Source organism: Anoplolepis gracilipes, chromosome 9, assembly GCF_047496725.1.
Source record: "Anoplolepis gracilipes chromosome 9, ASM4749672v1, whole genome shotgun sequence".
Taxonomy (NCBI): domain Eukaryota; kingdom Metazoa; phylum Arthropoda; class Insecta; order Hymenoptera; family Formicidae; genus Anoplolepis; species Anoplolepis gracilipes.
The window spans coordinates 479724-545253 of NC_132978.1; the positions used below are offsets into that span (position 1 = coordinate 479724).

Here is a 65530-nt window from a genome sequence, read left to right on the forward strand (position 1 = left end):
ATTGCCGCATACAAAAGTTTAACTTGAAATGTTGATCGCTGTTATTATTATTACGCTTGAATGTAAAGCAGGAGAAAGGTAAGATGAGTACAATGAGCAGTTAAGCAGTTAAGAGGTTGCACCACGCGACCAAGACGACAACCCACGCGCGTTTTACGCCTCGTGCATTCGAAATCGACACGCGCGGGGACCCCTTAATAAATATTAGTCCTGCGTATGGGCTAAGGGCCTCGGCGAAATTGTCATTAGTATGCTACACGTACGGGCATAATGTACGAACACGGAACCTCGCGAGTTCCACGCGACTGCCGTTTATCGTTCTTTCTTTAAACCGCTCACGTCCCTCTCGCTTTTATCTCGTACCTCGCTCCCTCGAGCCGGCCACCATGGTGCGATCCAGCTTGTTCTTATCTACTCTTGCACTGCTGGTCGAAGAATACCTCGATAAACCACCAGCCAATCTCGTTCTGATAGAATCGAGTCGGCTATTTTAATTAGTTTATAACAATTTTATATATAGTTTTTAAATTTATAGATTTTTTTCAAAGTTAAAATAACTTTTATAATAAATATATTTCAAGACTCATTGTCAGATTAATAAATTCATAAAAGAAAAATTCATTTAAAATTAATCAGCAAAACATAGTTGCATCGTCATTTTGCGATAAACTTTTCAAATCGTTCTTTTATTAATTTTGGATTGTCTGCAAAAATGAAGCTTAAAAGAACAAAATTTCCGACTTGAGCCAAGACCTAACCCATCCATCTTTCTGATCACAAATCTATATGTGCATTATATATATGCGCTCTCCTGGCGGTTCTCTTCGAAGGTCTTCGAGTACCCGTAGCTCTCAGATCGCGTTTCTCTATGCGGTCAAGAGACGCGATCCCGATATGTAGTCCTCGCTGCGGGTACCCGGATCGCTCATCATCTCGCTTTGTTTCCACGCGGGACTTCGAAGGATTTTCTCGAGCGGCCAGTTCTTCTTCAGAATAGACACTGAACAACAACACACCGTGTATGACGGCTAAAAAAAAGAATTCAAGATCGTCTCAAAAGACCAGCAGATCAAATTGTACATATTATCCCATTACTATTTAATTCTTTTTTAACGCTTTAGCTAAGATATTTTCAATTCAAAACGTTCAGAGAATCTATAATAATTAATCTATAAAATTATTGTATAAAATTCTATTTACAAAATTATTATCTATAAAAATTAAGATTATGAACCAATGTGAGATATCCTACATAAAAATTTGTTAATATTGAAACAATTTATTTAGAATTAAAAAGAAAAACGGTAAAGTTTTTTTTAGATAAACAATTAATTCTTCTAGAAAAAACTTCTCTCGCTGTGTGGCTCATTTATTGTGATAATCTACGATAGTTATGATCTATGATAACATTATTTTATGTGTGTTGGAAAGAATATAATAGATTTGTAATTGTCTGATATAATCAGTCTCTTGTCACGTATCATAGAGGAAAGATTAGATAACAAATCCTTGTGCTTTATTTTTTGAAAGATTTATAGTATCATTATTTTATTTTTTTTATTTTCAGATTATAATATTATTATGGCTATGTATAACTAAGATTTGCAATATCTTGCATATCTATTTGGGCAAATATATATTTTCGTAGAAAAAGAAAGAAAAAAACTAAAGATTGAATTAAAAGATAAAAATATTATTAAAATAAAATATGGATAAAATGCAGTTTTATGTAATAATACAATGTATCTCGATTTTAATCTTACTTTTCTGTCTGCTTGAGTGAAAAATATTCTCATTCGGCGCGTTACCTTGAACTATTTCGCACTCATCGTATTTCTCACGTGATGGCCATGTGACGTAGCATTAGCAGGGCGATATCGTGAAATTAGTCAGCCTGTGTACTCTCGCGAGGATATCCTTATCCGCGCTTCTTGTCATGTTGACGGTGCATGCATAGCGCGAATGGATATAAACGTGTGTGCTCGCGCGAATCGTCGTTGGTTCGCGCGATATACTGTACCTCGGTGTGCATGAGTCACTCGAGTGAGTCAGTGAAGGCTCGCATGTGAAACAAATCAAAATGCATATCTGTGTAGTCGAGCCCTCGGATATCCTAGACATCCAATTCGCGGTATCATTAGTTTATTATTCGATATCCCTTGATCGATCGACTCCGCAAACGTCATATCATTACGTGGAACTCTGTTACTTCGAACTCGTCGTTGTTTATAATTTGATTAGACATTGTTCAATATATTGATGTTTATAATTACATAAGAAAAGAGTTCTAAATTCCTTAATTACAAATTAATATGTTCACCTAATCAAAAAGAGAAACGTTCTATTTTCTATCGACTCTTATTGTTAAAGAGCCTTCGAAACAATTCACGTGTGGGTAACTTGTCATTTTCGTGAAGTACGTATATTAAGCTGGCATTCGAATAAAACCTACAAGGAAATTTAGTGCCCTTTTGTTGCTCTATTGCAGATTTTGCTCCAGCCATTTCGGAAAAACTGATAGCTGTGCTAGCTGAAGTATAAAGTTAGCACAGCCATTAAACTTCTGTGTAAGTTTTATTCGAATGTGCCGAAGTGGCTGAGCCAGCTTAATATACGTATCTTTGATGCCTATCACGTAGAGTCTTGAAGAGTCGCGCGAGGGTACAATCGACGGTAAAAACAAGCCGCGCGTATCGCACGCATCTTCGGAGACGACACCCATGCTGACGTCATATCCTGGGCGCCACTAACCGTCGACCTAAAGGGACATCCTAGATATAGCTATTTAAAGCTCAAATCTGTCCGAATAATTGTGCTATGTTTTTTAAATAAGCTTTAACTGTCATGTTTATAATTTTAACGAGGATATTCATATGTATATGCTAAGGAAAGAGAATATGCTAGACTAATCTATATAAAAATATATATATATATATATATGTTCTTTTAGATAAAAAAGGACAAAAATAAAATATTATCTTATCAATTGACTGTATACATCGTAAAAAAACGTTAAGGAATTTTTTTACAATATTTCTCTATACATTGGTAATGTCTAACATAGACGTAAATCTTTGGCGGGGAGAAATCGAAAACGAAATCAAAATAAATTATATTCTCAGAGTGCAATTTTGTTAAAATATCAATGTGCTTTTCATTCGGAAAAGAGGGTCAATTAAAAAGTGATGCGAATAAAGATATGTAGTATATGTATTCTCGATGATGTCGCAAGCTAGTTGCCAGCTTCTTGTTGTTAGATAATGCCCGTCCACGCAACCGGCTCGAGCGAGTGGTAATCTAATCGCGAATATAATCGCTAGAGTAACCGGCAACGACGACGACGACGACGACGACGACGACGACGACGAGCCGAAGCGGCGAGACGGCGTTGCGCCGTCGCAGCCGCAGCGTGTACTCGCGTAATTCGCATTGACTGGCAACGGCATTACGCGTGTTGCGTTGCGTTGCGTTGCGTTGCGTTGCGTTGCATTGCGTGGCCGTGGCGTGACGGCGCGACTCGCCTTATCGCGCGCGTCTCGTACTCCGCGTTGGAATGTAGCTGGGAGCCAGATATCGGTCCAGCTGTCCAGCAGCTGTGAGCTTCACCTGCTGTTGTGTACCGCTCGCCTGGCGCGTGTGCTTTACACGACGTACCATACACTTCACTTTGCGTGAGAGAGAGAGAGAGAGAGAGAGAGAGAGAGAAAGAGATGCATGTATAGAATTTCCTTCCGTTCTTCTTTCGCAGGATCGTCTTTTCTCCTCTCACCCTGATCCTTTTTCAAAAGCGATCCTGGTAGACTCGAGCTTGAAAATGAAAAATCGAACGTCGAAATTCCGATAATATTTTGATGAAAATTTTTAAGATCGATCTTTCCGACTTCGAAAATCATTTTTCAAAATAGATTTGTATCTTCTTGATTATTTTTAAAGCAATTAAAAATCTTGTATAACAGTGATCCAATTTAATCTTTTATAGAACTTGACAAAATTAATTTTAAAATTGAGAAAATTAATATATATATATATATATATATATATATATATTAATCAATATTTTCGATTTTTTATTAATATACAAACTAGACGACAGTTTTTCGAAAATACAATCAAAATGACAGAATGCTTTTGTGTGAAGCATAAAGTTATGACCGAATAATTCATCGTCATTTGCTCATTGTCGATATATGCGCACAAAAAGTCGATGGCCATAGTGAATCGACGCGAGGTAGCGTGAGTACAGTTGTATAAATAGTTTATATACATATACAAATGCATCCACACATTTATTAATGCATATGCTAGTATCTATTTACCTCGTATCTATGTTTATAGGATGTGCAACCGCATATGATAAGCGCTCGTATCTCTGTTTATGTTATAAGATTGATAGTGCCAACTCTCCCTGCCGTTAGAAAGTCATATTTAGAACGCAATCATTATGGAAGGCTCAAAATTGAATGATTGAAAATTAAGAGTGTCAGGAATTTAGTGAACCAAAAAAAAATATACTTTTTAATATCATGTAAAATTTTTATTTAAATAAGAAGACAATATAGTTTCTTTTTATATATTGTATAAATATTAAAATATATAATATATAAATATAAAATTTAAATAAATTAATATATATTTAAATAAATAAATAATACAATGAAATTAATATTAAAAAAATTATAAAAAGAGAACAATAATAACGTTTCAAACTAGCTTTTTCTAAATTTCTATTTTTTCTTATTATGAAAAAACTTAATAATTTTTCAAAAGAACTTAAAATTTAAATTCTTAAGATGTATCTAGCTTTGTAAAAAATACATTTTTTTAAATTGTTTTTCCAAAGACAAACCGAAAATGGCAAGTATACAAATTTAAGAAAATGTTTATTTTAAATAATTTATTAAGAATAGCCACCATGTAGGAACATACAATTATTTAGAGCGTTTTGTTATTTTTATTTTCTATTTTAATATCTTTTAATATTTTAATCTTATCGTTACAAATATTATTAGAAATATGTTTTAACAATAAAGCATTATTTGCCTTGTTTAATTTATTTAGATAATAATAATTGATATATTTCATACATGTCACTATGAATCGTATCTCCCTTATCGATGAAGGATACAAGAGTCTAGTGAATAAAAATAGAAAGGATATAGCAGGATAAGCATGTGTGTGCCGCCCCCGCACAAATCTGGTCAAGATTTTTACCATAAGTTTGTAGTGCTGTAAGAATAAATTTTGCAAGAGATTATATCTAAAAAAATTTTTATAAAAATTATGGGAGTAAAATTGAGAGAAAACCGAAAAATCGATATAACTTATGGTGAAAAAAAATCTCGTCCAGATTCGTGCGGGGGCAGCACACACATGCTTATTCTACTATGCCCTTTACTCATGTAAAATTTTTTTCGGTATTATTATTTATATTAAGCACCAATATCTGAACGTTCCATGTAAATGACGAAAGCGGCTTATATTATCATTATATGAGATGGATTGGAACTATGAATTTAATTAGAATTTAGCTAGAGATTTTAGATATCTCGATTTTTGAAAGCTAAAATGTACTAAAATGATCTATTTTGATAATGTTTAATTATTTTTGTATTTTCTATACTTATGTGACAGCTATTTATTTATCTATCTATGAAACATCAAAATTTGCCGTTTGTAATTAGCAATACAAAATATGTATTTCGAGCTTTTCTCACGATCTCGATTTTTATTGTCAGTAGAAATTCGAACGTTAGCGATTTCGCTTAGGCGATCAATAGCTCAGATCGAATGCCAATTGTGTTATCGTGTACGAATGCGTCTTAAAAAAAAAAAAAATCGAAGAAAAGAAAATATTGAAAAAGGTAAATGGAGACTAGTATACGACAACGAGAGGCTATGGCGGAAGATCGGATAAAGAATGTTGAAGAGAACATGCGCAGAAGACGGGGAATTCGACCTGCTAGATCATCTCTCGGGTTTACTCGGGGTACTACGATTTACCATGGTATTATTACCGAGAGTATAGCGGACAGTCGCGGTCTTTTTTTTTTCTCTACCATAGAAAGCTCACGGTCTCGCTGGCTCTCTCGCGCTCTCTTTCTCTCTCTCTCTCTCTCTCTCTCTTTCTGTTGACCCGATGCGAGAGCTCGTATTAATTCCAACTCGTCGTACCTGCGGACCCTTTTCAATCCTTAACGGGAGACGGTCCCTTTTGTCGTTAGCATTCAAAACGTTCCTAGGAACGTCCGTGATTCGTAGACGTACCGCTATTCCTCCTGCACATGCCCTACGGCATACCTACCTACATTTATTGACGAAACCACGTGTTCGATTTTCCCTCGGCTCTATACCCATTTCTCCGTCTGAATTTCGCAATCTGCCGGAGTAAGGAACACGCCCAGGATCGATCCGTATCGTTGGAATTCTTCAGTCCAATTGGATGGCGATAGTAATCGACGGAATTTCATCGTGCAATGAACCCTCTTGTCTATAGATTTATACGAGTTTTCTACAAATTAAAAAGTAGGAAAGTAAGGAAAGTGTACTGTACACGTTATGTATATCATTTTATCCGAATCATAATTTTAAGTTTCCCGCGTTGCGTTACTTTCGTTTTTTATTTACTTAATATTCCCGTCTTTTGTTAGTTATATATACAGCATTGTCGTGGTACGTTCGTTTTTGCTCTCCAGTTTTTGTTCATTATTTTTTGTATCAGCATAACCGTAAAATAAAATATTTTTTTGGGAGAAAAACTCTAAAACGTCTAAAAGTAAAAAGAAAATAAGAAAAAGGGTATTCACATACATAAGGGAATCTAATATACCAATTCCTTAAACATGTACAATAGTGTCTTACAGTAGTGGACATTGTATTCGACATAATTATAAATTAATCATTCGCTGGAATTGGAATATTTGATCTTCATAGTAAGCAGAGAAAGAAATATATGCTGTCATATCTCTCAATTTATAATGAATTAATTGTTAATGTCACGCTATAATGAAAATGCATTGCGTGTTTCGTGTATATACACAGCTATCCGATTAATCCTCTTTGCATATAAATTATGGCCCGAATATTCCAATTCGCGGTATACGCGTAAAAAATCCCGAGCGCCTACTAATTATCGTAATTTATAATAAATTAGTTATTACCATTATATTGCAAAAAATTGTCACGAAATTGCATGTAAATTCCTCATGTATCTCAGGATTCGGTTTTTTTTTTTTTTTTTTTTTTCTTATTTTTTATTTCAAGAACTCTGAACACGACCGAGCGATCGGGCATGAGTTACTTCTCCCTCTCTCTCCCGAGAGAGAAGCACGAATACGATGTCCGGTAACGAATTAACAACTCTTCCCCTCATTCTACATTATAGCTGACTGCGAAGTAAAAAATCTCGAGATTTACCACGGTAGTCGAGACGACCGGGTCGACTCTCTCGGGTTCCGCGTAAGGGCCGCACTTTTCGATCGGCGGTTTATCGATTGATCCAAGTGGCCCTATGTGAAACTCTGGAGTCCAGTTTCCTCAACGATGATTCGAGAGAAACAAAACCGTACCAGCGACCCTGCCTACCTGAGGCAAAACCGACGGCATATAAACAGCGTACAAAAACGGACACCGATATCGCCTGTGCGAGACGCCAAGTTGTAAACGTGTATGCATGCTGTCGTCATAAGTATTTTCGATCGATCGATATATTCGTTACTACTGTTCGCAGGACACTTGTGTCAGTTTCCAATTGAACGAGATTAAGCATGGAATCGTAGACTCAGCAACTTCCGCATTTGCATATCTTCGAATTTGTAACTGTGCACAAGGGATATATTGGGCTGTAAATATTAGGAAAAGAATTGTTATTTTTGGGGTGACGATACGTTATCATCTATATATTCCAACTTTTAATAATTAATAACTTATTAATAAAAGCTAAATATGTATTAACAGTTTTTAATTTAGATTTTTGTGTATAACTTTAAATTCTTTGGACATTTATATTTATAATTTTGCATATAATTATAATCATATATTTAAAATCTTACTTAACTGTTCACACAATTCATACAGTTAAAACTTGAAGCCTCAAAAACTATAACTTTTAATAATGAAATATTTATATTTTATAAAAAGATTATAATATATTTAATTCTCTCTCAAATTAAACCAATCAATAGCCAGAGAAAATTTAATTATCACCTGAAATAATAATCACTTGTAAAATATAATAAAATCACTGTAGGTGCGTAAAAATAAAATATAATTGTTATAATTTTTAAGAAAAAATTATGACGTGGACTATAATTTGAAGTAGTATAGTGCTATAAGATAAAAACCGTGTATTATATGTCGGGCTATGTAATTCCAAAACTTCAAGTCAACTGTCTAACAGGACAAATTATAAATGAAATCATAATACCTTTCTTTTCATATACCTAGATATTCTAAAATTAATACTTCGCGAAAGTAGAACAACTAAAGAAGTAGAACTCTTTATATTAAAACCTGATATACATATTTATGTAATTCATAAGTATATTATGAATTACATAAATATATATATATATATATATATATATATATATATATCAGGTTTTATTATTTAAATTTAAAGATTTTATCATAAGATATACTTTTTAAATTATTTTAATTAAATTGCGGAGTTAAAAATTTGTGAAAATTTGTCCATAATTTATGACATTTATTCGCGATAGATTGAAATATATTTAAAATGATTCGCACAGCTCGTTGGTCCATTATTAATTGAAACTCTTCTGTAGCGATCTAGCTTACTCTCGTTCGTGCTCGCGCCTACTCACGACAGATACCGATCGCGAATACGAGTGTACGAAATGTGTGACTCTTTCTTAAATTGCGATCGCTCGTGCCGTTTCACACGAACTCAGGATTAGACTCTTCTTGTTACACTGACTCGCGCATCGCGCCTCGATTTTTGATGAGTGTACCGTCTAATCTATCCGCCTTATTCAGCTCGTAAAACACACTTTAACCAGTTTTACGTAACGCTCCATTTATTTCTCAAGTCGGTCTAGTGAGACGTGCCTCGGGAAGACTGAAGAAGCTTTTAAGGGTCTCGACACGGGGGTAAATACCCCGGATACCACAAATCATTTAACTTTAAACGTTAAATAATTCTAGCAACATACATTACAATTATTGTATTTTATATTTAGAAAGCAGATTAATTGCATTATTTTATCGTAATATCGTAATATTGTTACAGTTAGTTCATATTTTACAAACGTATCTTATGTTAGAATCATCAGATGTTAATACGAGCAAGGGCTAAGAAGCTATCTAGAGATTTGTAGAGTGGAAAAAGCAGGTAAAATTGCAAACCGGTTATCGGACAGGTGCATTGACGGCCGACTGAATGGATATCCTTTTATTAACACTCGTTTGAGAGTTTACCCCGTCATTCTAAAGTTCCGAGGAATCAGTTTATTTGCGGTTTATAAGAATAGACTCACAATTTTTTGGCCGATGGCAGCTGTTCGTCAATCAAGAATATTTACACTTAGAAAATTCATATTATGAATACATCACAGACTTTATTATGTACAAACTCACTGGCAGGTTTCTTAGAAATAATATTATATGCCTTTTTTAGTTACAAAAAAAAAGTAAGTAAAAAGTCCTAAGTAAGTAAAATATATAATATATTTTTTGCAATTTAATACTTTTAGCAATTTTTATATTTTAATTACTACAATTTTATGATATTTTATTTTTTAAATTTAAAACAGTTATAAATGAAAAAACAGTTTTTAATTATTAAATACTTATTGTTAAATTCAATTTAGATTCGAAAAAGTAGAGCAAAAATAATTTTAATCTTATCAACACTTCTTTCTTACTATCGACAATGTTAATATTTGTTTCCCATACTAATTAACAAGTAAAATATCGATAAGTAAAACATTAAAAGTAACGTTTTTTTCTCGATATTTATATCCCTGCATGTGATGAGACGATCCATATCGCGCTACTTGAGTTTAATTCGAGCGCTGCAAATTGGCGAACGGATGTTTGCTCGATTACTTAAGCCGTGCGCGAGTGTCATTAAACAAATTAACGTCTCATTATAAGTGTTATGCATGCGAATGACACGCGCGCGTGTCGCCGAAGCGCGCAAAGCCGGCTTTCTACGAGAAAAAAAGATGCGAAGTATGGCAGCGAGGCCATCTCTTTTCTTCTTTTTTTTTCGTTCTTTCCTTTCAGAAGAGGACAGGTGTTAGCCGATGGTGCACCTGCGTGCAGACGTACCATCCGTTTTACCGACACCTATACTCCTGACCAATTTTCCGCCAGACAGGCGCGAAGGACGAACATCATTATGTATTCCATCGTGGTGATTAGTGATTAGAATAGCGGAAAAGCGCACATATCGATTTCTCCGCTTATGATTACATTATTAAAGTCACATCATGTTATTTCTCTCTCTCTCTCTCTCTCTTTTTTTTTTTTTTTTTTAATTAAGATATTTTTTAATGTTAACATTGTAAAATTAAAGAATTCATAAGTTTAACCAACTGTGATTTTATAATAAAAATTTATTAAAGGATATTTTCAGACATTTAGAATACTTGAAACATGAATACTATAGAAGGATCTCAAAGATTCTATTTAATGAGTTCCCAAAACATTGACCTTTAAATCAGCATACTTAAACAATAATCTCTCTCTGTCGCAGATCTTTCAAGGACACTTTATATAGTTACTTTAGTTACTTGTATTTTCCTAGTCCACTACGATATATCTGAAACCGATTTCCGGAGACCACTTGCTTGACTTATTTTTTAACTACATTTCCCACGGATGACTTCCGAAGTCGTAACGACTGGCGCCAATCGAAAGTTGGTGGCGGAAACGGTTAATGCTAATTTCCCATCGTACCTTGTGTAATATCGGCGAACGGGCGAACGGCGTCACCTGCTCTCTCGCTCGTCGTCTTCTTGACCACATCCTTCCTTTTTCCAAGCGCTTTCGTGCGCCACGCACGTAGGCGGTGTATGTATGCTGCAAATGTGTATACGCATATGTATGTGTGTGTGTGTGTGTGTGTGTGTGTACACGTTGCGTAAACTTGTGGAGACGTGCATCTCTGTGTGCGTGCACATATAACGCTTGTTTCACCTCTTCCGAGGACCTCCCTCCGATATTGGATCATCTTTCATACCGTTCTCACAGGAGTTGCGAAGCTCAGGTGCGACGACCTTGCCGGCCCTTTAAAGGGCTGCCTCGTCGGCGACCCCGAGGTGGCAGCAGTTTTTGTAAAAAGTTCACCCCTGTCTGTGTGCGCAGACTGTGTGTGCCCCCGCGGGCGCTTTAAACTTTAAATCGAACGTACGGCGAACCGCTGGTCACGCTCGTCTCGTCACGAAATTAGTAATGTAGTAGCGTTTTTTCGTTAACCTTTATGATACGAGGCAGTCTCTTGCGCGAGCTCTATTAATTACTGAATTCAAATTTCGTATAATTCACTGTACTTTGCTCGTTCTTTATTAACAAAGATATTCTTCGAGCTTCCTTTGTTTTCCTTTCAAGTGAAAAAACAAAGGTTGTGCTTGAAACAATTTTGCATCGTTATAAGTATTATAAATCGCGATCGCAATCGTACCGCTCGTGACCGTAACGTTAAGGAATATAAAATATATCGCGATGAGATTTTGGTAGCGTATAATTATTTCATACTCTGTTAAACAGAGCGAGCGAGAAAGCAACGCTCCGACTGCTCCAGCGTGCGACATGCAATCGTGCCTGTGACTTCCGCTTTCGATTAACCGTCGCTTGAAAGCGTTGACTCATAAAATCGTACACACGCACGCTTATGAAATTAGTCGGACATCGTAACGGGATTCTTTGCCCCATGAACTCTTCGCAAGTCGCATTAAAAGTACAATATATTTCACATATCATATATCTCGGAATAATTTTATTATGGATATCGTGTATGTATTAAAATATTTTATAAGAGTAAATAAGGTGTGATAAAAAAAAAAATATATATATATATATATATATAGCGGAAAGAGTTTAAAAAATACATAAATGGAGATTTAAAATTATCACGTATATACCATCTAATCTCTATTACTGGCTTAACGTCTTTTTCCCATGCAATTTTAAAGGAATAATCGTCTGGATTGGACGGTGCAGTTTATCGAATCGTTAAAACCTAACTCGTGGAAACTCCACGAGGTATCAAACGGCGAGTTCAAGCTCGACGCGACGGCTCGAAGAAAGAAGGAAGACGTATGGAACCAATCCGTCTCGTGTGTCGCCGTTCGAAGGAAGTGGGTTCTTTTAAAGTACGATCCCACATCCTGCCGATGAGCGACTCGTAATACTGCCGGTCGCCTCGTGTCCCGTCGTGTCTATCGCGAGAGAAGCGTTGCCTAGAATCGTTATCTCGTCGAAAGAGCGACCTGGATGGCGACGATTAGAAGAGGCAGTCTCACGACGGTTGAGAGACGATGTGTTATGAAAGAGAAATCCAAACAACTAATATATATGTATATAAATAACTGATGGAAGGGCAAGCTAGTCTAGTATTCAATTTAAAAAATCAAAATATGATTACAAACAAACGTTTCGATTTTTCATTGTAGGATCACCCTCAACCTGCCGCACAAATACAACTAATAAAATCATTACATTACGACTATGAACCTTGTAACTTTTAAATATAAATATAAATATTAATAAATATATAAATATAATTTTAAATCTCCATTTATGTATTTTTTTAAACTCTTTCCGCTATATGTATATTTTTTATTACACCATATTTACTCGTATAAAATATTTACACATAAATCTCAACTAACACATAAATTTTATAATTAAACCGTTAAATAAAATATAAAATTTATATCGATTTTAAATTGATAAAAATAGAAATCAAAAATATAAAACAAAGATTTACGTTACATAAAGTATCATGTAAGTGAGTCAATGAAAATAAAATTTAAAGATGCAAATAATATTATAAACGAGTAAATGGAAAAACGGAAATAAGAGAATCTACGTACAAAAGAAATAGCATATTCAACGCCAGATAAAGATTCATAAATAAGCATTTAAGAAACTACAAATGAACATTATAAATATTACTTGAGCACAGCAGTCACGAGCTGCAAACAAACTTTTGCAATAAAAATTGACACAATAATAAACTGTAATAACATAATAATAATATAACCATTGCATGCAGCCAAAACAAACTTAATCAAAACATTATCCAATGTTATCATTTATAAATCAAATCAGATGATAGTTCTGTATGAAACGGTTAAAGATACATTTCGAGCAGTGATACACATATAATATCTAGATTAAAGTCCACAAGTGAGTCACACACCGCGATATTATTACTTAACATACCTAATCTAATCTAACCGCATAAAGAAGGTACAAAAATCTATAGGAATATAATGTCTGAATCCAAACGACAATAAATTAACACGTAGGAATATTATTTTCATCGACCCATAATCTACATGATATTTATATATTTTATGTAACGTACATCTATAAGTTTTATATGTACTTATTTTTAACTTTCATTCTTATCAATTCAAGATCCACGTGACTTTTATATTTAATTTAACAGTTTAATTATTTAGAAATTTATATGTTAGTTTACGGCTTAATATTTATATTTAAAACTCATAATATTGATGATTTATATAATGATTCATTAATTATACTTGTGTGCCACTGAGGATGATCCTGAAATGAAAGATCAAAACGATTCGTTATGTAATCATATTTTGACTTTTTAAATTGAATATAAATTCGCTCACTCTTATATCATTGTTTGGCGTGGTCGTAATCTTTACTATATATGAGCCTATGCGAATTTTGTATTTTATTTGTAATGAAAGAGAAACAAGAAATGAAAGAGAGACGAGTAATACGTGGAAGTCGTTCATCATCGAGCACGTATTTATTTATTACCGAGACGTCGTGAATAGCTGCGTTGCTGCCGTCATCGCTGCACCGGCGATAAACTGACGATTTTTCTTTTGCCTAATAACGAGGAGTGAGCGTGGCTCTCATTCTCGGTGCGCTCACTTGCTGTCAGATGCGATTGTCGTATCTAATCGCGCGTTGCTTTAAATGGTGTCACCGACACATATGCGTCCCGGAGAGACTGCGAGATTAAATGACCATGTACGCCCGCCGTACGATAGAGAATCAATTCGCTATCAGCGAAGCGGGGATTTCGCTTGTTGGAGGTAGCGAAGTTGTATCGATGACCCAGTTCAAGAGAACAACAATTTCCCGCTACCAAAATTCTTGGTTCTGATAACAGCGTGTCTGATTGTGAGTGTTTCGAAACTGTTGAGAGTGATTCAATCGGTGTTCATATATTTTATCTTATACATATATGTATGAAGAGTAATTACTTTCCGATTATTCTTGGATAATTATTTGATGAAGAGAACGTATTTGTAACATATGCAATTGAATCATGCTTTAATTTGCGATAACAAAAATCCACTTACAACTAGGAAATCTGGTATCGAAAGAATTTTTAATTTGAAATCGAATACTGTTGTGCACAGTCCTAATTATCACGACACGTGAGATAATTTATTTATTTTAAACTCAACGACTTTTAATATTTAACGATACTACTTTCTCTTCTATAAATTCGTTATTTATAATTTTATCATGATATATGGGTTACGACCTAAATCAATATCTGAAAGCATTTTCTCTATCGACACAAAACATGAATTTGTATTTTTCTGTGCGCAGTCATCGTCTAATATTACGAGTCTCATTCTACGAAACCGGGTTCACAGGAGTCGCGTTAAGTAAGTCGGGCGCCAACTAAAGTGCCTGTGTGTATGCGAAGCACAACCGGTCGGCCCTTTTCTGTCCGTGAGGGTCGATCTTGCCTTCCGCAGGGCGCCAATCTGCCCGGTCGGCTTGCCAGCCAGACACTCGCGTTCTACAACTCGAACAGCTGATGTTTTCGCATATTTTTCGGCAGATGCTCAGACTCTGAAACGCCTGCTCACTTCCATCAGTCTCTTGGGATACCTGCGCGTTTTTCTATACGAAGGGCTCTATAGTAATATTCAATTTAATATTCTGTAAATCCTTCAATTTAATATCCTTCCAAAATTATTATATCTTCTTTATATTATTATTATTTTTTACATATTTATGCGCGCGCAATCACTAGCGCATTTTATGTATCAAGAAAAATTTCATAATATAATTAATAAATCAGGATGAAAATTATGCAAGATAAAGATCAAAATGCCTTTCGTGTTAGAGTAACATTTTGATATACATATTTAGATTGATTAGCATATCTTTATCTGTGTTTGTATTTATTTTCTTTTTCTTAACTCGGATATTGAATCTCTAAATTAGATTCCTAGAGATAAATTGTTTGAATGATAAATCTGACTCTTTGATCAATAATATATGTTTAAGGAAATAAAAGAAATTTGAATGAATATATATTACAATATAAATTATTTGCACAGTTACAAAAAATTGTGCGTCAATATGTTAAAATTTTCTTACGTTACCACGTTTTGATTATTACTTTAATGTAAAATTAACATGCAACTGATATGTTATTATTTTTATAACATTTTCATGTGTTACATTTATGTCAACTGTATAACTTGACACTTTGTGTATGTCTCTTTTAACAATCGTTTCAAACAATCAACATATTTCAAAATCAATTGAACATTTTAAGAAAAGATAAAATAAATCAGTTAAGTTTCATGTAGTTTTTAATTAATTTGTATATTATTTTTACATCGCACTTAAAGTCACAATAACAAAAATAAATATAGAATTTTTGTGTGAATTACTTAACATTTCTAATTTATCAATAAGTAGCACAAAATAAATGAGTTATTTTAATTTAAAATTTAGAGTGAACTTTCTGGGACGTGCAAAAAAATGTTTAAATTAACATTTTATTTTTTACAGTGTATTTAATGCGCGATAAATATTTTGTCAATTCAGTTATATAGTACATAACTAACGTACAAGTGAATTGGAGAAATTTACATAAATATGTAATTTTTCAAATATATTTGATATTAATCGAAGCAACGGTTATTATGAGGTTTACTTACCAAGTAGTTTTTCTTTTTTAAAGAAAAAAAGTAGCTACTACAATATATAAATAGTTCATGATGCTTTTAGCGTGTCCTGTAATAAGATCTAATGAAGACGGTAACATCTAACATCATTGATACTATAAAAAAGTTTTTAATGCAAAGAAAAACCGGTGCTTTGGCGCTTTCCGACAAAAGCAACAAAATGCACGTCAAACGGCGCTTTGAAAAAGAAAAAGAGATTAGACACACTGGAGGAGTAGTCTATAAAAAACAAGCCGTAGAGTGTACGTCGTATGAGTGATACGAGGAAGACGAAGACAGGGAGAGGAGGGGGAGAACGGAAGAAAAGATCAGCGGACGTCATGGACGACCGGCGCGGTGCGGCCTGCATTTTCCACGTACTCGTCGTTGTCGGTAGGCCGCTACTTCGTTACCGTCGTCGTCGTCGTCGTCGTCGTCGTCGTCGTCGTCGTCATCATCGTCGTGGTCGCATGAGGGCCGATATGCTCAAGGCCAAGGACACACGTGCCCACCCACGACACACGCGAGGATACGCGGCGACGGCGGCTCTCGTGTATATACTTACGCGCGGCAACGAAGTATGTAAGAGACGGACCGACGGATACGCTTGCATTATGCAATTATCTGCCGATAGTCTGCGCGGCATCGCGCAAAGAAAACTGTCATTATCTCGAATGCGTCGTCTAATGATAATCGTTGTTCGTCCGACCGCGTTGTCCGCGTGTTCTCATCTATTAATTTGGTAGTTAAACGAGAGATTATTTTCGAGAGACGTCGCGAGAAATGCACGATGACATGAGAACACTATGTAGGTCCTAAATATCGATGGGCAAATATTATCGAATGTTTTTCTCTTAGATTTTGAAAATGAATGTTTTTTAAAAGTTATATATTCTTCGTAAAAAATAACGATTCCTCGAAATTATTACGTAATGGTATTTCTGGAAATCTCTTTAACACGCAATTAAAGAATATATGGATCAGCTACATAAAAAATTAATAAATTTAATATATAATTCGAGATTTATAAATTTCACATTGCGCAAAGCACTTTTAACTTTTTCAAATATAAAATTAATAATTAATAATTTATGAGTAAAGTAAACATTTGTCCTGTATAGAATTAAAATTTTTTTATTATTTTCACAGATTATGTGTACACAGTATATCACTATAAAATTTTCATGATACAGTCCTTATAAAAAAGTTAGTTTGGCATACGATAATGTTTACAATTTTGAGATTAAATTCTTCTATTCTACATAGCAAATCTTTAACTCACAAACTTATATTTTAAAAGACTACAAGTACTTTTTGCAATGTCAAATTTATGAATCTCGAAATGTATTAAATCTATTTATTAATTTTTGACGGAGCTGATTTATGCAGTTTCTCTTTAAAAAATAAGTGTTCTATATTTCAACGTTTATAAATCTTCAATAGTTTTGCGTTTCATTCAAGGAAATCTTTTTATTTTTTTAATTTCGAAATTACTATAGAACGGCAGAGAAAATATCTAGAAGACATCCCATGGGCACTTAAGTTAATTTGAAACACTCCATGAATATCCACGGATTTAGAGATACAATTTTGCTCTTGTATCATTGTCTATAAATATTCTGATGTCCGTAAATGCATTGAGAGTTGATGGCAGAAACTTTATGAGAGTCTTTCATATAAAACTGTCCCGTAATCGATCTGGAGGAAGACTCGAGATAAAGAAAGAAAGAGAGAGAGAGAGAGAAAGAGAGAGAAAGAGAGTGTCTAATCCCTCATCGTCACGCTACCGATAATATACACACCGGATAAGATCCAGATCGCGAGGCGCGAAAGCGGCTTATCGCGATTACTCGCGTACATTCGCAGACGTATAGTGACAGCGGTCACTCGTGCGCGACCGGCGTCGTCTAGTCTGCTCGACTCGCGATGTGATGCAATTCGCTTATAGACATCGGCAAACTTACGCTCGCGGAGTTGCGCGATCGCCTCCAGCGAAACACGTAGGTCTCGTCGACATACTGGGAGAAACGTCGCTTATATACCATTACAACGAGAGAAGCGCGCTCTTGTAACTTCCGCTACGACAGCTGCGGATAATTGCCTCTAGAACGATTTCACCCGTATGCCTTGCTATCATCTTAATTATAATCAATTTTAACCCATTAGACTCCCTTCAACTATTTGTTTCTCTCTAAACTCTTTATTTATTTTTATCTCTTGCTTATGGTATATTAAAATATCTCATTAATTAACTTTTTAATATACATATTTTATATATCCTTTTTTTTTTTAATATGCATATACACTGCGCAAAAAAAATTAAAGGGACACTTTCTTCCATATAAAAAAGACCAATTTTCAAATAATTGCAACTTCCTTAAAAATAATCGGAATACGAGCAATAAAAAAGCGTTTCAAAGCTTGAAGTTTCTAATAGTTTTAAAATCTTTAAATGAATTTCAATTCTTTCTATTCGTTACAAAATTACATTGTAAGAAGGCGATGTCCGTCGATTGAACAAATTTTTCAAAAGTTTATCCAAGAATACCGAATTAAAAAAATTCCTAGCACGATTTCATTAATTGGATGTTAAAAAGCAGAGTTTTAGCTTTAATTTCTTTTTTTAACAAATGTTCTATGATTTTTTTTCGTCGAAATATTCAGTGTTAAAGCAAAATCGAGCTATTGATTTTGAACGCTTATAACTAGTGAAAAAATGATTGTACAATAATAACTAAAAAAGCAATTTAAAGAGAAAAGATAGCACTTTAAAATGCTCCTATCGTTTTTTCAGTCATTATTCTTTTTTGAAGCGCAATTGTTACCTAAAAATCAAGTAAAAATTTTTATCTTTTTTTATTTGAATCAATGAGAGTAAATGAAAAAATTTTCATAAACTCTACAACATTTACAAGTAAAAAGCATTCCAGTTACTTGTACAAAAGGCCGAAGTGTTAATTTTTTTTCTGTACATTTCAAAAACTTAAATTAATGATTATTGTACGATCATTTTTGCACTAGTTATAAGCGTTCAAAGTCAATAGCTCGATTTTGCTTTAATAATAAATGTCTCGCCGAAAAAAAATCTTACAACATTCGTTAAAAAAAGAAATTAAATCTAAAACTCTGCTCTTTAACACCAATTAATGAAATCGTACTAGGATTTCCTTTTAATTGAGTATTCTTGGACAAACTTTTGAACCATTTGTTCAATCGACGAACGTCGCTTTCATATAATGTAATATTATAACGAATAGAAAGAGTTAAAATTCACTTAAAGATTCTAAAGCTAGAAACTTCAAGCTTTGAAACGCTTTTTTACTGATCTTATTCTGATTATTTTTAAGAAAGTTGCAACTTGAAAATTGGCGTTTTTTATATGGAAGAAAGTGGCCCTTTAATTTTTTTGCATAGTGTATAATATGTTTATATAATACAAATGTGTGTGTATATATATATATATATATATATATATATTAATATGCTTATTTAATATACGTGTTATATAATATGTTGTTTTTACAACTATTTCCTGTATTCCGTAAGCTCATCTAGTCTTATAAAGAGAAGAGCTACTCGAGGATCGCTGTCACTTCACTGACTCGTCTCGTTTGGCGTATCGTATCGCACGATCTGTTAACGACGCGACACAAGTAAAGTAGTATACAGTCGCTTGTTAAGTAGACAGTTATACGTGAGTTACGCAATATTCATGCGACCGACAATAGCTTGACTCAGAGCGCTGAAATGTGGCACGGGTATTTCGCCGGTTCAGTCGACTAAGAAATGACGGGACGATCATTTCGCAATACGAATGGACGATGGACTTCGCTATACTCGTATGTATATGTATACAAGTCTACCATTTCGGGAAGAGAGGGATATCGAGTCCGAGATAATCGAGACCTTTTTTTCCGCTCTAGCGTATAGTAGTTGGCTCGAGAAAAATACAATTGCAATTGCTTGTCTTTGACTTTTTTTTTACAGACCAATAGACACACTTGCGAATGACTAGTCGCCAGAGAATGCTTCAGGGAGAAATGATGCAATTGTATTACACCTTTATATTCTACACATATATACTTGCACCGCAACATGACAATTGGGCTTCCAATCTTTCGATTCAAGAGATGAGATATTCTCATGAATAGGTGTAATCAACATATAGGAATCTGGCATTGTTTTGTTTCGTTCTTTATCTTGAAAAGTTGTATATTTTAGAATCTTCACTGAAACAAAGAAAATATATCTGGCTAATTAATATATCTATTATTAATTATAGTTATCATAACACTGATATCTACAAATAAGAGAAAAAAGACTATATAATCCTAAAGAATCTATACTATTTGTTAAAATTATGGAACAATCTTAAAATTTAGAATTGATTAATAAATTAGATACTTACTTTAACGTTCTTTTATTTCATATTTGAAGAACGCAATTGAAAATACGTTTTAAATGCACCAACGTTGATATTGGGTGTGATTATTGATGCAAGAAAAAAATTTCTTTATATTCTTTATATTTATAATATATATTAATATATTATTGATATCTAAAAATACCACTCACAATCAGAGCATTACAGGTGGGTGTATAAATAAACAAATATGTTAATGTCAAGAATTTACTGCTTCTTTTAGAATAAAATTTGAGAATTTAGAAGTTAAATTTGTCATTGTATCTTTTTCCCCTCCTGCCCCTCCCTGCCTCATCCTTCTATCTGACGAATCTAATCTAATACATAAACATTTTTGATATAAATAAAGAAAATATGTATATCTCTTCTCTTCTTTATTTTTTTTCTTATCGCAGTTTCGTCGAATTAGCTTACCAGAACTCCGAACACAAAGTGTTTGAATACAAATGACCATTAGTGACTCTATGAAGATAATACATGAAAATAATCCGATACAAGTCACGTAAAAATAGCTTGTACCCGCGTTTAATTAGTAGCTAATTCGCTCTTTCGCGCATGTTAAGGGTCAGATATAAATATTCGTCCAAGTTGTCTTTTCTCTACTATTCGGTCATATCGTGGTACCGTTATCTTAATTAACGTTGTATCTCAAGCGTTTCTTTAGCTGAGTATTAATTCTAGGAATCATCATGCCTTCGTCGCACGTCTCTTTCCGCCGTATGTGTGGTAGCACCCGAGAGTCAGCGATAAGTGCGTCCAAGCGCAATAACGATTAGATACGATTTATTAATTTGTTAAGAGAGCATAATAAAAAAAAATTTTCTTGATAATAAATCGCACCTGCGCGGTATGAAAATGACATAATTAAAAACAGTGTTGATTTTAAGACGCTGAAAGAAACCATCAACTAATAAAAAGGAGATAATATTCCATGCATATGTATAATACCCGTTTTTGTTCTTATATAAAAGAAAATCAATATATATGCAAAATAAGATTTCGTGATTTAAAAAGACCTAGGAATAATATAATTTATCTCTTACGGTATAAAGCGGCTTTTATCTTGAATTGATTTACTTTAAAAAAAAAAAATGCCATTCTCTTCTCGCGAAAATTTCAATGAGGTAACAGGATTCATCATATTCCTTCTTCCTTTTTTCTTGAAAGACATACCTGCATTATTTCTGCCGACGGGTATCATTATACTTACCTACTTTGTAGGATATTCGTGAATAGGCATTAGCGTGGGCAAACCCGCAATTAGTTTTATCAAAAGCAACTGGATGCGAGTAGGTGGATTCGTGGAAAGCAATTACATGTTAATGGCTCGTTTCGCATGGCAACCCAGCTTCGTCTCGCAATCAGCCCGCGCCGAATTAGCATTCGGCCCCTTACGTTTTCGTTGGTGACCTATGTCGGTGCTGACTCTCGACCGCCTCTCTCTCTCTCTCTCTCTCTCTCTCTGTTTTTTTTTCTCTCTTCTAGCCGAGTCGTCGAGCGTGTCTTCTTAAGAATTAACTCGGAGCTGCCACGACCGCTACGGAAGCGATGGACCATTTAATCCGATTGACACAGTTCTTTGCTGATGCTATCGCACGCGTGGCAAAGATTTTTTTTTTTTTGTTTCAGAATCTTTAGACGATGTTGCATAGGAAATGAACGAACGCCGTTATTAAAAGGATCTTAAAGATTTAATTTCGTTTTTTTTTTCTTTCAAAATAATTGCGTAAGATTGAAGTAAGAATTCACGCGGCTAGATAATGCAGATGATACATTATTTAAGATTTTATCGAATGTCGACTTTTTGTTGTAAAATAAGACTCATTTCAAACATGGCGGAGAATATCTAACCGTTCTTTCTGGGTTGCTGTGCACCATTTTAAATGGAGAAGTTTGACACACAATTGCATCGACATATACCTTACATCTCCGTTGTCAATTTTGGGCCCGAAAGGTCTGCTACGTATTTGGACGTATTGTTATCCTTTCGCATACCTGGCGAATCCGCATTGTTGTGGATCCGTTAAGTCTGCTGGATCTCTCGCAGGAAGATTTCTCAAAGGTATTTTCCTATAGAACGTACATTTAAAAATCCGCAGAACACCCGGTCCGCAGGTACTTCGAGCCAGGTTAGGTGTATGCAGGCTGCACAATAATTTTTCGTCGTATTTTGCTTGGAGCTTAACGTATTTTCCGAAAAATCTTGCCTATTTTCAAATGTGTTATAGAGATTTCATCGTCTTTGATAAAAAGCGAGAGGAAAAGGCAGGTGGCGAAAAAGGTGACTTTGTTAAAACCTGAAGCCTAGTAGCTACTTTATAGACAACAAGATATTATATCCCATAGAGAAATCCAATAAAGATTAAAGAAGAAAAACAGTTACTTTGGACTTGTTTACTTTCAAATCTGAATTGCGCTGAATAAAATTGTAACTGCGCACTCAGCAAAGAGGCATACATGTAATAAGTTTATGATTGTATAGACAACAAAAGATTTTTTATCATTGTTACAATCATTGCTATCAATCATTATGCTTATCTGATATAAGTATTTCTAATATATTAGTCACAAATCTATTTCAATATAAAATATTTTTTATAACATGATGTAAGATTCACATTTATTCGTTTTTAAATTCTATTTTAGCTGTGTTTACTGTAGATATTTTATGTTGATATTTCTTGCTCGCTTAATCATTGATAAAGAGAAAAAAAAAAAGAGACCTGTTTATCTAATTTTATAAAAGGTACTTGTCATTTTTTTTATGTGTGTGCATACGTGTGTGTGTGTGTGTGTGTGTGTGTATATTAAATTTAAAATGTTACCAATTATTTTCAACTCCACACACACATACACACACATCAAATATATAAACTTTTTTCGCATTTATATGTCTCATGATAATATACATAAAGATATGATGCAAATGGTGCTTGATCGTACGCTATCATCAACCAACGTTATCGCGAAACCAGGTTCCATTGCGGATCCTAACGGATTAATCAAAGTCAGACATATTCATCGATGTCGAAATGACGATAACCCAGCTTACGCCAAATCACTTTCGTGGAAAATCGAGGTGCATGTACTTTCGCATGCGAGCGCGAAATCAGCTGCGTCATTTACATTGTCGAAATCACGGCGCATCGCCTTCTCTATCCGTCTCATGGACACCGCGCCGAGGTTTTTAACCTCCGTACTCGTCACGTTCTGCGGTTTCACTACATTTCGTTGATATTGCGTCATATGCAGAATGTCTCATTTACTGATGTTAATTACAAATTAAATATGAGAATAAGATTTCCATTAAAAAATAACGCAAAGTTAAGAGTCTTAATCCTCTAATTTTATTTATTACAACTTTGTAATATTCAATGTTATATGTATACGTACATATAATTGTCTCTTGAAAATTTAACGGCGACTTAAACTTCTGGTAAGTATAAGGTAAATACAGACGCCGAAATTTTTTTTTTTTTTATATCGTACTCAAATTGTAAAAAAAATGCAAATGATACAATAACGTTTAATGATCATCGGACAGTATACTACAACTGCATAAAGTAAGCAATAGAAACTAATTGTCGAGTGTGTTGCAAAGCGCATATAATCGTAATGTAAGTACGATTGAATTAAATCGCGAGGTCGCGATTAGGTTTAATTTATGACAATGCGCGGATATGTATATCGCAACATGCGTAAACTCGCTCTTAAATTGTGTAATGCTGCGCTCAAGTGTCTGCGCGGGAAATTGCATCTCGGACGAGGACGATGCTACGTGCGTTGGCTATCGGGATTAAATGTATTTACCACGCGCAGATAATTCCCGATCTTGAGCGTTATCGTGCGCGCTGCATGACTATTGACCCTGCTTAACATTGATTGATTTCAACACACATGTCCGCGCGGTCGAAAAGAATTACGCGTTATCTCTACGACCCGGCTATTTATGATGTTTTTAATGAGCACGCGCAGAGCGGAGAATCTATTACGCGTTTATTGAGCGATTAGAGTTGCGCTAAACAGGGTCAGTGAAAAATCGCGACCGTGTGTCTGCGTATTTCAAATAATTTATGCTTCCTGATATCGCGCGTAAACAATTTTCTAGTCAGATCTAAAATCAAGATATCAATTTGAAATGACATAAATTTCAGCACACTTAAATTTTCCATTTGTTTGCATGTAACAAATTGTGTGTGAGAAAGAAAAGGAATTTATTTTACTTCCACTGTGTATCAAATATACTGTTTCTCAGACTGTTTCTATTGACTTCAGATTTGACGATCGCGATTTATATAAAACCTATACATATATGCTTTCGCAGATTTTTCGAAACTCTTTCGAACAGATAAAAATCGAATTATTTTGCAATTAATTTTAATATAGGATTTTTAATAAAAGTTCTATTTTAAAATTTCAAGTGAAATATTTCACATATTTTTCTCATCCAAAATATTTATATTGCAGTAATGTTTATTGTTTTTTTTTTCAAAATTAAAGATCATGGTAATAAAAATATCCTAACTGCTTAATAGACATCAGAAAATGAAAACATTTTTCACGAATCATGAAACATACAAAAGGGTGCAAAGTAGCATTGATGATATATGTTAGTCTGTAAAAAAGAAAAAATTTTTCTAATAAACGCGCGCATTATCTCTCGTGGTAAGTTAATACTGAAAGCTACGGTGGTTTAATATGAATGTCGTTAGAAATGTATTTCTCGTAAACACATCGGGAAGGCGTTTAGTATTCTCAAGTTGCAGTTAGCATCCGGTTAAAGCGGCGACGCGACCGCACCCATCAAGGAGCCGGACGATGTACTTTTTTTCCGATGGGGAAAGAGAGAGAGAAAAGGAAAGAAAGAGAGAGAGAGAGAGAGAGAGAGAGATGATGAAACCGTTTCCTTTTTGTTTCGTTTCAATTCGGCGGAACCTAAAATGCGGGACCTTGGGAAGATCGAAACCGTTGCCGACCTATATCGCTTTTATGTTTGCGCTTGAAATACGAACGCATCGTTGCCATCATCGAATCCTAGACGTCTCACCGTTTCCTTGCATTGATCCTGTGTTCATTATTTGATTCGGGAAGTTGACGCGCAAAAAGGATATCGAATATCGAATATTTTCTTGATATAAATATACAGATATTTTTATATTATTTTTGATACGCAAATTTGTACTTTGTACTAAAATAAAATATAAAAATCCTTTAAAAAATTTATAAATATTGTGAATGATTGAATATTGTGACTAATTAATTAGTTTGCTAATTTAGCCTATATTAAATATTTTATTTTTAAATTCGAGTAGATTGATAGACTAAGTTTAAAAAAAAAGACGTTCTTTGAAACCTGACGATTTGGTCTTGAAAATAATAACGCTCGTTTCGTAGAAATAGTCTACTTCGCGGAACTGACCTATATTCAAGGGTTAACCTTGGCAGTGACGAAAAAACAGGAATCTAGTCAGGTGAGAACATATTTATAAGCATAAACAGCTTGTCGTTTTGCCAAAAATTAAGAGATCCAACGCTATTCCGACCGTGAAAAAGAAACGCGTCGAATAAGCGAATAGAGATGAGAGAATCGTCATTTTTTGAAACGTCACGCTGAGCAATATGGCTTTATTCGATAGTATGAGAATTTCGATTTATGGACTGATCGCATTACATAAGGTTTTCTCTCGTCGAAAACGATCTCGACTCGCAGGCGCGAAAGAAGAGCAGCGGATGCTGCGTTCATCGTTTTCGCCGAAAGAGTTTCGTTAGACCTCGCGTATATATGGTTTATATTTGTATGACTTTCAACGTGTGCCTCTCTTTTGACGTGTGTTTGCGCAAAATAAAGAATTTGGATGGACTCATCGCTCGGCGACTCTTGTATGTAGGGTCGTCGTCGTCGTCCTGGTATGGCGTGGTTACTAAAAATATATCGTAGGCGAAACGACCGCGAGCGCAATGCGCTTTCTGTCGTACTGCATTTATAAATTAGGATTTATCGGAAAAAAACTTGGCTTTTAAATGAACGGTATTATGATTGAAAAGCAAAAATTAGCGCGTAAACCATGCGTACAGTTTTAATAGTTTTAATTATCACGAAATATGAGAGTAAATTGATATTATGTTGCTGCCAAATTTGCGAATAAATATCTTACAAGATTATTTTATTTAAAGACATAAAAAGGTAATGTTTACAAATATTATTTGCAATTAGACTAGGTAGATTTAAGATGCGACAGAAATAAAATTGAATAGAATATTTTTAATAATTTTTTTTAATTTTATGAAAATATTTAACAAACAACTATAAAAAAGAATAAAAGTTATTTATATATATATATATATATATATATATATATATATAACATTTATTTGGAAGACTATTTACCTTACTACTGCTGAATTTTCGGTTTATTTGTTTTCCAAATACCTTACAAATATATTCAATGAATATTATAAATTTCTATATTTATGTGAGATGAATAAAGAGCAAAAGAGAGTGTATCTGACTGAATGTGATTCTATTATTTCTATAAGAATGGAAATTGTGAACAAGTCAAATAATTCAACGTATCATTATTGAATTACAATTTGTACGCACAAAAGAGCTCAATGAAGCCCGGTCTGTTATTTCCGCGTAAAACAATTATTGAAAAAAATGTCCAGCCGGCTGCATACTACGACTGACGAAGTTAATGCGGCTTTAAGAATTTCTATGAGAATGGAAAACGTGGTGATTCGAGTACTATTATGCAACTCCCCTAAGCACAGCCGTGCACCGAATATTGCGTTCGAAGGAACAAGAGTACCAGGATTGACTGGCAGTAAAGCTATTTACGTGTAAAGTCTACCATGCACGTTTTTTACGATGTCGTATTCGTACACTTTAATATACATGACATGAAGAGAGAAGGAAAATAGAGAGAGAGAGAGAGAGAGAGAGAGAGAGAGAGAGAGAGAGAAAGAGAAAGAGAGAGAGAGAAAGAGACGCAAGAAATTATTTTTACGGTTCCACGATCAAGTACGAAGTGCGCACTTCGTAAGTAAATATATAATGTATGTATAAACAGTGATAAAATACTATGTCACGGCCGACGTATAGATTTACTTAATAAATATTTTGACGCACATTATCTTTTTTTTTTCGGGCAGAGAATATGTTTAATTTTTTTTCGTTGAAATTAAATTGTTAATTAAATTTATCAATTAGCATTTTATCGCAATCGGCAGTGTTTGTGACGCTTTATCTGTGTGATCTTGAGAATTAAAATAAAATGATGAAACTTGAATTCTCACAAGGTTTAATTTGAAGTTTTATATTTATGTCTGGTATATTTATTCATATTTTTATGGATTGATTCGCAAGTCGACAAGGATACAAAATTAACAAAAAAAAAAAATGATTTAAAGAAATGTTATTTACTATGTTATTTGGAAGTCATTTTAAGCTGTACTGGGATTAAATTAACGGTTTACGATTCAAATTTCTTCTCCACAACACACGCCTTCTCAAGATATATTATCTGGCATACGTAAGGACGCATTCAAAAGCCCGTCATATGAGAAAGTGTACGCTACGCTGATCGTAATCTCTTAATTTCGCATGTTTTTACGCCCCCGCAGGCATAGCATCCAAGTATCCAAACCGGTATAACGCGACTTCGCGGTCGCACCGAGTTGCACAGGATTAAACTAATCGCGGGAAGATACAAGGACATCAGGCACAGTAACCCCGCGTGCTGTTCTTTTTTCTTTAAGAAATTTTGTATCTTATCCGGTTTGAGTTTTAAATTAAATTACAACATTTTATTCCGAAGTTTTATATTTATTGTAATAAATCCGTTTCTTAATATAATATTCTCTAATTTAGAAATAACATAAATAACAATTTTAATATTTATATTTGTATGTTTAATATATAATTATATAATTTTTTTATATATCCATATTTATATCCGGATGTTATAATGATATGATACGTTTAGTTTAGTTCCCATTAAATCTCGCTACTCGTAAAGATAGAACTCGCCAAGAAAAGGAAGCAGAGAAAAAAAGAAGATAGAAAATATATACCAGTAACGATGATGGGAAGCTGCGTTAGATAGGAATCGCTTTTGACATTGGCAGCGGTCGATTAGCAATCGAATTTAAGATACGCAGAGGTAAACAACGTGCTCTTACAATTACGTACGTACAACGCGGCGTACCGCGGCAGAGTGAGTGTAAGCCGTAAGCAGCGAACGAGCCGTGGTAGAAATGGAGCGGGTGGGGAGGAGAACGCAGATTGGTCTGCGCGTTGCGTTCGCGATGAAAGTGGGGGTACTACTCACAGCTGAGCGCTGTATAGAGAGTCGGGGTGCTGCACGTTTCAAATCAGTAGCACATGAGCGCTCGTTGAGTGAGTATCGAGGTAATTCGTTTCCGAACGGGCGAGGATGTCAATTCGTGATCGACGAGCGACTTGTGAGAGGATCGTCTAACGTCTAAGTCTCTAAACGCGCGTGCACGTCATCGATATCCGGTATCGAAAGCGAGCCAGGAAAAAGAGTACATCGCTCGACGTGAGCGATAGAAGAATACGATTGACACGCACTGTAATCGCATCGTATGCTCTTGCGAGCACGTGGATGCGGAATACGTGCTATTACGTCTCTCCCGTTTTCGGACAAGCTCCGCGAGCGAAGAGGCGTTCAACGCAGTGATCGGAGAAATAGCGAGTGCGCTGTTCATCATCCACAGTCGAGTCGCGTTCACGAGAGGAGAGCGCCCTTCCCTTCCGTTCCGTTCATTTTCGCCCGGTAGTCAATAAAAGCACAGTAGCTGTTTAGACACGGATTTCAGTTTTGTCTGCAGAAACGAGCACTCTTCTTTCAATTAGTGTTAAGATATCTCGCCGCAGCGAGATATCAGATTAGTCTGACGTACGTAAGTACGTCGATCGGTGAGAGAATCGCCTACAACGGAGTGTGACCGACAGCGATCGAGGATCTTAACGTTCGCTGACGACGCGTGCGGATTGTGATGCGAGGCGTCGATTTCATTAGATTTCTAATTTAATTGAAGTGAAGTGCACGTGGAGTTTCTTCGAAGCGGCCCAAAAATGGTGCCAACACAGCAGGATAGTCCCTCAAACTCGGGGATACCCATCGTATTTGGATCTTTACTGGTTGATCAAAATTCGCCAACACCTTACTCAGATGCGACTCAGGTAATTACGTAGTAATTAGAATTTTACTATATATACTTGAAACAATCAAAGAGAATTTTCTGGACTTTTTTAAGAATTTATCTTAATATTTTTGTTTTTTTTGAAAATTTTGCTTTTGCTTTACATTTTTTTATGATTGTATAAAAGAGAAACTATAAGAAATCCATAAAATAAATAAATTTATATTGAATTTGTATTTTTATAAAGATTATAATTTTATCTGAAAATTTGAACAAAAATACTTGAAAAATCAAAGAAAATTCTCAGAATTTCTTTGAAAATTAAAATAGACATTTTATATTACATTTTATTTATTATGACTAGTATTCATTTAAAAGGAATACCAAGACATATTGTTTCATTATCGCTAAAATGTTTGATTTTTATAGCTACATTCGGCTTTCAAAAGTTCTTCGACACAGTATTTTCTTTGAAATGGACACCAGTCATAAATCTTAAATTGAAAAAGGCGAATATTATACATATATTTTTTTAATAACTAAAATCACGTTGCCAATATTAGACTACACATTTATGACATTTTTTTATGCGGTTATACATCATAAAATTAATATTGATAGTTACATCCTTCATTATCCGCGAACGTGTTAAGGTAGCTATGTGAACTATGATTATAGAAATCGAGAGATAAAAATCACTTCGCATTAGACAGAAATTGCGTCGATACACGATACGACCTGTTCGAGTCGGCTATTAAATTAATCCTCAGTCGGCGGATCGCTTGACAGGCCGCGCGCGACCAGTGTATAGCGGATTCATATTATAGTGTTTCATTTCATGGAATAAGCTTTTTCGGTTGAAATGTTCGATCCTGTAAAGGAATAAGCTTCTTTATTTTCGATTTCGGTTTTTCTAAAGAAAATTATTCAATACATAATTGAAGAAAAAAAGTATATACATTATATGGTCCTGCGAGTTTAAATGACGTTATATTCGCATGACGAGGGTTAAGCTGTTTATTTTGAAAGCAGGTAAAAATTTCGAAACTTCCATCACAGATTCGCTACCGAATATCATTACAACGACGCGGTCTTCGTTAAGTCGGATTAACATTCTGAGAAAGCGCTTTAGTTTCGATAAAGCAGAAATATAGTTTTATCCATAGACATCTAGACCGAATGTGAGAAGTGGATGTGCAAAAAAGGACACATTCTGTTTCGCATCCCTACGTTTTCTCTCGTGTTGTTTTTCGTCTCATTCTTTTCGTTCGTACATGAACGAGAGAGAACGCAAGGAATACGAAATAAAATGTGTTCTTTTCGTGCACATCTATTCCCACTCCTTAAGTAAAAACAAACGCTCGGATATACTGTGTCTATGGTTTTACCATAGCGAGAGTATCATAACGCAAAAAAGCCTTAATGATACTGTTAATAATATGGGAAAAAAGCGTATACTTAAAAAACGGACCATAAAGTATATTCTTATCTGTGCGCGTGGCGCAAAGTGTATAAATTTCTAGCGTTAACGAAATTTATTGCTTCACGGCGTATTCCCTTTCGTATTCATCGATGCGACTTTTATGAATTTATGATGGACGACCGCGTTGGTTACACAGCTGGAAATGACAGGCGCGATTTCTCGAAACATCACACATGCGTTTATTCACGGGGCAATTTCGCATCTTTTTTTCGCGATAATTGAAAACATCCTTCGTTGGTTTCTATTAGATTGTGCATTAAGTCATTCCTAATACGAAAGCTCGCTATCAATCTATCAATTTTTTCACGCAATGATTATTACTATATTCATATAAAACAGTTAAATAAAGAATTTATTTTTATGTATTTGATTATACATAATAGTTTTTTTTACAATTTATCTTGAAAAAAACTAGAAAAATATCTGAAGATGCAGAAAAATACAGACGTAAAGTTAAAGTGGAACTTAAAGTGGAACGACCGTAAGGATGAAAATTCCAGTCATCAGTTCAATCTATCCGACAATGATTCAGTAGATTATTGGACTTGTCTAGAAGACATCTATACTTTGATGAGGAATACGATAGTATGTTGAGATAACTCGTTGGACGAAACGTAAAATATCGCCGACGCGTTGTTTGTTTGCGGGACTTGTCTCTTCGACGTCATAAACAGTGTTTTTTTTTTCATGCTTATGTATCGATTGGCGAAGTTCGCGGCAGCGTCTTTGACTGAAAGCAATTATTCGTCCCACAAATATAGGAGTGTATTTTATTTATCCTCCTGCGGTTGTCAGCGAACGAAAGATTCGACACATATACATATATTTTTATTCAATACAATTACAAAATATTCTTAAAATTCTCAGAGTCGTTACATAAATCAAATATATATATATATATATTATTAGGCGCTAAAAATATAAACAGCTAGAAATTGATGTATAAAATCAAAAAGTATAGAGTCTTAATCTTTTCACATAATCTTTCTATACTAGAAATGTGTTATTCGGATTTAACATAATCCCTTATAGAGAATTTTTCCTGAAAGGTCTCGGACGGAAAAAGGACGGTTTCGAAAACATCAAAGAAAAAGGGTCGTCAGATACAATTTGAGTATGCCTTCTGCTCTTCAGACCTATGTAGCGTTCCATCCCTACTTTTAGACCTGTGCATTCGATGAGCGTGTATGTGAGATATGTATACGCGCGTGTTTTGTTGTGAGCAACGAAACAGGGTGCCATATGGCTCGCGTGAAAATTCGTGGATATTTCCAGACCTCGGTTGCCCGCATCAAGAGACCGATATATGGACCGGATATTCCTGCCCCGTACATAATTGCTTGATGGCACACACAGATCTGGCTAACATTTTTCTGAGTCCTGGCCTCGAATCTTTCGACCGGTCAGTTATCCTTCGGGACTTTAATGACTCGGGTCTCTAATTCTAGAGCTCGATCCCGTCCAGGTAGTCCTATTCATGGTTGTGTATTTTGTATCGCTCCGGGGAAATAACATTCCCTGGTATACTCTCGAGTATTGGTTCGCGGCGCGGAATAATCGATCGATCGCGTCATCGTCGTGATTTTTGATTTCGCACGCACGACTCTTGCCGCCGTACTGGAATCTGGAATCGTTCGAGAGACTGTAATTCGACAATGCAACACGGTCGTTCATTTAGACGATCGATATCGAATTAGGAATATGGATGCTATTCTATTTTTAACATCCATATATTATTGGAGACATGTAAATAATTCCTTGAATACTGAGAGATGCGGATTCAAACCATATCTCTTTTCCATATATCTAATTACATTTTAACATTTGTTATCTAACATAGAAATAAATAAATATTAGGCTTAAGAGAAAAATTGAAATAATAAGGATGATTTATAAAAGGTAGTGTCTATTAAATAGTTGTTAAATAAATATATAATTCATTGAATTACAATTTCTAAAAAAATATAGACTTTTTATATATCTCTCCTTACTTAATTCGATGACTATTTCTATTTGATTATGTTGCAATTACGTTAGCTATTTTAATTTCTTTTGATATTCCATAACTTCGCATTACGTCTTATCAAATCTCTGCTGCATCCGTCCCGAGAAACCGCAACAATATGAGTCATGAATGCTCGTCCAAAATACACGACTGAAAGGCGCAAAGAGATATAGGAGAGATAATTTAAAATTTTGTATAATATCTTGACATCAAATCATATTCCTTAAAATAAAAATCAAGGTTTTTCAAGGAACACTTAATATTTACGTATGCGTGTTGTCTTGTCTGCTAATTGTAAATGAAAATACTCACATTTCTGTAGGAAACTAGGAATATTTCACAATATGAAATTTTTAGTCAAGAATATGCAATTATATAATATTATATATAAATTTTTATTTATCTAATATGGAATTTTTTTGCTCTTTGATTCACGTCACTTCGGAAATAAACTACGTATGCGCGCGCGCGCGCGCGCGCGCGCGTGCGTGTGTGTGTGTGTGTGTGTGTGTGTGTGTGTGTGTGTATACACACACACGTGTTAGGGCGCGACGTAGGAAGGACGAAAAAAGGACTGGACGGGGAACGTGAGATCCGTAATTTTCGTCTCGATTCCAATTTCTTTTTCTCGCGGGCTTAATCTCGTCCGGTAAATTGGCCCTCTGAACTTCTCTTCGACTGCTCTCGGCCTCTCTGGCCTCCTTCGTCTCCCTTCTTCTCCCCCGCCGTCGTTCGTCCGCCTCCTCTTCCTCCTTCTCTTCTGATAGGTACAATCCCATCAAATTATCTCGATTACCTGTAGCCTTGGCGGTATATACGCGAGCCTTTCTACTAGAGACAAGCGTGCACCGACGTTAACGACGATTTCGAAGTTGAACGCGTGCGTGCTGCCAACATTCACATGACGTGAGTTTATTCGTTAGAGTCTTAGCGCGCATTTACCGCTAAACACGACCGTCTGCTTCTCGTCTTGCGTCGACATTGAACGTAAATTCTTGCACCAGACAAGTCAGATCCCTCCATTCATTTGGAGAGAAAAGAAAAATCTGTTTGTATTTCCATATCGGACAAGTGTCAATCTTTTGCATAACGTGAGTTACGTTTACAAATTCCGCGGTACTTACATGGTTATTGTCGTCATATCTTTACATCTACTCGCACGTTTAAAAAGACGTTGCATGCAACTGGTAAGCGATTAAGTAATCTTGGTAAACACGGCAGATAACGTCTCTTAATGCACTTGGCTGTAATTACGTAAACAAGCGTAGCGTAATTTTAATCGAGAGACGCGCTCCCTCGATGCGTTGCCTTCATGCTATCGAGAGTAAAAACCCTCGAGCGGATACGCGGCCCCCGGCTTCGCTGCCGGCTCGCTTTTCATAGAAAGCTCGCGTGATAAGGCGCGGCGCGGGATAAGTCGCACGATGTTCTGGGAAACACATCCGGTGGATACGGCGGCTGGGAGAAAGATCCATGTTTTATCGCGAACAATTATCGTGGCAATTACCAATATCCCGTAGTCAGCTGGCTGTCGGCTCGATGGAGCCGCACATCGCGAAGAACACAAATCAACGCCGCATTTTCACCCATGCTCACGTGTACGCATCAACGTGACATTTTGCACGATTATTCTATTTACGAAAATGATTATTGAGATCTGTGTGCACTCTCGTGTCACGTTTAGACGTTTTCCAATTCTCGTCTCACATCGTCGATATTTTTAACACGATCTCACTATCATGCAATTCAAAGAACTAAACGTTTTATTTATAACGTTAGCGTGATTAAAGAATTAGATGGATATTTAAATATAACAACAAGTGTCGACAATTTAAACATCGCCATTAAAAGATAAACTATTTTTATTTGAAAATTATTTTTACACGATTATAAATCTCTCTCTCTCTCTCTCTTTGAAATTTTATTTTATAAAATTATTATTATTAAAGGTTTTATTTTTCTTTTTTTGAAGATTAATATGAAAAATTAGAATCAAAATTATTTATTATATAAAATTTCTCTCCAACATACGGATTTCTTAGAGTCACAAGTACATGTATAAATACGAAGAAAAAAAAACGATCACGCATACTAGGTTTTTAATCACTTGATCATTAGATTATCTACTGGGCGAATTATTAACCGCGACGGTGAAACCATCGGCGATGCCGTAACATCGTGCTAACCGGTGTAACGGTATTACAAAAGCGACAGTGAAATGGCGGGATGAGAACTCCGCCGCCGATTTCGCTCCTCGAAAGTTACGCGTGCGAGTCCGCGCGCGCGAGTCACGTCACGTTGTAATTACTTCGTGTTTTACTTAAGCGAGCGATAGAACGTGATAAGCAGGACGATAGCGTTGAACGCAAGTTCGCTCAGATTCCGGACAGTATTATGGTAGTAAGGCGGGTAGAAGAAAGCGGATAAGCAGTCGCGCGTCGGCGAACGAGGAACAGTTACGTCTTTTGTCGAGTATGCATAAAATCGGCCGTAAAGATTGGAGTTACGGTGGCGCCGTAGGAAGATCCTGATAAGAACTGGGATTTCTACTTGGGTGGTGCGAGTTATTGTTACGGTTATGCGAATATAAAGCGGGATTATCTCGCGACGATCGCGCGCTTAAAAGACCAACTGTAAATATAAGCGTTTCGCAAACGTGGACAGTGTTGTTGTACATTACACCTAGTAAACGGGATCCGTATATGCATCTTTAAGTGCAACATCGTGTTGCCAAATGCGTCAAACGAACAAACTTATGTGTTTTTACCGGCATCTAAATTTATTTTTAATAATATCATATCGTTGCGAGAAACGTTGAGAGTAACGATACATTTGTAAGATAAGAGAAATGTTTGCTTTAATATTTTTTTTCCCGTAATATATTTCTGTTTACAAAATTTGTGCGATAATAACAACGGCGTACATGAGTCTGCAACGCGTGATAAAATGAGGTCTTTGACGTTATCGGTTATTTGCCTATCGTTCTGCTCTTTATCTATCGATCTAATCTCAATGACATTGCCGTATCGGGTGCACAATGTCGTCTCTATCTAGGTATCTCGTAAAAAGCGACGAGGCAAAACAACGATGCGATTGATTCCCAACCCGGAAATAACATTCGCGAGTTCTTAAGCAACAAGACGTTACAAGAGATTTCTGTGGCGCGAAAAAAGCGATTCGTGTGTCGCCGCGAGAGAGACGATATAAAAAAATGCTTTTAGCGTTCTACGGGCCTCTCTACGCTCGATCGGGCGAGATTAATGTCTATTGCAAGGTCGCGTTGACAGATTCATAGCGGTAAATTGTGCCGGCGAAGGTCAAACGAAAGTACGTATTCGCCGAGAACGGTTGCTGGATCAAATGTACGGATACTGTTTGCAGAGAATTGATTTTAACTCTTTGTTGGAGGTCATTAGTTTTTTTTTTTCCTCACGTTGAAACCGTATGCTCGTTTTGGCAGAGGTAAACCGCTATTGAGTTTTTCATTTACGAGGTCGAAATATTAATAAAGAAATGAGAACCCGGAATCTCGCATCTAAAAAAATTGCCATCTATATGTTGCAAAAGAATTATCTTATTGTTAATACCGTATTAATAAAATCAAATTTATGCAAAGAAAAAACTTATAACGATAATTTATGTAATGGATTAGTGTTGTTTTCCATTTCACAGTCAATTCAACAAGCGTGATTTTAATCAAATTGTACTATTTATCATTGAAATTAGCATAAAGAGTTGTGAAGAAATTAGTTTGATAATTTTATTCAAATGAGAACTCGAAAAGATGATTTACAGATGATTTTAAGCCTAAATACAGCGCTATGTTCAAGATTCTATGTGCTTAAAAAACACTTAAGTCTGCCAGGCACAGATATATCGTTGTGTATTTTATAAGTACTATGAGCGCATTCGTGCGAGCTGGATGAATCACTATGACGGGCATCCGACACGACGCGACGATAGATAAAGACAGAAAGGGAGAAAACGAGATAACAGAAGGAGACTCGAAGGCTCCGTTATCAAACGATTTTGCTAAATCGCCTGTCGCTGTGATCGTTTCGCGATGTTACTGGGTTGTAACATCCGATGTTTCGTAAACGACGACACGGATGTGACGCATCTCGGATAGAACATCAGGTGGACTGTAACTACTTTAACGAAGAAGTCTTTTAAATGGATTTCATTTCAGGGAATTCGCATTAATTTCAGTTATAAATTTTATATTTTTTTAAAGTCAATCACAGAAATATTATAATCGCATTATAATTAATATTAAAACTGAAAATATATAATTTATTACTTTTTTTTTTCTCGGCAGATTTATCTTTTACGACAGAAACAGAAATATATTAAGAAATATATACTTGTGTATACAAGTTATTATAGCTGAAAAAAAAAACGCGTCTAATAAATCAAATGTCAAGAATCAAATAAGTAAAAAGAAAAAAAGTAATGAATGTACAAGTTTAGTTGTACAAATTCAGTTTCGGTGAAATTGGTTTGACAGCATTCGTTCGCTGAAAACTTTATCAAACTGGGCACGATTTACGAGAACGCTGTTTGTGCAAATATAGTTTTCAAACGAGAGCGCGTGAGCACGCAGGTGCGGAGATACTTTGCAAGGTGGTGAAGGAGGGAGGACGGACGACGATTTTTCCAAGCTCTAAATACAGGCGGCAGGCAGAGAATCGATATGCGAGGAGGATAACGATAGAGGTGCGATCGGTAGCGAGTAGGGCGCGGGTTGGCCAAGGACAGCTGCGTCGAGAAAACGCGGCCATCGCGCATCGAGCGTCGATCGAGTGGTGGAGGCAGGCAGCAACAGCGGCAGCAACACGAGAAGGCAAAAGAGAGAGAGAGAGAGAGAGAGAGAGAGAGAGAGAGAGAGGCGCTCGTAAATAACGACCGGGCGTCACGAAATTACTTTTGGGGCACACGCCGTCGCCTCTTCTTCGTCTTTTTCTCTCGTACTACCGTGTACGATTCTTGATATGTACGTATGTACGTATGCATGTATGCATGTATGCACGTATCGGTTTCGTGTACGTGAGCAATCGACGAACCTTCTTCGCTGCTGAAATCTTATGTCGTCAGGAACTCCCCGCATATATCCTCGATTTTCGTTAATTGGCTGTTTCATACGTTAATTTAAAATGTTATGTAAATACAGTGAAGTCGGTGGTTGCGGGATATCTTTGGATAATTTAATTTCTCTTCGTCAAATAAAAATGTCGTGATGTATTTAATTATTACATGCGCTTAAATTTTCGAATGCAATTAAAAATATATACATGCAAAATCTATATTATTAATTCTTAAAAGTCATATGTAGGTTATTTTGACTTTATAGATATATTTTAACAATAGAATATCCCGCGATGGCTTTAATCGATAAAAAAAAAATATTTAAATTTTATTTTCTATCTTTTGTTATACACGAACATTTTCTACAGATGTCAAGAGACATATATTTTTGTAGATTTTTTGCAGCCACAACTAAACTTGCAACGAGACATTATGACCCATATGTGACAGGAATAGAGCAAAAAAATATGTGACCTACAAGGGTTTAAAGTTGCTGCACAACGAGAAAGTTGATAAAAATAAGTTGATGAAGATAACTGCTTGAAATATGAAATAATTACGGATAAAAAGAAAACACTATATTTTCATTTATAACAATTCTTTCTTCTTTTTTTCTTTTGTATTTTTTGCTCTTACAAGGGGTGTTTTTATGACTTTCTTCATTTTATTAATCTATCCAAAAACCGAATTTGAACCTGACCTGCTTCTATTTGCCTACATCTATTTAATGATGTTGCACGCCTAGAATAAACTTTTTACTAGGCATAAAAAATATTATATTTTAACGCGACAGAGAGTACTAGATTAATCTTATTAGCACTTGTAAATCAAGTTGTCAAGTTCGAATCCTGCACTCAATACCCTACATACACTAACAACGTTAACAGCAAGATCCAATGATTCTCTCAATTTGAATTGCGTCTAACGGGAGATCGCGCTGAATATAAACGCGGGATGCGAATCAGAGATGAGGAGGTGATGGCTCTCCTTTTCGTAACCTACATTCAGCCTCGCGAGATCTCCGCCGCACTCTCGCGGTACGTCGACCGTCCGACATCTGAAAGTATAATATACGCCGCGCATACACGCGGCGTTAGCCGCATTAACATACACCGCTGTCTAATAAGCAACGCAAATCAGAGATCGCGAGCAGATCAGAATGCGATGCCCTTGCGTTCGCGCGCGATTTCTTCTTCGTCGACCATACAGCGCGGCGGGCCCCCCCCCCCCCGTTTTTGCGTTTCGATAATTACGCGTTGCGTAACGCGTGTTCCGGGCCCGCCTGCGCGTATCAACAACGCACCAAGGTCTGGCTCTTTCGTGGAAAGTCCGCGGACCGAGACGGCCTGGGAAATTAGTCGATACGGAGAGGGGGACACGAGCCCTCTCTCTTTCGTAAGAACCGGTATATCTTTATCCTCGATATCGTTATGATATCGCACGATACTCGCGTATCGTTATATCGCGTGATACCATTGCGCTGAAATTTCGCAAGACGCTCGAATTTTTACATATATACGATCTAATGATTGGTTTTTTATTCGAAAAAGATAACTATCTGCAATTTCTGTTGTATTTTTACACATAATTTGACAAAAATATTTACTTGAAAATTATTTTTTTTAAATATAATATAATAAAAATGAATGTATATAATATAGAGCATATGTCTAGATAAGACTATAGATAGAACTCTGCTAGGCCCTTAAAAACTCAAACTCCAGGCAATATAAATGCAGGTAAATGGGTTCAGATTCTAATAAAACCCGTGACTAACATAAACCATTTTCTCGGATCTGTCGAGCACGTAGCGACCAGATATCCGGCACCTTTATAATGCGAGCGAAACATATGGCAAAGCTACAACCAAATATACACGAGGGCCCCACCCACCTGATCGCATCCCTTGGAAACCATACTTTCGACACAATCCTCTCGCGAGCCAACAGTCACGCTCGATTTGGCGGTTTCGTGTTCGTGCGATTTTCACGGGTCGCAGGTAAAAGCCGGTCGGCAAAGATAATGATTTATCGGGGCTTCGCCAGTGGTGGCGGGAGACCCCGGGGGGGCTTCGCAACGACTTCGCCTCCACCTTGACGGTTCGGGCTTTTTTTCAGGCCCCCAGATTCGGGCCGACATCGTTGCGGCCTCTCTCAAGAGGAGAGAGAATCCATTAGGTCGATCGTGCGCCGCCTGCTCGACGATATCTCTCATTTTTGCGGCGTGTAGCTCGTCAAAAACGATGGAGCCGCTTCGATATATACACGATGTGTTGCGCCAGATATTGCGAGAAGCGCCGCAGGTTCATCTTTCTCTATTGGGTATTTACATAAATCGGATCGCGAGTGCGAGAGAGCCGCGATCGTTTCGGCGAACGACGGCGTGTAGTAATCCGTCTGGTCAAAATAATCATCTTCGATAATCGGACAGTGATCCTTCAACCGTATACTTATCGGTTATTTAACCAATTAGAGATTATCATTTAGATATTTATACACTCATTAACGTAATTGTGTGACAGAGTGAAGTAAACAAAGTATTGCGATATTTTTTCACGGCAACGTATATGCATATATACATATATACTTGTCATAAAATTAATAAAGATTGATGATTATTTATATTGTCATATATATCATCGTGTGGGATCTCGTAAAGAGTACGCTAATACTAATTAGAGATAATGATATATATAAAATAACTGCGTTAAAAGTTTTATAAAGTTTTAAGTTGTAAAAAAAATGTAAAGCCCTTCTTTGCAACATGTAACGTTTTTCCAATTCGCGATTTTTTTTTTTTTTTCTTTGATCATCATTCAGAAATTATACTCGCGTCTCGAGATTTTTGAACGTTATCTCAGTCCATCTTATCTTTATCTTGTCAGCCTCGGCAAGAGAAATATCATTGTGCGCGCCGAATGTGTGGCTGTCACTGATTGTGAACAGGGAAGTGTGCCTAGATCGGCTGTGAAACCAACAGAGGAACACCGTCGCGGCCCGAACCATTTGAAACTTTCTCACGTTTCGCGGCACAAATGACAATTCCGTGTTTCACGGCCGCGCGACTAGGAAGCGGCGAGGTGATTTACAAGAGAGCGACTCGTCGTTTGTGCGTCACCGACGAGCGATCCTTGAGTCGCGGGCCCCGTCACTGACTCCGTGCATGCGTGTGCGTGTGTACGTACGTACGTATACCATTATACACGTGCCCCGTGACTTTGCTCTCTCTCCCTTTCTCGCGCGCGATTCGCGGACTACGACGTCGCGTGCGACCAAAAAGGACAATACGCGCGCGGCTTTTCCTCTTCCTCTTCCTTTCTCAGCGATAACGCGAGTCGCGCGCCGGCGAGTCGTGTTTGATCTATACTTCGTTACCGTCTACCTTCTCTTTCACCTCCTCCTCGGCGATCACGATCGCGGAAGAGCGCCGTATCGACGAATCCACTGCGAGGGACGCGATTGTCATTCCGTATGTTGATCGCGCGGCCAGCTATCAGTGTTTTTCAATCAAGTGTTTCGAGGAACGAGATGTAGTTGCGTGAATGTTTCTTACGATGCTCTACAGAGGAGAAAAAATATTGAATCAAAAGTACATGTTTCTTGTGTTTCCTATGTTCTCTATTGCATTTTAATTATTAGCTTTAATAATTTAATAATAATGGAAGATGTGAAATTATGTATTAACATCTAACAAGAGTAAAATTTAAAACGATTGAATCATAAATGCTTCTCTTCGTCTTCTCTTCGCCTTTCCTTTTTAATTCTAAATTATGTACTTGACACAATAGAGAATAATGCTTCATCAGATCTTTCTCTCTCTTTCCCCATTTGAGATATTTAAAATTAGCTATCCTACTATAATATACGCTTCATATTTTGATGGGCAGTGTCGAGAATAAAATTATATTGGCTCGATGCTTCTCACAATACGCTCTTTCGACGAACGAAAGAATCCCCTTCGGTTCGTTCTTCTGAGGATCGTATTACATCCTACGTCGAGAGTTTAAAATTGTACGCATATCACAGAATGAAGTCATTGTATGCATCAATAGACGCGAGCAAAGATCGAACAAAAATCGAGGGTAAAATTCCGGCGAATCAAGATTTGGAGCTCGATCGATCCATTCTCCCAATCTGCGTGCGCAACGCAATCGGCGATCCGGATAGTCCTCGGTGCGATTAGCGTGATACGCATCTTTACGCGTTTTTGTCACGCATAAAGCTCATGTATGTGTGTGTGTGTGTGTGTGTGTGTTTTTCTCTTTGCTGCGCGCGCGCGCACTTACTTGTATATGTGTGTGTGTGTGTGTTCGTCCACGGTGAAACGAAACGCGCATATAGCTCGGAGCGGTGCACACACGCACGTACGCATACACGCACGAGATTGCGCTCGCCTCTCCGTCAAGTTCGCGAAGGCCACCACCGTATAGCGAGTTGAGATGCGGAGTCTGTCTCTCGAGCTCGGCCTTGGTCACCCGCTTCCGTCAGCTGCGGGCTAATTGTGAATAACGTGTCGATACGCAGGCACGCATGTGCATGTGCACGCAGGCACGCACAGCCGAACCGGGGCCCCCGATTCCGTGACGAAGCGGCGAGAGGAGCCTTTTCCGTGTCGCGCCCGCTTTGTAGCGTAATGTCGGAAATTACTGCCGAAACGGGAGCAGCCGCTCGCTTTATTACTGGTCTCTCGATTCGTTTTACCTTCGTTTTGTACGTTCGTTCTTTTTTTCCTTTTTTTTTCTTTTTTTTTTTTTTTCGTACACATAAGCGCTCTCTCCCGATCGAATCGATCGCGATTCATATGTGGTGCGTCAGCCACAAAAAAAAAAAAATGTCGACCCGTATTCGTCGCATCCCATATTTAACGTTGAATATGATGGTTCGATTTCAGGTCGTGTTTGTCTAATGTGAAGATCGCGGTCAATTCAATATAACCGATGGGATGAGAATCACTTGTGGTCAGGTTAAATAGATGGGTATCGATATGACTCACGGAATCTTTTGTTGTAGCGATATTCAAAATTTTTCCATTCTCTGGTCTTGACTTAAAATAGCTCGTATATTTATCGATTATATCGATGTAATTTTAAAATATAATAATTTTAAATATAAGAATTTCTTTTAAAATGTTATATAACCAAGATAAATTGTAAAAAAATAAACGAACGTCCTTTTCTTGTTTCTCTGTTGCAGACTAAGAAAAACAATCCGAACCGGATCAAAAGGCCTATGAACGCATTCATGGTCTGGTCGCAGATGGAACGCAGAAAGATCTGCGAAGTACAACCGGATATGCACAATGCTGAGATCAGTAAGAAATTAGGAAAAAAATGGAAGCTGTTATCGGAGGAGGCTAGGCAGCCTTTCAGAGATGAGGCCGAGCGGCTGAGGCAGCTGCATCAAAAACAATACCCCAACTATAAATACCGACCCAGGAAGAAGACCTCGAAACCCGCGGAAGTTTCGAAGACAAAGGAAAGAAAGAGACCGCGAAAATCAGCGTCATTATCGTTGCCATTGCCGTCGCCGTCACCATCAGCATCATCGTCACCGTCACCATCGCCGTCGCCGTCGACATCGTCGTTGTCGACGCCATCAAACAGCCCGATGGTGCATACCTCATACGTGGCTGCTTCCCCGATGTCGCCTCCCTCGGCGACACCCGCCGCTAGTCACGCTACCAGAACGAGAAACGATAACAATAACAACAATACCCAGCAGCAAACATTGAAGAAGCCGATGAAGAGATTGCAGACTCTGCCGAGCAGCAAACCAGTATCCAGGTTGAACTCGAAGCAAGTCCGACTGACCCTGGAGACTCTCGAGACACCGCGCAATACACTGCACTCTGACGTGGATTACACCTCGGCGCCACCCATAGTGACAGCTAAAGTACCCACCAGCCCGACCTGCGACACCCCGGATTCACCGGAGTCCGCCACTTTCTACGATGATAACTACTCCTCAGAGTCCGCCCTCACGGTTCACGCAATTTGCAACGCCATCCCTATCAAGATCAAGCAAGAGCCGAAGGTCGAATTGGATAACACAAACGATTTCGCCAGCAAAAATGTACTGTTGCCGGACATAACGTCGGTGATGCGAACGAACAATCGCGGATATTATCGCACGAACTCGACTGCTGGTGTTCGGCAGTCGGCGGCGAGCTTCCACATCAAGGAGGAGAAGCTGAAGGAGACGATTTTCGGCATGAAGCGGGAGACGAGCCCGTTCAGGACGTGGTCGCAACCTTTGTTAATGGACGCGGCCGTTCCGCCGTCCAACACGACGTTACTTACGTCGCAATCACCTGTCATGTCGTCCATCCCTACGACCACGACGACTGGCACTACGGGAGTCCTCCTTGCCGATGACTCTTTGCTCACTGATGATTCTTTCAGTAACATTGGTTGCCCGGTCAAACTTGAAGAACTGATAAATAATGCCGAACTGTCCGACGACCTGTCCGAACTGGCTGATTTGACGACCATGGAGGAGATGGAAGATATGAAGGATGTGGATTTCACATCTAGCACGTCTGACATCATGGCCATACTTCTCAATCATAGTGATGATTGGACCTCGCCAGGCTTTTGAAAAATCAAAAGGAAGAAAAAGAGTAACAGATAAGGAATGGACGTCGTTATTCATCTTCGGTTTGTATGCAACGCTTCTTTCACGGAGGAGAATCGTTAGTGTGTTTGTCAACCGCCTTGCGAGTTGCTGTCCTCAGGATGGACGAATCTTCTTCGTGAACACGAAGAGATATTTGTCTCTGCGATGCTCCGCGAGATCTTTGAATCGATCTTGCAAACCGATCGATTCAAAGATCTCGGCTGAACGTGTTGGCGAGGACACGATAACGCGCGTTATCGCGATTGTTATCGTCGAGCTTTTTTTCCCCCACGCGAATCACACATGCTCGACTTTTGATAGACGGCTGAATGTATCGTCATTCGCCTCGCGTGTCTTCGTCTTTTGTACTTGGCTCGAGAAGATATTGCTCTTCGAAAATGTACGCCTCCACCATTTTTTTTACTCCAACTGACACACGTCGTGGCTTTCGTGTCGCTTTTGTATTTAATACAGGCGAGTATTCGCGAGACCAATCATTATAATATTGAGTCGGAATGTCTCTTCGAGAGGAAGAGATACGATCGTTTGAGTTGCAGTTAATTTTAAGTTAACCGTATAATCTTTGCGGATAGCAAGAGATTCGTAAAATGGATGATAATTAACATGTATAAGTCATTAAGATAAATTCAACAGATAGGGCATTATGTGATCTTATTTTATGATTCTTTTTTTTTTTTTTCTTTTCTTGGAGAACTGGATTATGGAAAATATTTAGAATTTTCTCTCTCTTTCTCTTTCTTTCTCCATTATCTACGTTACGCATAGGACTGGAAGAGATGTTCAGTCAATGGTGCATATTTTAATTTAATAGATTGTTTCGCGAATACATTTTCAACGTCATGATTGCAGACGAACATCAGAGATTTGATAGTGCTGAACTTTTTTTACGAACTAGTCCGCCAATATTAAATTTTTAGATATTTAAAGTGATTAGGTGTTTTCATTGGCTCTTTTCGTATTTCATATATCAGCACGGATTAGCAAAGTTTCTGCTTATTGTGAGCAAAAAACTGGCGAATCATCTTCGCAGGATTAACGGATATCGGTCGTTGAAAAAAAAAAAAAAAAAAAAAAAAAAAAAGAAGAATAAGAAGAAGACGAACGACAGCCACGATGAGTGACGGTTTCGAGATTCAGATGTTTTCTTTTTTTTGTATATGTATTGTAGTATACTTTTGTATGAAGATAAATATATCGGTAAGCGTAGGTGAGCGATTGGGGTCGCGCGGATTGAAGATGAATCAAGAAGGAAATTTGGAGGAAAGTAAGATTCATTTTCACGAAAACGGTTCCTCATCTCCGCGCGACTCGCATCTGCCCACTTTTTGTTGTATATACCGAGAAAATATGTATTTAGTAGAATATAATATATATTCGATATATATATATAGATATAAGTATAAACACACAATCTCCAGCAATGGTGCGTAACGCGTGCGCATTATGCGTGACATTGACATTCTTTCTAAATTCGTTAGAATTACAACCGCAAATTATATAGCATAGAAACATTAAAACAGAATTGAAAATTAAAATTACATTAAATTAAATATAATGAAAATAATAATTAATATTTAATTTAAAGAGATTAGAAATGAATGATCAGGATTAGTGTTAAGATGCAAAGGTAGGTACAAGGGTTGTTACATTTTTTTCATTATTTTTGAATAAACGGAAAGACTTGTTTTTTTTTTAATTAAATTCAGCATGAACTTTTTAACATTTTATTCAATTAGGACGATGTTTAAAAAAAAGGAAAAAAAAACAGAAATCGGAGAGTTTATTTTATTTTATTTTTTTTTCATTTGTCTCACTTCTGATACATTAAAGTAAAATGCGGCATTACTTTCGCTGCATAATAGATTATCAGGAGTGGGATGAAAATAGCGCTACTTGGTTTATTAACGATCCTAGATACCTCTGAGAATTTTGTACCTTGACGCAGAACGGAATGAACGCAGGAAGAATGTTGATCAGTATAATACGCGTGCGTTGCTATTATTACTACTACTACTTTTATATATGTATATATATATATATATATATATATATATATATATATATATATATAAAATATGTATATATATATATATATATAAAATATGTACATTAAAATAATGATATGAATGTTGAAAAGTGAATAATGCGCGAGAGAGAGATATCGCTACGTCGACGATAATTGCTTTGTCCTCCCGCGTGAAACAGCGAAGCGATCGGCAAAAACGATCATCAAGAAACTCCCTTGTCAAAGGAACAACTTGTCATCGGTTTAGAACAAACAAATAAGATAGGACGATACGTCTAGTGTGACGATCGATCGTGCGTAAATCTCGTCGAGTTGGCAACGAGTTGACGTGCGACGCGAAGTGACAGAATGTTCTCGAGATATTTTCAGAATTTTGCTCAGATGTATCCTCGAGATTTCCCAAACATCAAATAATATTTTTTCCGTATCGTCATACTTTGGAGAATACTTTTTGCAAAGCTATCCTTTTGTCGGGTGTTTCACTATCTTTTGGTGTCCTTCACCAATTGTGTGCATCGCTGAGATTCCAAAATAAAAATTAAAAAAAAAAAAAGAAAAGAAAATGGATGCGACAAAAGTAATATGTAAGTTTGAGGGAGGAAAGCGCGATCGTTTCGGTCGAGAACGGGAACGAGCACAAACACACACACACACACACACACACACGCGCACACATACACATATATACATGGAAGATAACATGCGAGCGTTTCTCCGATCGATCGCTTGCACGATCGACGCTGAATCCAGCGGTTAAGATCCAGCGACGGCATCGGGCGGCGATCGAGCGAGCGAGCCACGCTTGGTTGCGCGAGAGCGCGCGGTTATCGATATATCAAACATTTGATCTCATAGTCTCCTTTACATTTACGTTCGCGTAGCGGTTAATTTCCGACGATTGTTCGTAAACGATGATTAGCGATAGTCGCACCGATACCAGCGAGTTCACTACCAACCGTCTTTTTTTTATTTTTCTGTAAGATTTATTATGCTATGTTTCTGACATATAGCGCGCATCTATATGTTTCTATTATTATTATTATTATTATTATTATTATTATTATTATTATTATTATTATTATTATTATTATTCGTATATATTAACATTGTTTTGTTCAATTATTAATATTATTAATTACTTTTACTGTAATTATACGTGATTTTAAGATCATTATTATTATTATTATTACCAATAATATTACTATATTATTAATACTACACTATTATTACTCGTACTTGTGCTACCGCCTATTGCGATTGTGCGAAAGAGGGGAAGGGACTCGGCGAACGTTTTTTTTTTTGATCGGCGCGAAAGGACGAGCGAGCGGCTTTAACGCGACGTATGATCCTTACGGAATATGATCAATCTTTAAAATTTACAAAAAAAAAAAAAAAAAAAAAAAAAAGGCAAACAGTTTCTGATTGTGATGAGATGAGTTGCTCGACGTGAATTTTCGCGCTCGTAAATTCTGTTTATCTTCTTTTTTTTCCTCTTTTTCCTTCTTTTTTTCTCACGTGAAGGCGGGCGGCCATCACACTGCGCCAATTAATGCGTGTCGCAATCAACGCTTTCGGTTCTCTTTTTTTCATTTTTTTTTTTTTCTCCTAATCGAGAAATGGTCGAGGGCGAGAAAGACTCGTCGTTTTCGACGAAGGACGAATGGTGTGTCTAGAAAAGGAAAGGGAAAAGGATTAAAAAGAAAAGAAGAATCGGATAAAACTGAGAAAAGATACAAAGGAAACACAGTGCCTATCACTCCGGTCTGGAAACTCTCGTACAAAAATCATATACAGGGCCAAGAGGAACAAAGTATAATGTTAGTGTTGATAGCTATTTACATGAAAGCGCAATAAGAATTATTATGATACAATTGCTCCGAAATTCTCGTCTCCTTACTAGAGCACGTTTCACAAAAAAAAAAAAAAAAAAAAAAAGAAAAAAAAGAAAGAAAAAAACACTTAGAGTGATTGGATTTACATAATTTATGCGAGATGAGTAGAGATCGAAATCGGTCGATGATCAAAGATGATGCAAACGAAGAAAAGAAAGAATGGAGAGAGGGTCGTTAGAATGTAGAGAGGACAGAATATAATCTTTCGTGAATAAAAAAAGCAGGCTGTGTCGATTCTAAAATTTTTACGAAAACGCTTCTTCGCGAACAGCGCTACATATCAAGCCACGCTCGTTCAACGTTCGTAATCGCACAAATAAACGCGATACATCGCGCTAATGCAAGTGAAAATTACCAACGATCCTCGCATGATACTCTCGCGTCGAAAAATATGTTTCCATAATTAATAAATAAATTATTTCATCGTGTCAAACATCGAATCATTCGAGCATTTGGAATTTTTGACAAGGACAGCAACGAAATATAATATTGATTAATATATATTGCAATACAACGTCACGCTTATTGACTTATCTTTTGAGAGTGTTATAAAGATACGCGTGATGGTTTCAAATTAATTCAAGATTAAGATAGTGACGGATCTTTAATCTTACGAATAAGAACTCTGCCGAAGCTTGGGGCTTTAGGTTTGCATCCGAAGGCGAAGTAGAAAACTATCGTGGCGAGGGGATATGAATTCAGATACCATAAATTACTCGAGTAATTTGCAGTTGAGCGCACACGATGACGACGACGATGAAGGGCACTTGTACAAACAGAGAGCGATGAGCGAGAAAGAGCGCGGGAGACTTCGGCAGAATCGGCTCAACAGAATGCGAGTCACCTTTTAACGTTTAATCCGCCTTCGCAATTCGCTTTGTAGTTTCGTGAAAGCTATTGTTTGCGCGGAGATAGAGATCGACGATAAGTACGCAACAACGCACATCTCCATGTACGTTAGCTGGGTCACAGTTCGCACGTGTGTAAGATGCTCAACCTCTCTCTCTTTCTCGTAGGCTACGATTATGGCGAACGCGTATTTGGATCTGGAGCCATTCTTAGGGGTTTACATCAAATTTTTTTGAACACACGAAATGGAAATTTAAAACGACGTTGATAGAAACTTGATAATATATAATTTGAATAATAAACTGCAATATCATTATTATAATAGGATATACGAGGAATAAAAAAAAAAAGACACACTCCGATTTTTAGGTAGTTATATAAATTAAAAGGAAAGAAATCTACACGATACATTGTGTCGAGATTTTTTTCTGATACGAATTAATATTCGTATTCATGTTTCTGTTGGAAAAAAAATTGTTTGGCATATGAAGAGAACCGGCTTATATGTTCGATCGTTTTCTTGTCGATTCAAAATTTTATCAAGTTTTTATAAGCGTTTGCAAATTAATGGCCGGCGCTATATAGATTATTATTCACAAATCCAAGCTCTTTTCCTCCAGACACGCATTTGTTGTGATCGTAATTTTTCAAGCGCTTAATGGAAGAGGCAAGGAAGCGTGTCCGCTCGACGGACAGGAGCGGGAATTTCGTTTGCGAACGGGTACAACAGTGAGATAAATATCTAAATCGATGGATATATATATATTGCAAAAGCGACCAAAAAAAAAGAAAAAAAAAAAGAGAGGAAATTAACGAACGAGTTACAAAATATATATGGAATGAGATATGTAGTTGTATGTTAAAAGAAAAGGGAAAAAAGAGTTTGCGGCGACGCGAAGAATGCAAGACGATGCCGACGTGTGTGTTTTGCTTTCCCGTAGATTTATTGGAATGTTGTCAGGAGCGTTTCTCGCACTCCTCCCGTCTCGCGCCGAAAGCGCACGCATTTACGGCGAGAGCCGGGAACGTGGGAAACTCTGATTTAGAGTGCTTCCACCACAATGCTATCGCAAAGTTTTTCTTCATTTTCCTCTTCAAGCGCAATTTGCGTTTTATACGTAGCACTTCGCAAAAGAATCAGCAATAAAACAAGACGTATTTCCATCGATTCATTTGAATTCATTTATTTTCGTAGAGTGATATTAAACGTTACACGACTGAAAAAAAATAGTGACTGTAAAATACATGAAACTATATTAGAAAATTGCCCTTAATTGCGATTTAATCGGATTTTCTTGCTTTCTTCGCATCGCAACCGCCTTCTATTCTTAACGAATGTCGTCGATACGACTTGGAGGATCGCCAATTTTTTTATCGTCTGATCTCTAATAATCGTTACGGTACCACACAAATGTTGCGTTCCACGTGTAAGTGTTAGGGACGCCTTAGAGTGAGGGGGATACACGTGCACGTTTCTCCCGTTACAAATTACTGCTCAAATAAATTGTAAGCCGTGATATATGCATCTCGGCGGACTCGAAGTCGCACCGACAACGCACCTCCGCGTGTGTTACGATTAGGATTTTTCAATTTTTACAAAACTTCATCGAGTAACAAATAAACTTAAGCGCGCGCGCGCGCGCATTTGCGGGCACTCGAATCATTTGCGATCAATCTCGACGTGATTTGTATTTGTATCATAACAAATATTAATTTCTAAAGTTTCAGTTTTAATAAACAATTATTAACAATTATTACACTTATCTCGGCTTAATACTAAATATCTAATTTATATTAAATTATATTAAATTTATCTAAGAAACAATTTTAAGAATCAATACAAATTTTAACTTTACTCTCAATTTAAAGTAACCAAGTTAAGATTAAAGTTAAAATTTAGTATTAATATTTAATAATCTTTTATTGAAATTACAATGAATCGAATGCCAGCCAATGTGCACGTATGTATTCGTAAATATATATATATATATATATACAATATATATATATATATACAATATATATATATATATATATATATATATATATATATATATATATATATATATATATATGTGTGTATGAACGACTCGACAAATAGGTGTGTAGTAGTTTCTAACAAATTCTTAGCGTGTATATATGTCTAATTGAGAGCGTCGCAGGAGGAGGAGAGATTTTTTGATATTTCGAGATTGCGCTTCGATGGGCTACAGTTACATTTGGTGTACGTAATAAGGTTTATTCAGAGCCATTATTTACGGTTAACGTGTAATATCTTTAATATTGGTCGGATAATACATTCGTGTACCTTAGGCGTTTGTCGCGTGACATGTAATCGCTTGTGTCGATATGTATGAAGGATGCCCGAGCTTTCGTAAATTTTTTTTCTCTTAAAAAAAGTAAAAAATAAAAAACAGATGCAGATAATTTCCTCGAGGCTACGTTGTGGTTGTTCTGAATAGAAAAAAAAAAGAAAGAAAGAAATATCAAATGTAAAAGTGCAGCTTCTCGCGAGAGAGAAAAGGGGTACATCAAAGTGCAATATTCCACGAAGGCGAGCGATTAGCTACGAGCAAGATAGAACTCATTTTTATCGAGATACTTAACGCGTTGAAAACCCTGATCTCAGTCGAGATGTCTATTTTTCATGCCGAGAAGTCGATATATCGAAAGAAGGAAAAAAAAGAGATAACGCTTTCGAAGAAAAAGATGCCGTAAATTTTTCACGATATTTTTACACAGACCTGTATCTCTCGCAATAACTGGTCGGGTTCATCTAACTTTTTCGCAATCGTAGGACAAAAAGAGTCTTAAGAATTTTTTTAATTTTTCTTTCCCTTTTTTAATTATTGCGCCAATTATTGCGTCGTTTCGTTACATCGCTTAATCGTTTTCGTTTCTTTTTCTCCTTAGCATCGATTACACGTACGTTACGCGTGACGGAGCTTGTTTCCGTCGAAGATTATCAATTTTTGCTTACTTTTTGTTCATGTACACTCGACGTGAGGAATGCCACATGAATTTGTCAAGGCACATTCAGCCGGTGTCCGCTGATTATATTAATTATTATATATTATATATTTATTTATATAACAATATGAATATATATTAATATATAATATATATTATATATTACATATTATATTATGAATATGTCTTGACACTCGCAAATTCGTGTGTTAGAGCGTTCCTGATGTCGAACGTGCGTTTTTGATATATTGTACGTTCTTTAGTCGGAGCACATCGTGAAGTTCCGTCGTTTTTATGGTAAAAGGCATATATTTGTGTAAGAGATGCGCTTCTATCTAAGTTATATCTTCTAGCTTTTAAGTTTCAGCATATACATATACATAATTGAAAGAAAGCAGGAAGAAAACAACTAACTTTAAATATCAACTGTACATTTGTATTTAGTAATCTTGTTTATAATATCTTATAACATTATTACATTGTTATTAAGTATCCGATTTGTATCATTTTTTATCGAAATTATTAAAAAATAACTTGAAAAAATAACCAATAATCTTTTTAAATTACAGACCGATCACAATCCAACGACCACTCCTTTCACATCACCATCACCGTTTTCAGCATCAATTAACCTTCGAGCGAGTTACCAAGACTGCATTAATTATTTAATATCTTGCTAAGAGGAAGGAAATATGCAATCCAAAAGTAAATTTTATTTATTATATTATACAATTTTATATAATCCTGTAATAATAAGAAAAGTTTGCAAAACATCTCCCTCGCGGATAAAAAAAAAAGAAAAAAGGGAAAATAGCGTTGAAAAAATAGATATATACTTTGAGAATAATAACGTAAGTTGGTGCACACTGTGTGCGCCAACGCGATTGTTTGCGTAACTTTCCAAGGCAAATTTGCTCAAGGCAGTTATAAAGCAGTTCAATTGTAAATTACGTTCACTTTTTCAGCCGCCCAATACCCAGCTTGCTGAATTGCGGAACAATCGAGAATTTAATTTGCCGAGGGCATGTCTGTTCGTGGGTACGCGACACAATCTCCAAGATAATAAATAATCGATAATGCGCGGGTGGGATTTTCTTAGGAGAGGGATGAAGATACTCTCGAGACTCGAGACTCGAGACGTAAAGACGACAAGACGACGAAGATTCGCGCGATCGTCTCTCCTTTTTCTCTTTCCCTCTTTCCCTCTTTCCCTCTCTCTTTCTCTGTCTTTCTATCTGAGTTGTCGCGACGACGTTCATCGACGTGATAATAACGCGCAGTATGCTATTAATAGCGGGCCTCACGATCGCGCGTGGAAACGTGCCGCGCTTTCGATTTCATCCTATCACGCCCGTATGCAGTCATCCGCCCTTTTCTCGCCAAGGCCTGCATCCAGCACGCTGTGTCGAAGTGGCCGCTCCGATACCCGAAGCGAGACTCGAGCACGAAGCGTGATAGTGACGTACGCAGGATACCAGCCGGTATGTATTTAATAGTATCTAAAGTCTTTTAAGATTGGATTATCTTTTAATTCTTTATACGAGAAAGTGTACACATCTCGGACGTCATCGGACTTACTACATATGTATGTATATGCGCCGCGAGATTTTACATTTTTATTATTCTCTTTTATATTTATACAATATTATTTATACATTTTTATTATTCTCTTTCACATTTCATATATGTATACAAATTTTTACGTTTCGTGGATAAAGGGGTATATTATATATTATAGTATATTGAATGTGAGAAAAGTTGGCGTTAACTGAAGGATGCGATTGATTGATACCGTGCACGACGGACGCGGGCGTCTCTCGTATCTCAAGATTCGCAGATCAAAAGATTCCGGATGATACAACGGTCTCGCGCGGCGCGCGTCTCCACGATTGGACTCACGTCGCGTTTACTCACGGTACAGAAGATAAATATTTTCCGAGTGCGATTTCTTTCTCGTGGCGCGATGATTGAAATAACACTCTCGCGGCTGTGTTTTCCTTCGTTTAGTCGATACGTCACCGCCGTGGCAGACGCGTATTTTTGGAGTAGTGGCGGCGAGAGACGATGCAGGTCGAGAGACACACGCGGCCGGGACTCGCATCCGCATTGACTATCGCAGCGATATTCGAGATTGTTATTAATAGAGGATCGTGATTTCTGCTAATAAAAACGTCCGGAGCGCGAGAGAACATTATGTATACCGCGTTTTAATGATCATCTTTGAAAAGATCGCGTAAATAGCGCGCTTGAACGACTACTACTTACGTACTAACGTAAAAACGTGCCAAGATTAACATTAAGATATCAATGTTGCTAAATCTTAAACTTATGCGTCTCTGAATGAATACGCATTTTTCGCTCGTGCGTTAAACGCGTTGCGAAAACACCCATCCTACGCAATCGTGTGGTCCGATAAGTTAGCCTTCTCGTATACAATCTCGTATACAATCCTCTTGTTTTTTTTTTTTTTTTTTTTTTTTTTTTTTTTTTTTTTTACGGGATGCACCGGTATATCCGGTATATACCGTGTTTACGAGTCGCGTCACTCTCATTCGACAAGTTTGATCTGCGCGTCGCGATACTTCTCGCGGTCGCTCCTCTTAAAAAGCGCGTAGTACGCGCGCGAGTAAAACCGCGCTCATAAATGCGACGCACGTTTATAAAACGGAGCTGCCGGAGCGTGCACGCGCGAGAGAGGCGAGTTCACAGTAAAATAATCGCTCAAGGTCCGCGGTGGCGTTGCACCCGACCGGTCAGGGCTGCCAGCAACCGCACTGTTTACATCGCATATACACGCGCCGGCTGCATCGTTTGAGAGAGAGTCACTTCGCTTCTCTCTCTTTCCCTCTCTCCCACCTCCCTCTTTCCTCTCGCTTTCTATTTCTCTCGGACGAATCGTATGCGCGACTGCATTTAAATGCATATGCAACTCGGTTGCATCGACGCCGCTTCGATGACAAGTATAACGCGCGCATTTATGACACATACACGCACGCGCCTGGTTCACAATTCGACGTGCTGCTACGTAGTTGACGATAGACACGTGTTGCGATGATGCAAATAATCGAAGGAGCGGGAAGGCTGAGATGGAGATGTGTATACCTAGAAGAGATCTCTGTCTCTCGCGTATACACGTGGATAAGTTGCTGCAAGCTAAAGAGTTGTAACTCAAAGTAGTAAATCTTTCAATACATCTCATTAAAAGAGCCTTAACTTGGGATCGTAAATTCGCGCGCTTCCGCGACAGTTTCGAGCGTATTCGAGAAAAGAATCTTCCGGGTGTAGAATAGACAATGTAGACACACACGCGTGTCTAGTCTAATTCAACGTATAGTAGAAACTATGTTGGCGCAGATGAAAGACACGTGTTACGAGGATGCCAACAATTTGAGGGCCGAACGGCCGAGGGACAGATGTAATAGTACTCTTGATATACCTCATCTATTTTAGTAATCATAATTCAAAAATAAATTTCCTCTCGCGACTATTTTCCACTCCCTTTCCGCTTCATCGTTGTGAAAGAAGACTAAAATCGATTTATAAATTTTAAATTATTAAAAAAAAAAACAAAAAAAAAAACAAAAAATGTTAAAACACACTATCCATCATACACGCCTTCATAAAACGAAATCAATTTTATCGCACAAATGTTTCAAAAGTAAACTTATCCGATAAACAAAAATTTGCATCTGCACAATCTCATTATTCAATGTCACTAATACCTATTGTTTATCTATCATCATGTTGCTTTTGTTCATTTGACATCTGTTTCACTTCATAGCTAAAGCGAAAATAAAATAATACCACTTTAAAGAAAGCTTTAAAGAAAGATTATTATTGAGAATCGAAAGTTTAAACAGACAATGGAAAGAAAAACCGATATTCTTTAGACTCTCAAGAGAGGTTAACTTTGCGGGAGCTGTAGAATGAAGAATAGAGAAAATAAAAAGTTCTTTCAACCAATTATTGCGTGTTAGTGACACTGCCAATTCTGTCAATGGGTTTTTTTTTTTTCATTTTCTGTGTCTTCCTCTGTTGAGTCTTCTAACTTCTGGCAATTTAAAATTTATTTCAATCGGAATACATTATTTGAATCTTTTGTAACAAGACAAACAGCCCTTCTATAACAATAAGCAAAACACCTTATCGAAATTGGAATCTTTTTTATATTTAATTGCAAAAATGTTTTTTATTTAAATTTCTCGTCGAGGCTACCATTTATCTTCTTTTCAATACGCGGCCACAACCGTATATTTTATTTTACTTAAATATTTTTATTTTCTATTTTTTTGAATTCTATTTTATATAGACATGAAAGGCTTCCTCTATCTATTCGCGCATCGTTTACCATTCTTCTTTCGATAAAACCAACATATTTTTATGATATTGACTTAACATTTACTTATCGTATTGATATTCATTTGAAATTATTTGCCATTTCTATTTTGCATTAATACAATTAATTATTTGAGAAAATGGAGTGTTTTTATTCTTTCTGTTTGTTATCTTTTTTCATGATCTTTCCATTATAAAGTTGCATTAATTACTATGTAGCAGAAAAGATCTTATCTATATCTAGCAAATTTATAAATGAATCTACTTCATCGTTTTATGTAAAACGCGGAAAACTTGGCTTGCGCTGAATCCAACTATATGTGTCAATAAAGTGTACGAACGTTTGGTCTATGTATGTCGTGATGATGAGATGTGCACGCTCGTGTATCAAGGTTCTTCACGGTTGAGATGCCTACAGGGCCTAGGTTATTCACGGGCCGATGTGCAACATTAGAAGAGGCATGCGCGAAAGAGAGAAACGCACATGTACATATGTACGCGGCGTAGTGACCTTCTACTTATCTATATCGCGATCGTGTATATAATCGTGTTTTTATTGCGAAAATGACGTAAGCTCGGTTTTGAAAATCTCGCTAAACCAGACGTGTTGCGGCAATTTGTGCTCACGTGTTGCTTAACTGCAGAGCGCTAACCCCGCTCGCGTGTATTTTACGATTGCAGTTTCATGATTTATGTTCACTGCTAATGGTCATTATCGCACGTGGCGTCATTCTGTTCTCTCATCATTGTCAATGTAATTCTCCGAACATTATGTGACAAACTTTATGTCCTCGCTAACCATCTTCTTAATCTCTCTAGGTCAAAATCTAATACATTTCAGATTTTGACCTAGGTTATTTTTAATGACTGCAATAACGTTTTGATTTACGAAAACTTATTTTCATGAATCTCTTTCGTAATAAAATTATACTGTAGCTGTTCACGTAGACATAGTTACAAAGCACAGGTGTGAAATAAACAACGGGTAAAATCTTCCAATTTCATCGTGTTAGAGGAGATTAATGTCGGTCTATAAGATCATAAATCATTATTGCAGCTGAACTCTAAGTTGTATATGCGATGTCGGATATATATAATACATACATAGCTGTTCCGCCGTCTTTTTAGCCTTCTCCCGCTCGAAAGTCGATCTTCGCGTACGTTATTATCGAGACGGTTTCGTAAGATGCCGAGTGCGAGTTTATATTGATTTTGCACGGTTGTCTGCGCTTCGTTTAATTGTCTTGCCTCTCGATTTGTTGACGCTCGTTTTACGAGCAAAACACGCCTGGCATACGATCAACGAATGAAATCGATTCTTCGCAGGCTTCGGAGAAGAGGACGAAGCCGAGATGCGTATCTGCGTTATCCTCACCAGCCAAGTACGCGTTGGTTAATAGGTAGGTTGGTGCTAGATAACAAGTAGATAGATAACAGGTACAATCGATTACCTCAATGACGTTTGATACGTCTATTAAAAATCATCCATTCCTTTCGTTTTTTGCCAATACGGAGAAAAATTAATTGCGAGTCGAAGTTTTGCTCATATTTTCAACCTTAATTTTTTGTATCATCATTTTTTTCATATCTTAAATACACAATAAACGAACAGTTTCTCATTAAAAAAAAAAAAAAAAACTATCGGCAGAACTATAAATTAAATAGTTTCAAAAAAGGATGATCACGTAAATATTATATTAAGATTAATATTAAAAGTAGAAAAAATTTTAAGCTAGGACTTTTCCATGGTCTTTCAAAAACATATAATTTTGTTTATACAATTGTACGGTCCTGAGTATGAAAATGTGTGGTTTGTTTGCTTATTAAGGTACAAAGTTGAAGTTTAATTCTTATATATAAATTAAACCTGTCGAAATTTTTTAGAATTCACACATGTGAAAAAATTAAGAAAGTTGAAAGCAAATTCAAAATTTCGACCATGGAGGCGCATTTAGGCGCATCGGACATCGTTAATGCGCTCGACTATACGCGTAGGTAGGCGAGAAGACAAGTAGATAGGTAGGCAAGCAGGCAGACAAGAGAAGAAGGCAGGCAGGTAGATAGTCCGGCAAACGTGTGGCCAAACAGGTACCAGATCACGAGCGAGCGGAGCGGACAGATGGCCGAATGCACGTATTTGACGGCCATCCGGTGATTTGATAGGGACGATCACCACCGTTGCATTCACAGACACGACCGTGGAAGTATTCGTACGGATTGGATAAAACCTGCTTTAGATGATCCATAATTGGCAACAAAATTCAAGACAAAAATATATAATTTTATGTGCCGCATATCTCTTAACGTATGCGTATTTTGTGTATGTATTTTATATACATGCGTGTATTTTATTTCTCTTCAGATGTGTTTTCTGTATTACACATGATGCGTAAAATAAGAATTTTTTATCCCGATTCTTATCGCAAATTAATAGATTGTCTAAAATGTATGAGTAAATGGAGATAAGTATCTTTTTCATGTATATGTGAAAATATATTTCCATATATTGTTATTAACGATGTGAAAAGAAATTCGATATATAATTATAGATTTGTATGTGAAAATATATTTCTTTTCACTCTACAGATCTATTAAAAGTTATTCATTAATGGAAAGATTCCAACATCCGTAATTAACCGTCAAGAGTATAAACATCATCTAGCATTGCTTGGATACGCAAATAGATAGCGGAATGTAAACAAATATGTATACCAAACACACATATCGCCTACACAGCAACGATAGGAGCGGCAGTATCATTGCGTATTTAGTACCGAGAGCACGTAAGTAGCATTTTGATAACACATTTTAAGCGGAGAGATAAACCAATTATTTAATAAAGTCTTTATTACGGATAGATCTTAAAAAATATTCGCGGTCTGATTTTATCGGCGTATAAAAGTGATTATGCGTTTTAACGATTTTGTTTGGATTCTTCGAGTTTATAGACTACTTGGATAGGTATTAAACATCTCGTTTTAGATGCGGTCAAATTTCGCTCGCTAATGCTCGCGTGGGGCGAAACTACGCGAGATAGTCGCATTGGTATCACTAAATATAACCGGCACGATATTTACGCACTTGGTTCTCAATGCAACATCCATGCAACGCGCATGGCGTTTAAAGGTTGACAGCATGATGAACACGTGTGCGTTCGGCAAATCGTGAATTACATTTTGCGCTGAAATTCCGGAAATCCATAAAATAAAAATATACCCAGCATAAATTTCCTTATAACAACATCCTACATCCATTATTGCGTTATTGTATCTTTTGCCCCTTCGCTCTCTCAAAAATTGTTAAACAATCATTAAATTTTTAAGATAATTTAAATAAAAGGTAAGCTGAGAGGATGAGCGACAATTCTTATCTTTCCCAAAGCATTGAACGAGTAGCGATATATATTATTATATGTAGCCCAACTTCCGGCTCTCTCGTCGTTTAAATGCGAGTCGGCGAAGAGAGAAAGAGAGAGAGAGAGAGAGAGAGAGGCGGTATCGCGTCTCTCCGAAAGATTTTGCATGCCGAACCGCCATTAAACCCGTTGCACCGTGTCGAGGTGATTTTTGCGCGGATATTTTTAGTATTTTGTCCTTCGTCCCGCATCGGGGGTTCAAGGCTCTCGCTCTCCTTCTCTCTTTCTCCTTTCTACTCTCGTCCGTGCTCGCATTCTTCCTCTCACTCGCGCCACCATCACCGCGAATCCTCGCTCCGTCTTCGTCCATCTGTCAATTTATCTTCGTTTCTCTCTTTCCATCGTGGGGCGTTCTTCACCACGGCCAGTTTCGCGGCCACAAAAGTCGCGCTGCATTTGAGCGAGAAGCGAGCGAGAATCGCTGCATCCGCGTGCATCTCGATCACTCACGCACGTGAAATTTTTGAAGCTATACTACATAAAGATACTATGCTTGCGTTTCACAAGTTTCTCTCTTTGGCGATTAATTTTTATTGTTAGCTCAAAAACAAATAGATACGCGTGCATTACATCGTATTTTTTTTTTTTTTTTTTTTTTTATTTGGTTCCCTATGATTATTTCTAGATTTCGAAAAAAGACAAACTTTGACTAGTTTCAATAGGCATAAATGTAATTTATTCGTTGCTTTGATTGTAATTTGCTTTCATAAAAACAACACAGTTGTCTTCAATTCTTTCAAGCATATCTCTTTAAGCCAAAACGATTACACGCGAGCTGACTTTGCTCATAGAACGAGTACATTCCACGTTATATACTCAGCAACGAAAAGTCTCGTTGCGGGAGGTCAGGCACGATAGCTTTTTATAGGGCCGGCTCTCTCCAATTCTCTTTTTCTGTCTTTCTCTCTTTCTCTCTCTCTCTCTCTCTTTCTCTCTCTTTACTCCCACGCTCCGTGTCTTTACTGTCTTTCCGCCTCGTGTCCCCCAATCGGTCGGTAGTGGTTCGAGATGAGTTTGCGACGCGCATCGTGAAGATCCGCGAGAATTCAACATATTCGCCAGCGGCTACCGCAATCGTGTCTTTTATTTTCTCTCTTTCCCTTGAACATTCTTTCGTGAAAGATTCAAAGTCTGTATTTTGGATAATTTACTTCACCAAATATTCTCTTAACGTAAAAAGAAGAAAACATATTGATTTCACGCGCGAGAGACGAGAGCTTCAGCTCATAGACAGTTGTAAGTGCTATAGCTCCACTCTGCTAATACGAACTCGTTACTGATGTAACGTCTGCGCTTTCCTTCTGGAAGAGCGATTTTCAGTTCGTTCGCGGACGCCAAGAGGATATCTCGCGAGAGCTCAAGAAGCAACGGCCGGGCAAAAACCATTCCATCCGACGATAATTTTATTTTTATCGACGTTTCCACTTTTCTCACCGCGGACGCATTATTGCGAGTCGCCTATCTCCTTCTCTCTCGCCCTCTCTCGGCGCCCACGCCGCAAGAACGAAGAAGCGAGGTCTTTTCCCGTGGTTTACAGCCGCGTTTTCTCTTCATGTCTTCGGCTTCGTTTTTACGGATCGTCATAGTCGCCCGTGGGCGAACGTACATGCGAACCGTGGAGCACGAACTAGTATAACCGCTGATTCAGGGGAGATGGATGGAATGACTTCTGGAAATCTCGTTATCCCACTTCGCGCTTAATCCCTTCGAAGCGCAGCGATTACAATTCACAACAATTCTCTTTAATCTCTTCCTCTCTCAATTTTCATCGACTTCACGCGATAGAAAAATGTATCAATAAACTAGGAACTTTCCCGCTATATAAAAGGGGAGCCTCTGGCAACGTGACAAATTTAGCAGACGTACATTTATAGTTATAAATCATCAGCTTGTTAATGTAATATAATCTGACGCAGACGTATAAATGTCGGTTGCGCGTACGCAAGCTGAGACACGTATACATAAATCTGTCGGGCCAAATTAAATTTCATTCCTTGTGCGCGCATTCGTCGACAACAAATCGTTCTTTCATTATTATAACGATCTCACGAAGGGGAATGTACTCGAGACTTGACGATCCATAATTATATATATATATATATACGTGTGGGATTATTAAATTTTTTACGCGGAAAAATTTCCTCTGAAAAAATTGCGTTACTTGGGATGGAATTTTGCGATCGCCGAAAAGTGCTGGTTGTTGCCGAAAAATTGCATACCCGACGTAGGATTGCGAGTCCGGACGGCGCGGCGGCGATCCTTCACGAAACCGCAACGTCCGCGTCCGTGTGTCCCGCAGACACATGTTCGGCGGCATGCCCGAATAAATATTTAGTGTTTGCTTATTCGAGGCGAGGGGCGAATGCGCGGCGGCGACACGACACGACACGACACGACGGTAATGGATGCGGCGCCCGTCTCTGCGTCTGCACCGCGTCGTTTAAGCCGCGGCGCGATGCAGGTGCAAAGCGTTTGAGCAAACTCCATCGGCGGGTTCCCGACCGGCGGGTGCTGACCGACAATGGAATCAGGAGATAACAGCACCGCCGACAGCCTCGAATATTTCCCTCTTCATTTTACAATCGTCCATAAAAATGCGATATAATTAATTTTTTATGCGCCACAGGGTGTTTAATTTATAAGACTGTACTTGAGAAAGACAAATTGTGCGCAGCTTTAAACGGCATAAAATTTTTCATTTATTATTTTGCATACAAAAATCATTGTAGAGGTGGACGTGGCGATTAGATGTTGGATTAGTATCAAAGTTTATTATCGAGTGATATCGCTTGTCAGCATAAAAATATCTTGAATACAGCTTAATTTATGCGATTATTCTCGTTTTTAAAGTGGAATTTAGTTTCCGCTTTCTCTAACGCGTTCTCACTTTGTTCCAATGTTGAAAATGTACTAATCAGAGAGAAAGAAAGAGAGATAGAATGAAAAAGACAAGAGAGGTATTTCGTAGAGTATATATTCTTACTGCGACTCTACCTACCGCAAAGCACATCGTGCTGAACGTATGGTAATGGCATTTTCCTTTAGCGAGAGCATACTACGGATCGAAACGATCGGTACGGATTTCGAGGTCGACGATGATTCGTCGTTACCGGAATCGTACACCGATGAAGGTCGCTCGATCTCTCTCTCCCTCTCTCTCTTTCTCTCTCTCTCTCTTTCTTTCTCATCGAACCGCTGTCCCTGAATGGTACACGATAACGTCAGAAGCGCACAACGTGTATAGAGAGAAAGAGACAGAAAACGCGCACGAGAGAGATCCGAAGCGTGAGATAAATGTCGGAGACCTCCGTGATGGTAGAAGAGCCGACTGACGTCGAATGATGTGGCTTCATTAGCACCCATAGGTGCATAGCCGAATAATAGTGATCACAATAAACGCGAGTCTTCTCATTATAAAATGGTAAGTACATATAGTGTGAGATACTTGAGTAGTTTCACCATCATTAACAGGTATAGGTATAGAATGTCACATATGTACGTTAACAGATATATTTTTCGTATTAAAAAAAAAATTGTTTACTGATAATTTTTTAAATATGATTATTTTAATATATTTAAATACAAAATTATAAAAGTATAAAAGATAATTCTCTTTGTAAAAAATATATTGATTATGTATATATATTTTTTTCTTCTCGAATAAAAAATTCATGATTTATGATCGAAGCATTTATGTAAAGAGCAGGAAAACATTTTACGGTAATAATTTAAATATTTTACGATTTTACGAGTGTGAATAATATAAAAAAAAAAAAAGGTAAAGCAATTTTCATTACAAATTCAGAATTATAGTGATTCACACGATTTTGTGAGGTTACAATTTATTTTTGCGACTCACAAGTCAGAGTCGATTTCGCTCGAGTAATTCGTTCGAGTCGTTCCTTCGGTTCCCACAGCGTTCATTTGACTCGACCCTGAGCAAATTTACCGTTTCGCACTAGGAAACGGTGTAGAGAACTTTTACGGCAGATTTTTTTGCAAAGTCAGCGAGTCTGTCTTTCTGATCCAGACAATGCATCGCAGTAGAGAAAGCTCATATCAAATGTTTCCTTCTCATGCTAGGCCTTTTCATTATGCCATGACTTTAAGTATTCTGCAGGATAAAGTATATATTTTCTAATCCAAGCGAAAAAAATGGTTTTCTTAGAAAACCAAATTGCAACTTGTATGTACAAAATATAATCAAATAAATTAGATTAATTAATAACATATTTTATGAAAATATAATATTATATGTATTCTACAATAATAATAATCGACAAATGATAATTAATAATCTATCAATTAAATGTCCAAATCTCATCAAATGCAACTATACATATATTTGTCTTGAAAAAGTTTAATTTAAAATAAAAATCGCTTATTTTTCCGCGTTAACTGGAGTTTAAAAAATTTTTCACACGCACAAAATACACGAGTATGTACCATATGTAAAATATAATATGCTATAATATGTGTAATGTTATCAATGTAGAAAAACTAGAGAAAGAGGGACGTGGAAAGGCGCGAGGAAAAGATTGTGAGATTGGCGAGCGCTCCGCGAGCGAGTCCTCTCTTACCGAGGAATACATATATACTTACATATAGCGTGATCGGGGGCAACGGTTGTTCCAAGGTCTCGGGTTCAGGCGCGAGAAGCGTTGCCGCGCGCTTCCTCCCGCGCAACGAGCAGCCTCCGTTCTCAGAATAGTTGGCAGCTCTCCCGAACGCGCTTGACATCTCCGCTCGGCCTTCGCCTCGGTCGCGAAATCGACACGAGGTGTAAAGTGACCGGGCTCCGCAATCGCCCTCGTTACACTACCATATTACATATGGTCCATGCAAGCGGATCGGAATCACGCTAAATGCCGATGAAAGAGAAACAAGTTTAATTTCCGATTAAATTGAAAAAAATGTATACCTATACACGATAATGCACAAAATAAAGTGTCATTGATTTTGACAGCGATTGCGCGATCGAATGTCATACATTAGGTATGTTAAACGAATCAGCGTTTATTATCCCGCTTTACGTTTCTTACAAAGTTGTCGCAATTATCGCGACTGTCGTGCTACAAGTATATGCGACAACG

The 65530-nt window shown here is 37.0% G+C and overlaps 1 protein-coding gene across 1 annotated transcript; it reads left to right on the forward strand.

The window, feature by feature from the left end:
- Positions 1 to 28937: 28937 nt before the first annotated feature.
- Positions 28938 to 46046, forward strand: LOC140669412 (uncharacterized). The gene is made up of 2 exons (XM_072899233.1): positions 28938 to 29782; positions 43508 to 46046. The coding sequence occupies exons 1-2, from the start codon at positions 29675 to 29677 to the stop codon at positions 44909 to 44911; spliced, it is 1512 nt and encodes a 503-aa protein (XP_072755334.1). The 5' UTR covers positions 28938 to 29674; the 3' UTR covers positions 44912 to 46046.
- Positions 46047 to 65530: the final 19484 nt, after the last annotated feature.

Bases quoted from the DNA above. Each gene is read 5' to 3' on its own strand.
- LOC140669412 (XM_072899233.1), top strand. From the start codon at position 29,675: ATGGTGCCAACACAGCAGGATAGTCCCTCAAACTCGGGGATACCCATC. The intron at 29,783-43,507 runs GTAATTACGTAG...TCTCTGTTGCAG, and splicing joins CTTACTCAGATGCGACTCAG to ACTAAGAAAAACAATCCGAA.